Source organism: Arvicola amphibius, chromosome 12, assembly GCF_903992535.2.
Source record: "Arvicola amphibius chromosome 12, mArvAmp1.2, whole genome shotgun sequence".
NCBI classification, from domain to species: Eukaryota; Metazoa; Chordata; class Mammalia; order Rodentia; family Cricetidae; genus Arvicola; species Arvicola amphibius.
In genome coordinates, this window is record NC_052058.2 from 76262407 (window position 1) to 76334495 (window position 72089).

Here is a 72089-nt window from a genome sequence, read left to right on the forward strand (position 1 = left end):
CTGATTGTTGGTTCAGTCTCTGTGAGCTCCTATGAGTCAAGGCTCTTTGATTATGTGGGTTTTCCTATGATATCCTTGACCACTCTGGCTCGTACAATCCCTTCTCCCTTTCTTCGGCAGGATTCTCCAAGTTTGGCCTAATGTTTGACTGTGGATCTCTGCATCTGTTTCCACCAGTTTCTGATGACTATTGGGCTAGGCACCACTCTATGAGTATGGGAAAATATTGTTAGGCATCACTACATTGAAAAATCGTCCTGAATGATGTAACCCAGACCCAGAAAGATGGAATGTACTCACTTATAAGTAGATATTAGTCGTAAAGGATAACCATGTGGCAGTCCACAGACCCAGAGAGGGTAGGTAACAAGGAGGGCCCAATGGAGACACTCTGATCTCCCTGGGATGGGGAAATGGAAGAGATTTTGTTTTGGACAGGGGGAGGGTAGGGATAGAAATATGCGGAATCATGTGGAGGAGGTGTGGATCGAGAGCTTAGAAAGAGATGACTGGAAAAGTGGGGCATGTCAGGGTCAGGTAGAAACCTGGCACAAAGGAAACTCCCAGGGATCCAGAAGGATGACCCTGCTAAGACTCCTAGCAATTGTAAATATGTAGCCTGAATTGGTCATCTCTTGTGACGAGGCAAGACTTGCAATGGAGGGATTGAAACACAAACCCAACCTCATAAGTTTCAAGCTACAGACTGCCCTGTCTGCGATGTGCTGAAAGGTTGGTAAGTGGTAAGGGTGGTGTATAGATTGTGGGAGTGGCCAGTTAATAACTGATCTAGCCTGAGACCCAAGCCCTGAGAGTGAACCAACCCCTAACACTGCTTATAGCCCCCGAACACAGAAACTGAATGGCCCACAGCCCTAGGAAGGAATCAAACATGACAGGAGGAAGAAAAATGTCAATGTAATGATGACTACATCTAGATTTTGTTTTTGTATTTTGTTGCTGTTGCTGCTGTTGCTTTTCATATTTTTTTATCTAAAAATTTTACTTTTAATTTTATATACCAAACTAGTTTCTTCCCTCCCCTTCTCCTGCACCCCTACATCTCCTTTTCATCCCCCATCCTCTCCTCAGAGGGGTAAGGTTTTCCATGAGGAGTCAACAAAGACTGGTATACAACTTGAGGCAGGACCAATCCACTCTCTCCCATATCAAGATTAAGAAAGGTATTCCACCATAGTGAACCGGCTCCAAAAAGTCAGTTCATGCACCTGAGATAGTCCTGGTGCGACTTCCAGCACCCTCACCACCCCCACCAACAGATCAAGGCACACAATTGTCACCCACATTCAGAGGGTCTAGTTCAGTACCATGCTGGCTCCCAAGCTGTCAGCCCATAGTCTGTGAGCTATCACTAGTTGATGTCAGCTATCTCTGTGGGGTTTTTGTTATTGTTATTGCTGTTGTTGTTGTTTTGTTTGTTTATTTGTTTTTAATCTGAGAGGCAAGATAAGACATGGCCAAGTGCTTCAAATACACAAGATAAAATATGACTATTGGTGGAAGGTTAGAGGCTAGAGCTCACTGCAGCTCCACGACTGAGAGGCAGGAAAGTATTCAGACCGAACTGTGAGAAAGAACAGAAATGAGAAGTTTGTATCTGCTGAGGATGAAACAAATTCAGAGTGCAAATGGAGCGAGGATGAATGCACAGAATTCCAGTCAGCTGAGCTCATCTGACCCTCAGTTGTTTGCCTAAAGTGAGATCTACACTTAAAAAAGAAAACCTTTAAAGAAGCAAATAAAAAGAAAACACTTTGGAAGACGGTCTATACAATTAGATCAGAACCAGATATCGGAGAATGTAAGAGGTTTGCACAATATGTAGTCTTCATACAGAAAGTTCTGGAATCATGTCTCCCTTCACTATGACATTTTGAAATTGTGCAGAATGAATTTGACTGAGAAAATATGGAAAGAGCACATAATTCTCTGTCTTGGTTGCTGTGATGGTTAAATAAATACACATGCTAATTTTTTTAAAAAATTGGAAACACAGATACACATACATCAGTATTAATTCTTGTTTTGTTACTCTACATGCTAACACATACTGTGAACCACTGGGAAAGGCTGGTGGGCATGGGAGGACTTTGTGTTCTATGCTTATATTTTCCCATGAGTCTAGAGTTCTCTGATAATAAACGGTTTTTAAAAGACTAGGTATTTAGCTGCTCAGTGGTAAGGTGGTTGTCTAGCTTCTCTATAGCCCAAGGTTTGACCCTTGCACCACAAAATATAAATGAATAGTTGTAAATTAAACACACTGTTAGGAAATAACAAAAAAATCAATGTGTATGAGAGGAACAAACAAAAAAATCTATATTTTTACAGAAATAATTTACAAAACATTGCACTAAGAATTTTGAGCACAGTAAGCGATAGGAACTAGTGAATTCATTGTTTCATGATTGTTCAGGAAACCATATCATTATAATAGCATCTAGGGTAACAAAGTGTACACTGTCCTTTCCTGAGGAGCATATTTCCTAAAAACCAATTGATTGAAAATTAATGCATGTATGACATTTCTGAATTTCCTGTAGCCAGTCTATAAGTCAGGCATAAGCACCACTAATCAGAAGATTAAAAGGCCCAATAGTCAGAGGATGATAGATTCAGTGGGAGACTCGCTGCTGTCTCATTCCCGGCAGTGCACTTATTTGATGACTTCCTGCCTTCTTCATAATGCTGAAAAGGGAGTTCCTTCGGCAATAATCTACAAATTAAGAGAAACCCATTTAGCCTGTCAAAAAAGTTACATGATTGAGTATCCCTAAGCAGCATGCCAGGTATTTAATCAGAACTTTACAACAGACTGAATAGTTCTTATTGCCTCTCCTACTCTAGAAAATTTAATTTTATAATTTTAAAAGATAAAAATGTGAAATAAAAATTATTGTATAAAGGGAAATAACTGGTTGTGAACAAAATATGTGAAAATAATCAAATGTGTTGCAGAAAAATGGTTATTGCCTGAAAAAGAATTTTTTGGAACATTCATTTATACTAGGGTTAAAACTAAGAAAGAGGATAGGATAAATTAATTATCTAAAAAATATTTTGAAATAAAGAAAATAAAATGACCTATAATTTATGCCATGGCATATATATTTTGTTCTAGTATTATATAATAAAAGAATTGTAGTCATTATTTTATGAAGTAGTAAAACAGACCATATTAACTGCTTTAAGTATATTGGATATATACCTGTGTGTGTGTGTGTGTGTGTGTGTGTGTGTGTGTGTGTGTGTGTGTGTGTGTATGGTGTGTTTCTATTTGTGTGCATTTCAGTTTGTGTCTATTCCCTTAATATTAAGGACAGAAACCCTCAAATAGGAAGAGAATCTAATCAGCTTCTTAGCTATTATATATTATTAAGAGTTTACAGAGAAATGCTTTTGTAAGTTTATCAAAATTTCACTGCAAAAAGTTGAACCACAAGAAAGTTAGGAAACTCATTTTGGCCAAGGATGTACCCAATCTAACTTCAAACTTATTTTAATATTATATTATTTAGCTTTGTGAATATTTCCCAGGATTATTACCTTCCTTTGCATATTTTTGCATTGAATAATAAGCTCCTTGCCAAAGAGCTTAAAAAAAGGGAAAGCTACCTCAAGAGCAGCGTTAAACAGATGCTGCATGTATAAAATGGCAATATAGATATTTGAAACATAGATGAGAGGGAGTCAATTAAATGGCTCTGTGTGTGTGTGTGTGTGTGTGTGTGTGTGTGTGTGCACGCACGTGCTCACGCATGATAGATTACTTGAGTACTCAGCAAAGGTAAGAAAATTTTCAAATTTGAGTTCAATTAAAAGCAGATATTATAAGACTGTGAGATTATAATACTACTCTAAAACTAACTGGTGCTACTTTCTGCACCACTGTGCTATTAATATGTATGGTTAACCTTGTTTTACTCATACTACTGTTTATACAAAACCTTTAGTTGTGACCCTCCTAGAGTCTTGGTTTGCTAATATATAAAATGAACATTGAAAAGTTGCCTGGTTCACAGAATAATGATCAAGCAGATAATGTCTAGACAGCTTCTGATACACATGTGTACAAAATACAGTGGCTCTTAATTAGTTTAAAACTTCGATTATTTTAGCTAGTTCCCTCACCAAATCTCTTAGGGCATTCTCACCTGAATGCCATTCAACTAGTCCAGAAATAGTTTTAAAACTAGAAACATTTTTTTCTATCAGATGCATCAGGTTGAAAGGGTAATTTCCCAGTCAAACGACACTACTACACAAGCCAGATTAATATTTTATTAACTGTTTTTCTCCCGAAAACAATGAGAAAAATGGAGTGTTGTATATGCTTAATAGGAAGTTTCTGGTAGATTTAAAAATCATTTTGTTGCCTCCAAATAGCCTGTGGAAGTGCTATCCTATCTGGTAGGAAAATTAATCAAACATTCATAAACATTCTACGTATCTCTAAACTTCCTTCCACGTATTTACTTTCCTAAACATGTTTTGCTTTCACCGTAGTTGTGAGTGAGAACCCCAATTTCTCAGACTATATGGAGTAAAATCCCTTTCTTGGACTCTCCTGTTTCCCTTCCCATGCTGCAGACTTGCCCAGCCTGGCTTTACCCTTTAGTACCTGCACTAGCCTTTTAGTACTTCCACGCTTTTGTTCAGATTTCAAGAAGAAAGAACTATGCTGCTTATTTAATCAGGAAGTTAAATGGAGTTCAGTTCCACAAACCATGCAACTCTGAAGCAAAAACATGAGATGTATGAGTGCAATTAGCCCTGTTATTCACTCTGATTCTGTTGATTTCTTCTGACTTCCTTACTTACTATAATCGGTAGATAAAACTCTGTACTTCCAGATGATGTTGACCTCCACTTGCCTTTATTCTCACGTTATTCCCATTAATTCCATGTATATCTTAAACATGTTAACTTCTAAAATTATCTACTTCAAACTCGTCATACAAAATCTCGTACTCCAAGACCCTTAGAGTACTCATGCTCTAAACTCGTAAAATACATTTTCTTTCTCCACACATAAGCTTCAAGTAATTGCAATGTAGAAAACTATTTCCAAAATCTCCTTGGCTCCATCACCTTAACAATGGTATCATGGAAGTTAAATTTGGGGAAAAGAAATAAAACAATCACACATACATAGTCACACCCAAACACACTGTCTTCGCATGACTCTCATTACTCTCATAGCAGAATCTGGTGAGATAAATATCATTTGATTTCACCAAGAGGAAGCTCAAAGAGGTCAAGATTAAAAGCCACATTTATCTCTGAAGTCACTGGTCTACACTCTAAATTTATACCTAAATTTATGCCTGATTCTGCTATGAGAACTGACCGCACACTGCATGGTTTAAAACAACACAAATTTGTTAGTGTCAAGTCCAGGGAATCTTAGTTCAAAATTAGACCCATTGGGTTAAATCCAAGAATTAGTAGGATAGACTCCTGGATTCTCTGTTCCTAATCCTTTGTTCAAGTATGGATGTCATTTGAATTCCCTCGCTCTTGACTGCTTTTCATACTGCTTGGTTTCATATTCCATCCACACCCACCCTCCTACTGACTCAACCCTCCTATCATTCCTCTGAAATGACCCCAGATAATTACACTGGTTCCCTTTGCCATGTAAGATAACTCATACTAACTAGATAGTAGGATGGTGACACCTTGAGGAAGCATTCAACCTTCCATACTGAGAAAAAGCTCTTATGCTGAAATAGAAACCATTGAATTAAAAACTAATGATGGCAAAAAAAATTACAAAAAAGAAAATGTGAGCCGGGCGGTGGTGGCACACGCCTTTAATCCCAGCACTCGGGAGGCAGAGGCAGGCGGATCTCTGAGTTCGAGGCCAGCCTGGTCTACAAGAGCTAGTTCCAAGACAGGCTCTAGAAATTACAGGGAAACCCTGTCTCGAAAAAACCAAAAAAAAAAAAAAAGAAAGAAAATGTGATGCATTTACACAATTGAGTAAACTAAGCAGTAAAGAACAATGACATCTTGAAATTTGCAGGTATATGGATGGAACTTAAAAAAATCCTGAGTGAGGTAACCCAGACCTAGAAAGACAAACACAGCATGTATTCACTCAAAAGTACATATTACACATAAAGCAAAGGGTAAGCAGACTACAATTCACAACCCCAGAGAAGCTAGGTAAAAAGGGGGACTCTACAAGTGACAGACATGGAGAGCCCTAGGAAAGAGAAATAGTAAAGATCTCCTAGGTAAACTGGGAAGGGAAGGAAGGGGAGTAGAGATGAATAGATCAAGGATAAATAGCCAAGTTGGGGAAGGGACAGAGTGAGGGAGCAATGAAAGAGATATCTTGATAGAGGCAGCCATTATGGCTTAGGGGGAAACCAAGAAACGAGGTGCTAGGAAAAATCCAGGAATAGACAAGGATGACCCCATTAACACTTCTAGCAATAGAAAAGAAGGTACCTGAACTGGCCTTTCCCTATAATTGGACTAATGACTACCTGAATGCTGTATCTGCTTCCATCAGTTACCGGATATAGGTTCTATGAAGACAAGTTAAGCACTGGACTGAGTTCCTGAAGCTTGGTTGAAGAGAGCGGGGAGGAATCATATGAACAAGGGGGATTGAGAACATGACTGGGAAAACCACATTAGGTCAACTGTCTAGCTCACAGACTCTGAACTGACAGCTGGGGGTCCTGCATGGGACCATACAAAGCCTTCTGAATGTGGATCACAGTTGTGTGGTTTGAACTATTGGTGGGGGAGGGATCTGACAGTGGCACCAGAACTTATCCTGGGTGCAAGAACTGGCTTTTTGGAGCCCATTCCCTATGGTGGGATACCTTGCTCAGCTTTGATATGAGGGAGATGGGCTTGGTCCTGTCTCAAGTTGCTATTCCAGACTTCATTGACTCCCCAAGGGAGGCTTTACCTCCTCTGAGGAGTGTATGAAAGGAGACATGGGGGAAGTACGGGGGAAAGGAGAAGGAGGGTAAACTCTTGCTACTCTGCAAAATTAAAAAAAAAAATTTGAAAAAGAAATTAGTGATGGTTAGCTGCCCAGTGTCTGCGCTGGGCAATTGCTTGCCAGAGTGCACTGGACACTACACAAAATCATTTATCCCCAAAAGAAAGCCTGTTGGCCGTCCTACTCATTTCAGTATGGATCCCCATTTTGTAAATAAATCTTGCTTTAAATTATTTCCTGAATAATAGATAGAGCTTTTTAAAGAGAATGGGAAGTCATAATGAAGTAACCTGTGATTGTTATTTCTAGAAGGATATATGAGAAAATAATTTCATTGAACTCAAAACATGAATTTTAATTTCGTCTTGGATTTTCAATGAAAAATAATTTCATTTCTGCTTCCCGTTTCTTAAATATTTAGGCTGACTTTACCAAGAAAATTTCTAAATTTTAAATTTCCTTTCTAATATAGTATATATTGAAAATCACTTCCAACACACATTATAAACTCAGTGTTGTATTATCCCCCATCAGCAAAACAAAACGTCAAAATATGTTTAATGATTCAGTTTTTGCATATCATAAGATCATTACTTAATGGTGCTTGAACTAACAAAATGAAGTGAGTTAATTGATGATGTCGCTGCTTAATGATACCCTGGTTCTGTAGGTCATTGCTTCTCCTTCCATTAGTCTCAGTACTCCAGAATGTTTTGTGTACTAGGAATATCTATAGAACAACCAAATAGGGATATTCCAACTCCAAGTTAAAAGGAAGCATAGCTATACCACTGTTGCCATTGCTATATTGCCATCAGAGCTTGACAAAGCATACATATAGGGTTATCAAACATCATTTACTGAAACACTAGCATATGGATTTTATTTTGATAAATATGTTCACATTATTATTTTAAGCATTAGTGTTGGATTAAGATATATGGGCATAAATTATGTAAGATTCATAGATTAAAATATTAGAAAAAAATCATGTCACCAAGTCATGAGCAGCTGAACAAATTGCAGGTAACTGTAATGCATTTGCTGGAATATTTTTTGTATATATCAGTAAAATTCTTCAAACGGTTATTTGCATGTGCTAAAAGGTAGAGCCTGCCTCACAAAATCAACGATTAAGGGAAAATGAATGATCATTAAGCATAATAAAGGCATGAAGGTGATTATTAAGTGCATGCTATAATATTATAATATTAAACATCTTGAGAATAGTAGTTGTCATAGCAATGAATGCATATGAAATTTAGCGTGTAAACTAGTAGAATTATTATTCTAATGGAATAGTTGTCTTTTATGCCTGAATCAGAGAAATGTCACATTTATTCAAAGGATTATTTGTTCCTTGGAAGTTAAAATGTTTTGACGAGAGAAAACTTAACAAAATGATAAAAAGCTGAGACTAGGATGACTTTAAAAATGCCAACTTGTAACCCGGGGACAGGTATTTGCATACTAATTGTAACGTTCCTGCTGTCATGTTACCTTCAGCTTGAAGATCAGTCAGAAAGAGAAACTGCATCATCTGTGACAGGCAGACAGTGGGACGCAAAATGCCAGTGAAGTGAGTTGCTGTTTAAAGCTCTTTTTATCCCAGAAGATGTATAAATGCAACACCTGAGTCTTCAGTAGTCTATATGACTTGCTACTTTCATTTATGATAAAAATGTTACTTGTTGCCTTTCATCCTATTTTTTGCCTTTATTGATTCTCTTTTATTCCTTCTTTCTAAAATATGCCAACAATATCTGACTTATTTTGACTCTAAATTCTTTTTTCTAGATAAAGAATAGTAAAGTAGTTAAAGCATTGATCGCTCTTTTTTCAGGTTTTTCAAAATAGTGAGGTAGAAATACCACATACATGGTCTTTGTAAAAATTATTCATTATCTCAGTACTTATTAGGAAACTTTCGCATGGATATTAAGTGCTTGGTAAGGAAGCAGCTGTCACTTCCTCAGGCACATGAACTCCTTGCTTGAATTTTCCATTCTCCAGCACACTGCTAATTGAGTGTGAACAGCTAAGTTGTTGGATACCACATTTTATAATGCAATACAACTGGTTCTAGCTGGCACAATTAGCAAGATAACTGGTAGCTTTCACGCAGTTCCCATCTGGTCTGGCTCTTCTCTGGACATATAATATGGGTACTGCTGGCCTTGATGGCACTTGCTTAATGAAGAAAACAGACAGGAAATCAGCCAAAACCCCATGAAATACTAAGTGCAATTTTGGCTCCAGATACACAGTGAATTTCCTGGCAAATCATACACATGGAAAGTTACTCTGCTTCTGCACCAAATTCTATAAAGTTCTCTCTCTCTCTCTCTCTCTCTCTCTCTCTCTCTCTCTCTCTCTCTCTCTCTCTCTCTCTCACACACACACACACACACACACACACAAACACACAAATATCTATACACACACAAAAAAGAGTAACATAGCAGAAAAATAGTAATGAGAGACTAGCACATTGTCCATTAATTTCAGATAACATACAAGCAAAAACAAAATCAAGGAAGCCTGTACAGTTTTAAATTAGTTGCCACTTTCTTATTCTCTAATTTTTATTTAATGGATTTTACCAATATTTCTATGACTTCATATTATAAAACATAAAATTGTATTTCTCATACACATCTAACAAGAAATTTTCTATATTTATTTTATAATTTACAAGTTTTAAGAATGCATTCGATAGACTTTCTATTGAGGAATCAATTATGACAATTTGGATATTTTTTAAGATCTTGGGGAAGTGTGTGACATTCTACTGCAGGAAAACCATTTTCTTACTGCATGTGTTCCAAAATGAGCACATAAGTGTTGACTTAAGCTTGTGGGGAAGAAGTTTTAGAAGAATTAGGGTCCTCAACAAACCTCTGTCTAAATATTAATTCTGCCCACTACTATTTGTGTGTTACTGCTCAGGTCAGTAGCATTTATAACACCTTTTAGTCATTGGTAGGGAGAATTCAGCACACTGTTATTGTCAAGGTTAACTGATGGAAGATATGTGACATGTTTTATGCAATGCAGAGTAACGAATAAACATTTAAAGCACACTTGCACATTTTAGTGTTCTTATACACACCAGCATTCAGTTTGTTTGGCAGTACCAAAACTTGTCTTCCCAATGAATACAAATACATAAGAAACCTAAATTTAAATTTTTTAATGGTAGGAAAGATTATTCCTTAAAATCGATACAACATAAATAATTTCTGAAAATAAAGCCCTCTGCCACTTCCAGCCCTTTCAGAAAAATAAATATTCAAACCTGAATCTTCTAGGTGAGAACAGGTCAGTAACGTGAGCATCCCCAGCAACTTGGCAAGGCATGCAGTATCCCTCCTGAGAACAGAAAAGCAACTTACCCCTTATAAGAAAAAAATCAACATTTCTTGATCTGAATTTATAGTAGAACACTCTAGCAACCCTAACTGTAGGGTGTCAAACATTTTATGTGTTTATCTACAGAATACAGAGTACTTGAGTACATCTCTGTAATTCCAAACATCATTCTTCCTATTGTCCTTGTTCCACACTAGTTTCAGATTCTTTTTCCTTTCTGTTTTTTCCTGTTTTTGAACAATAATGCAAATAATAGGAAAGGCTACTGCTTATCTTAACATCTCCATGTTCAGACTCCTTTGCTTCCAAAAAGGTCTTCGAGGATCATTTCTTTTGTCTTTAGCTTAATCAAATTCTGACTTAACCTAACGCTAACGCCTGTGTTCCCTTTGCCCTCATTTCTCCCAGGGGTGACAGTGAGGTCCTGACAGTCTGTGGTTCTCCAGGCATGCTGTCACACTCTTACTCTGCTTCATATGCCCATGGCACTGTAGGATGTCCAGTCTAAACAATTTGTCTACACTTTTTAATGAGCTCTTTCATTGTGTTCTCCCAGGATCCTGAAAGCCACATCTCCTTTTCATCAGGGGTCATATGCCAGTCATTATCTGGATTTGATCATTAATTTCTAGGCCTGGCCACACTCCTCGGGGTGCTAGAAATAACAACTTTTACCTGATATTAAAGAACCTACATATAAATGGAGAAGTAAACTTCTGTAACAGAAGGGATTCACATTTATCTGTCTTTTACCTGATGGCCACTTCTCATTCAGATAAAAATATGCTTTTAAGGCCCAGCTCCTCTCTGCTTTATGTATTAACATATACTTCACAGCTACTGGATTTTAAATATTGCATCAACCATCGCATTTCAGTCTACAAATGACTTTTTGCACAAGTGCATTTTAAATGACCTTTATGATAATTTTAGAATTCCAACAAAACTTAGTATGAGAGTCATGTGATACGACATAATCTTAGTGAAAACAGGTTGTAAATGCTCAAAAGCACTTCAGTGTGAAATTAAATCGAGGATTAAGACTAATACTTAATTTAAGAAAAATGAAAATTAAACAATGCAAATCTTTTTAAATGTCCTTTCAATTAGACCCCACTATTGCAAAAGTCTCCTAGACAAACTGTGCCCTTGTTAGCAAGTTAAAGAAAACATTGAGGATTGGAGCACGTAACTTAGAATGGAAATTTGAGACAGAAAATATCAGTAATAGAAGAAAGTATAATGAATACCCAGTAGCCTCTCTTTCTCATTCCTCTTATTATTATATGAAAATACAGCTAATATAAAAACAGTGAGGAACACTCAGCCCTTGAAAAAGCACATAAAGCTGCAGTTAATTACAAAGGACCAGAGAAGAATAAGCACTCCACAAGCCCATGGTTAATATTATCATCCTGATATGCAGTGAATACATCATTTTATTATTTATAGGAATGGTTAGATGTGAGACTGTCTCTATTTTATTGTCAATTGCTTTAATTTAAGATTCAAATTATCTCATCTTTGCCCATTTGTACATGACAACTGTATAATCAAACTCTTTAGCCAGAGTGCCTTCCTGTGGATAGGGCTTGGTATCATCAGGATATTTATCTGTTAAGAGAAATATACATGATATATTTGTATCTCACAAAGATTATATCCTAAAGTTGATTTATTATTTTATGTAATATCCCTCCCAAAGCATACCTTCTTCAGAAAACTTCAGTCCATAAATATTTTACTACTTTGAAAATAAATAAAGAGCACTGTCATGACAGATTCCTACATTTATATAAATCAGTCTGTAACTATTCTACCAGCCTAAGGAGAGTACAGTCTGGTTCAGAATAGGGTAAATACAGCAAAATACTAAAACCAACATCTTCCATATCATCACAATAGGAGTCTTTAAAGCCTTTCTTCAAATTCTAAATATTCAGAACTATTAAACTGGTACATTTATATGATATGAAAACACAAATTGCTTTCATTCATTTATTTTGATTATAAGGAGACTTTTTCAGAACAAAGTGGCACATAATTAAGAATAATAAGAAAAATTTATAATTGCTTCACTGAACCAATGTGTCTCTGGTGCTATTACTTCATTATTTACAAATATTAACACTGTTGACTAGACTAATAAATAATTTCCTGCTATCAAATTATGTTCCACATTATGTTGCTATGACTTTACACACTGGAAAAAATATGATACTATTTCTGTTGACATTTTTGTCTCATCACTGGCTCATTTTAATGATGTAAACCATAAATTATATTCAGTTTAATATTTCTATAAATTATCAAAGAAAAAGATCACAATGCTATTGTCAAGGGTAGATGTTGTTTCTACAGGTCTCCAACTACGGAAACACTGGCGTGGTCTGAAAACATGGACTCACTCTTAGCTAACCAAGGTAAGATTCAAGCAATAGTACATTTTAATGATGACAAACATGATCCATTAAACCTTGAAAATGACAAAGATTTCAAAAGGTATCATATTGATCAGCATTTGTAGCCTAAAAATTTAAGTGCCCAGAATCTAAACAGATTTAGTTTAAGCCTAAATTAAATTTGTCAAAAGTTTAGTTATAAGTACAAGGAAAATTTGATTATAAATGCTAATAAAGCAAAAAGTTTGCAGTTTTCTTTGCTTATTATTTGATGTATTTGGCCACTGTTTACCATTGGTACAAACTGCAAGAAAGATGAGAACTATTTGCAACAGAAAATGTAACTTAATCACTTATTTTTATACTCATGAGGTAAAATAGAAAGTCATTAGTGGACTTTCAACTAAATGGTCTTCATTTTTAGTAACTAAAAAAAACATTTTATTTTTTATTAATGAAAATATGTTTATATCTAAGAGCAGGGTTCAGTATGGCAGTTGTAACCAGTCAGTACTGACATAAAATTTTGTACACAAAATAGTCACAATGTTTTCCACAATTTGTTTGTTTTATAAACAATCTGATCACAGAGCATCTAGGCCATCCAGGTAGGAAAAGGTGGGACACTAAAAACAAAGATAGAGCCCACTTATAGTATCCATTTTATTCACCAAATGACATTTCTGTTTGAAACTAATAAAGTATCAAAAAGGCTTCAAATAATAAAGCCAGCACATTCTGAACTGCTATTTATTCATACTTAGTCAGATTGAACTAAATATATAAGATACTCTGAACATATTATCTTTATTAACTAAATCCAAAAGCAGTTTGTTAAACAATCCACCTACAGTCCAAGGACAACTAAAGACATCCATTAACAAGATGTTGTGGGAGGCCTCACCTTCTCTGCCTCTCTTAGGAGTGCATGGTGGATTGGGTAGAGAAGGTGGGGGGATTGGGAGGAATGGAAGGCGAGACAACTGGATTGGTATGTAAAATAACATTATTTTAATAATAAAAAAAGAGAAAGGGGGATATGCTGTGGATATAAAACAGCTTTTTCTAGATTAGAATGGGCAGATTCTTGTGTTCTTCAGTGTTTCACCAAAGGAACTAGACAAGATGCCTACGTGTCTCTTAGAGTCTCTCTGCTGGTTGTCATGTGGGGACAGCAGAGGAAATAAATTGTAGACAACTGTGGTACATGTCAGAGCTGCGAAGGGTCTTAGATGGAGACAATTGCTCTTATAAGCACACTTTCTGAACATTTATTTAATACTCACATAAAAGACCAAAGCCATAGAATCATCTAAATATCAATCTGATGTGACTTTTATCAAACGAGATAGTGGTATACCTTATCTGTAACCCTTAAACACCGAATAGACTAGCAAACTACTTAAACATTTTTTGTCCGCTTCACCTCTATGCAGACTTAACTTTCCTGGGAGTTTTCTATTCCTACTGTCTTCCTACTGCATTTTACATTCTCTGTGACTTCTAAATCAATGAAGTTATTTCATCTGGCACACTGTCCTCATGAGTAGATTTTATTGCATGCAGTGTGTTAGTCCAGACTCATCTGGAATGTTTTCATATTAAAACAGAACAGCAAGTGAGTGAAATACTGAATACAAGACAGAGCTTACTGACCCAAAAATAAATAGTTCATTTTGCACCTTGGATGCAAACTAAGGTGTGGAAGGAATGTGTGGTTCAGAGTAGGCCTACGTACAAACTGAAGAGCAGCAGAAAACAAGATCATTTCTTGATTTCTAACATACAACTCCTAGGATGCCTTCACATATTCCTTGAGGAGAAAAGCTTCATATGCCCTAATGACACACATAAAACATGATCCAAAAAGTCAAAATACTCTTTCTTTGTTAAAGAATACATTATCTAATATGTCTGGATTTCCAAAATCCATCACAGTTGCGTTTTTCAGAGAAAATTTTACTTTCTATTACAAATTTAACTCTAAATTTATGACAGAGAAGCTTAGTACACAATTAATTTAATTTTCATTCATTAGTGACAACCATACTCTCTGACATTTATTTGAGAAATTTTAATTAGTATCCTGTAATTTTTACAATGAGTTTCCATTTTTACATTACTTCATATAAGAAAAACTTCATGCCACTTTAATTCAGTGTTTTGGAGACTTGAGATTTGGTTGTAGGAAACTACTTTATTTTATTCTTGAATTTCACTTTTGCTTCCCACCTGCAGCAACCTATAAAACTTTGACAGCCCCATTCCTTTCATAATTTCTTTTATTTTCCAGTCAACCTTTCAATCCCTGTATTTCCATCAGCTTACTTCTTCCGGATGATGAGACGTAAGGGGTAACTCTCTCAGCCTGCCGTAAGGAAACAAGTGCTCTGCGTGTCTGCAGAGGGACCCTTGCGGCAGATGGGGGAGAAAACCACCAGTGTTTTGGAAGGCAAATTCATGAGTGACTAAAGCCCTTTAGTTCCTTGTCAGACGTAAAGCCTCACAAGCATATCTGCCCAAATGCAAACTGCAAAACTGAATACCATGGCCTTAAGAAACCAGAACAGTCTAGTCAAAGTAGAAGAGCTGAACACAATCTAACACAGCACATAGCTGGAGGCACACTCTCAACCATACTTAGCTCAAAACATTGAACAGAACCACCTTTTCCATCAACTGTGAATATTTCACACACACACAAAAAAAATCTACAAGGCACATTTTGATGAGGACTACAGCAAAGCAGAAGTCTAAGTAGTAATTTAGGAACTTAGATATCTATCAAAGCAATGAATTATGGCATATATTTTAATGGATGTATAATAATAGGGGGATAAGACATTTAAAAATTAACTGGGGTTATTGATTTTTCTATAAATATGTATCCTTAGTCAAGTCAAAGGAAATGAGCCTACAAATAAGTGGACCCCTATGCAGCACCTGCAGCAAAACTTCCAGAGAGATGCATGCTCACGAGAAAATCTGACTGTGAGGCCGAATACGAGACAGTCCACATTAAGCACACTGCTTAAAGCAACATTGGGAAAATCCCCTTTATTTGACTTTCAGAATTAAAATTGCCTATCAAAAAAATAAGATGAGCATAAACATTCGCCCCCAAATACCTTGCCAGTTACTTTCTTGGCTTAAAGGTTATATTTGTCCAATATAGTCAGCACAAACTATTTAAGGTCAGCTTTGCCTATTCTACTCTGAGCCCAAACGAACTGTTTTGTTTTCTCCCTCAGCTTCAAATTATGTCTCAAAAACTTATAGAAAAGAAATATGTGCCTACCATGGTTATTATAGCATAATTAACTTGGCCTAAGCAATTCAGAAGTCTGTAGGGTTTCCTGTCCAGTACTCATAAGGAGATTCTTTGAAACATAAGTCAAATCTAGAAATATAAAATATAGATTTTCTTGTTAATTAAGTTAATTTTTAAAGTATAAATGAAAATATTTCAGACCTATGATTACTTCCCAAAAATAAGTTTCCTTGTTTGGAATTGATAATATGTAAATATTACTTAATGACTAAATATTTGCCACTTAACATTCAATAAATGCTCATGTGATACAATGAAACTTATATGGGAATTTTAGTATCTTACAGATAATGCAAAGCTTTCTTAAATATTTTGTAGCTGGTTTGGATGCTTTCAGAACATTTCTAAAATCGGAATTTAGTGAAGAAAATGTTGAGTTCTGGCTTGCTTGTGAAGACTTCAAGAAAACAGAATGTAGAGAAAAGATTGCTTCCAAAGCCAAGATGATTTATTCTGAATTCATTGTAGCTGATGCACCAAAAGAGGTGAGTGAAGTATTTGAGAAGAGCGAAGTTGCATCCCAGGCAGGCTGTTCACAGTTAGAAACGGAGCTCTCTCTAAAGAGGAAGCTGACCCTTTCATTTCCCAGAGAGAAAATGTCAGTAGGCCCCAATATAAAAGTATATTAAACACTACCTTATTTTTGAAATTAATATATGTGGAAGAAAAGCATCTAACTAGTAGATTTAAGCAGTTTTCATTTATGATGTCTTAGAGGTTCACCCTATAGAATGCAGTAATATTCTGTGTTCAAAATGGGGCGTGGTTTGCCTTCCTGTGAAAATGAGCTAGAGATATTTATGAAGTGGCAAGGTCCCACCTGTGCAATTTAAAGATCAAGAAAACACAAAGGGCCTTGAGGATAAACCAAGAATTATTCTGATACTATCTCTTGAAACTGTGTGTTTTTAATTTTTATTCTGTTCACATGTGCGTTTGTGCTCACTTGCACGCTCACAGTTGTGTGTGTAGTCACTCAGCTGTTTGTGTAAAGGCCTGGCATTGGCTTCCGATAGGTTACTATCTAATCATCCACCTTAATTTTTAATTCGTTTTTTTGCTTTTGAGAATTTTCCCTTCCCTTTTTGTTGTGGGATATATGATCACACTGTGAACCTTGAGTTTGCTTTTGCATTAGTTAAATAATATCAACCTTGAGTCAGGAGGCAGAGCCAGCAACTAGTTGAAGAAATCAGAGTCTGAGGGAGTCCGAAAAATGGATAGCAAGACTCACAGGAAGTAGGACCGGTTTGGGGAGGAGGGCAGGAGGGGTAGGAGTTTTGAATGTGGCAGTCCTTGTTGGTTTGGTAGAGCAGAAGGATGCTCTCCTTTTGAGATGCTGGTGTAGTGGGAAAGTCAGCTAGTCGCTCCACAACCTCTCTAAACTAGCAGATTTTGACCCCAGCCTCTGACTCTCGATTCTTTGATAACTAGAACAATAAGGGCTTAGTTAAAAACTACATTTGGTGGCAGTGGCAGGAGGCAGAGGGGACAGAAAAGTCTTTTGGGCACTATCTGAGAAGGCGCTTGTAACTACAGAGACACAGTTACTGACTGATTCAGGTGCAGCCTATACACCAACAGAAAAGCGCCTTTCTTTCCTCCAAACCCTCCCATATACCCCTCCGTACTCTCCCTCAAATTTGTGGCTTCTTTTATTATACATTCCAAATTGGTAGTGAAGAGTCCAAGAGGCATCAATGTTGTGTAAAGAAACATAGGCAACAAAGGAAGGGGGGAAAAAGAGACAGTCTTCCCCAGGGAAGAGCATACCAAGTGACTATCCACTTTAATTTTTGAGGCAGGATCTCTCACTGAAACTGGAGCTCACTGTTTTAGCTAGACTGGTTAATTAGCTAACCCAGAGGATCCATGTGTCTCCACCCCTTCAGTTTTAGGATTATAGACATGCCCAGCTTTTAATTGGGGCCTGGAAACCCAAAGTCAGATCTTCCTGCTGAGACCAGAATATTTTCACTAAGCCCTTTGATGGTATTTCTAGTATAGAAAGTTTCATTTGTGTTTGATTTAACTTCCAGTACATCTATACAAAGACTGGGCACTACAGAGTCTGGTATTAACTGTAACTAATGTCTAAACAATTACATTTTAAAAACAATAAAGTTGCCTTAAAATGTGTAACATGAAGCAAAAAAATCAATGCATAAGTGTGGGCAAAACAGGAAGTTGCAAAAAGTAGTAATAGCACAAATTAGCTCACAAGATCAGTGCTCTTCCCTACAGAGGTAAGATACTGATATCTGTATCACTAATAGGTACTGTAGCTTCTGGTTCATCATTAGGGTTTGTGCTGAGAAAAAAAGTGGTGGTCATTATAGGCAGAGAATAAGTTACATGGAATGCAACTACGTGGATAAAATAGAGGGCTCAACGTTATAGGAAGTTCCACTTTTAGATGGACATTAATTACTGCAGTTGTTACTAGGTTGGTATAATGCTAGCAGACACAAGAACCACTGCAGTGTGGTTTGGAATTCACAGGGGGTAGAGAAGAGCTTTAACTCCTGTGGAGATACTTCAACATTCATTTCCAAGTCACCACCTAAAGATCAATAAATAATCCTGGAAAATTGGAAATGTAGTATATGTGATTTGTCAAGTTGATTAATGTGTCATTTCCTAAGAGGTTTTGAAGCAACCTTAATATATATATATATATTATATATATATATATATATATATAGATAGATAGATATATATATATATCTACAATCCTCATTTGAAAGCCAGTGTTTTTCCTCCCTTACAAATCTAATTAGCAGTGACTACTTTAAAGCAGCATTAGTAAACACTATTCATTAAAAATAGCTAATGAAAAGATAGTCTTAAAGCTGTAGCTATGGACTGAAGAGATGGTTCAGTGGCTAAGAGCACTCAGTGCTCTTGCAGAGGACCTGAGTTCAAATCCCAGCACTCACAAGTTAGATCACAAATATAACTTCTGTTCCAGGAAATCAGATGCCTTCTTCTAGAAAACAAGGGTTTCAGGTACACATGTGATACATAATCATATGTATGGGGAAAACATTTATGCACATAAAACAAAATAAAAATCGAAAGTATAAACAGTACAGCTGAACTCAGTTATAACTAACAATTTTGACAAAAAAGCTATATTTATTTTCCTAATCTTTCCTTCCAAAATAAACATCATCAATAATAATTTCACTAAATAATGCAATTACTGTTTTAGGATATAAAAGTTTTATAGCTTTTAACATTTTACACATCTAATTAATTTAAATAAAATTATAGTTTCCTTCCAAGTAATGGTTATATTGTTTCCAAATGGCTCCAAAATATGTATTTAAACATGACAAAATTTATTGAAATGTAAGTATGTGTGTATGTGTGTGTGTATACATATATAGTCACTCTCTTTCCTATTATTTATCAATCACTGTTTCTAGTGCAAATGTCTCATGACATTTGAATGATTTGCCAACAAGTTCTTAAGTACAAGTACTTATTGCCTTTCAATTACATACAAAAGGTAATACATATGCTAGTAGGTTTATTTATTGAACTGAATTTTTGAGATTCTCTACACATAACAAGTTTAATTAGATAGAAGAAGATATTGACAAAACTCAAAAAAATAAAAAGGACCATATGATAATAAACACGCTTAGAGTTAACTATTGTCATTGTGGAGAGACTATGACCACATGGAAAGGTATAGGATAGATTTGTAGAGTGAATCACTGACTAAAGAGATAGGTCATGAAAAATCAGTCGCATTTTATGAAAAGATGGAGCAAAGGTAGAATATTTCATATTGAAAACATGCTGTGTTAACACTGTGATATAAACATCAAGGTATATTCATCTATTGCAAGTATTTTGATATTGTTAATATTAGAAGGGAATGGAGAATAGATTTGAGATCTTTATCTTCATTGTTGGAGATGAAAATGTAATGAGAAAGAATCTAGATTTATCTGGTAGGCAAACTTGGCAAAACTATGTGACCATTTTTATAAGTAGATTAGAAGATGCGGTAATTTTCATAAGCAGAAAGTTAATTTCAGAGGAGTTCATAGGAGGCTATTCTCCTTTATTCTGCATTCAGCTGGAGCCGTGTAACTGACTCTAATAAAGAATGAAATTATAGCCAATTTCCTTTGTAGGAAGTCTTACTCTGAAAAATGGTGTCAGAGTCACGTTGTCTAGATGTCTACTTAGTCCTCTTTCCTTTCAAACACATGTCTTTATTTCTTCAGCTGTAGAATTACTACAGACTTTCTTAATTTTAGTTGATTGCATCTAGATTATAATAAGCTTATTTACTGACCCTCGTATGTACTGATCACATAGCTATCAGAATACCATCCTTAAAAGCAGAAAACTCAAAAAACTGGACTTTCAGGTTTCTGTGAGAGATGTACTAATTCCAGTTGCACTTTATGTCCCCCATTTTATAGTGGCACCTTCCCTCTGGTTCTCCCCTTAAACATGAGAAGTTATGGCACAAAACCTATAGTTTGCATAAATCTCAATTTTTCACTCAAATCCTGTGCCTCTGTTTTATTGTGGAGCTATTTCACTTTGGGGATTCTCATTACTCATCTAAAACAGGAAAATAACATATGTACATGAAGCATATGAAAATGGAGATAAATTAGATAGCATGATTACAACTCATATCATGTAGAAAATATTTTAATCATACTTTTCTATAAACATGTCCCAAGGAGGACTACTAAATCTTAAAGTATTAAAAGCAATCACTCATAGCTATCTGTGAAGATGTGAAGCCAGGCTTTTAAAGATTTAATAAAGTAAATATGATCATACATTGCACAAAATATGTTAACAGAACATCACCTTCCACTTAAAGGAGAAACTCATTGAAGGGCCATAATGGTCAAAGGGGAAAACATTTCATAAAGAAAATTGCATGCATATCCCAGCTATTTCTAATAAAGGACTAGACTTTTAAAATACTTTTAGACAACATGTTTTCCAAGTTTAAGTATGTAAGAGTAGCAAAGAAAATGTAATTCTCAGTATTGCACTTATTCAAATTTTATTTTACACCATTAATTTCATACATTTAGAGATTTTTAAAGTCAAATATAAATTACTTTTGAGAAAACTATACTAGAATAAAATAAAAAATATCTTTACACCTCACCAACAGTTTTCACATATTTGAAATATTTATAAATTTTATTTTTATAAATGTAATTTATTAGAACATTAAAAAGTTACTGCGAGACTAGGGAGATGATTCAGCAATAAGAGTCCTCGCTGCTCTTGCAGAGGACCTGAGTTTTGTTCCCAGCACCTACAATGTCAGGGTCACAGTTGCAGGGAATTCCACCTCTTCTTCTCGCCACACAGCTGATATGGTTCACATACACATATGCAGATAAAACACTCATATACATAAAATAGAACAAATAAATCTTTAAATCTAAGAGCAATGTCAAGTCTGCTATAGTTCATTCACAGTCTGTGAGATTAGAAAGCTGAGCAGTAAAACCACAGCATAGTGTTTATGAATTATATAAATTCAGGAGTGAGTGGGGAAGAAGCCTGTTATCAGGGTGCACAACGAGCACACACAAGGCCCTAAGTTCAATTGTTAGCAACTGCACTAATTGAACTAATTAAAAAAAATATATCCGACTTTAATTACATTTTATCACCCAAAAGGGGAATAGGTTCTTTCCTTATTTTTATATTTTCTTTTATATTTTTAATTTATGAAGGCAATTTCAAATATGACTACTGTCTTTATATCATTTCTACCTCCTTCTTTTCTTCTCTTCAACTCCTCCCAAACTCCCACTCCCTCTGAAATTCATAAGCTGTTCTTTAAACATTACTTCTACCTGTCTACAGAGCCTACTGAGCACATTTAGGACTGCTCATGTGCACGTGTATTTAAGGCTGACCACTTGGGTTTGGTTCAGGCTCATCCCTGAAGAAAAGCGATGCATTCTCAACAGCCCTTGATTACCTGTAGTTCTTCATCTGAATGTGGGGCCTTGTGAAATTTCCCCCATCCATGTTGGAATGTCATGAGTGTCATTAGGTGCAACTCCCATGCTGTGTAGAGAAGGCACTTACAGCAGGCATCCTGTACTTGGCTCTTATTCTTTGCTCTTTTGTCCCAGTGTTCCCTGAGCCTTGGGTGCAGGAGTTGCATTGTAGATGCATGAGGTAGGAATGAGCATACCACAGTTACTTATTCTCTTCATTTTTACCATTCATGCATCTCATATATTACAAAAAGACTCACTAATGAAAATTATGAGGTACATTTACCTGTGAGTATAAGGAAAAGTAAACAGAATAAGGTATTTAATTTTAAATTTTTCCCAGTTTTATTAAAAATGAAACTTATATAATTAGAAAACTGGTTTAAAGAACAAAAGTAAGTGTAAAACCTATGAAATTGCATTTTATGTGGTCAGGACAGACATATTCTGACATAGGGCATTCAAGTATTTATTTTTTAAAAAGTTGGTTTGAAACTGGAGTGAGGAAATATGTATGTGGCATTTTGATAGAAAGCTTCCTATGAGAATACGTGTGCAGCTGTATTTCTCTCTGTTATTGTAACAACACTCTGTGTCCTCCATCCTGTATTCATTTTCATATCTCATTATAGAGTCAATTCTCCAATGTGTTGAAGTCACTTTGAGAATCATTTTTATTTACTAATTACTGAAGACTAACAGTTCACTCCCAACTATAATTATTTTCAAATATATTGATTTTGTTCATATCTTAGTTGCCTTCCATTTTATTTATATACCAACAGTTGTGTGTATATTGTATGCTACACACTATGTTGTTTCATCAAAGAAAAGAAACAGTATTGGTTCCTCAGTAGATGAGCTAGCCATCTTACTGGGAAGCCTCAAGATGTAAAGGATTACAGTAGGTTTCACAAGCATTGGGATAACAACATGTAAAGTAAAATGAAACTATGTAATGGGAAACTCTGAGTCTAGGAGATCAGGAAGTGTATATCAGAAAAATAAAGTAGTAAACCTTGACCAGGATTTGAGAAGAAGCAGAAATGATTAAAACAAGAAGTGAAGAAGAAAGGACAGATGACAAGAGTCAAAGGAAGGACCATCCAAACCTAAAGCAATTTAGCTAAGCTGTGTGGCAGACTGTAAAAGAGGCCACCCTACCTTCCAGGTCACCTTTAATTCTGCACTATCACTTAATCTACATTCAATAAAAAGGATCTCTTTAAAGAATAAGAAAAGTGGAAGAGGTGATGGTTGATGACAGACAGAGAGATGATAGAAACAGAAATAGAGAATATTGACTAAAGAAACTGAAATAGTTGCCAAGTGCTTTTATGTGGACAGTCTGGTTCCAAAAGGACATTCATTCACTGCCTTGGAGAAATGTCACTAACATCCATGGTGCAGGAGAAAAATCACTCAAACTTTAAAGGTATTTTTAAAAAAAATGATGATGATAATGAATCTCTGAGCTACCAGGATCAGTGAAGAAAGATATCTTTAGCCTATGCTTCTAAGTTTCCAATTCCTTCTCTAAATCTGCTACTCAGTTTTCAGTATTTATGACCTAGACTGGGAACCTTGGTGTTTATTCTAAAGCAAAAGAAGGCATATTCACACAAATTCTATTTTCTCTTTTTTGAAATATTTCATTTATTCTCATACGTTCTCTAATTTTTTTTCCTCATGTTTTTTTTTATATATTTAAAAATTTCCATCTCCTTCCCTCCTCCTCCCCCCTCCCTCCCCTCCTCCTCCCCCTTTCCTCCCCTCCTTCTCCCCCTTCCCTCCCCTCCCCTCCACCCATACCTCCCCTCCCTCCCTCTCAAGGACATCTGAGACTATGAAGTTCGGGTTCAAATATGGCATTAGAAGGCAAAGGGTATAATGCTGTTTTTTCTACTACTTGTAAATTTTTTGAAAGGTTTGATTTCAGATTATCTTTTTAAAATTTTATTTATTTATTTGACATCCCGACTTCAGCTTCCCCTCTCCTCCCATCACCTCTCCCCATCTCTCCTCCACCACCACCCCCACCTTCAATTCACTCCTCCTCTATTTCTGTTCAGAAAGAGGCAGTCCTCCCATGAGTATCAACAAAGCATGGCATATCAAGTTATCCTAAGACTGAGCATTTCTCCCAGTGATTAGACTGGGGAAGGCCAATTCCTAAGAAGAATATACTCCCAACAGTCAGTCAAAGCACCAAGGACAAACAGACTAAGTTACACAATTGACACATATCAGTAGAAGGCTTAGATGGGTTCCATGCAGGCTCCCTGGCTGTTTGCTCAGACTCTGTGAGTTCCTATGAGGCAAGTTCATTGTATCTATGGGTTTTCTTGTATTGTCCTTGACCCCTCTGCCTCATACAGCCATTCCTTCCTCTCTTCAGCAGAATTCCCCAAGGTTGGCCTGATGTTTGGTTGTGGGTCCCTGTATCTGTTTCCATCAGTTACCGGATGAAGACGCTCTGATGACAATTAGGGTAGCCCAGTCTGATCATAGGGGTGTCCAGTTAAATGTATCCGCTATTGCTAAGAGACTTAGCTGTAGTTATTCTTGTAGATTCGCGGGAGTTTCCCTTGCATCCCATATTTATCTGACCCGGAAAAGTCCCCACCCTCACCTTTCCAGTCAGTGCTTTCAGTACCCTCCCCCTCCTCCCACCCTCCAACCTGATCTCTGGAGTTCCCAAGCCCACCCACCTCCAATCCACCCAGGAGATCTCTTCTATTTCCCCTTCTCATGGAGCTCCATGAGCATGCATTTAAAATTAAAAACACAAATCCCATGTGTTTTTTACGTTTCCCTGTATTATTGTGTCTTTTAACCCAGGTCAACCAAGTTGATGTGGGTGATAAAGCTATAAATCCAACTCTCTCCCAGCTGCACTAACAACAGCAGAAGAGTATCAGTACCTATATTTAGAAACCTGCGTGCATCACAATTTTATGTGTCAGCTCCTATTCTCACAGACGTTGAAGAGGCATCTGGTTCTTATTCAATTCCATCTTTGCTTTGACTTCTTGTCTAATTAATCAAGGTGCTTTTTAATTCTATTCCCTTCCTTTCACTTGCCCAATTCAATGTGTTATCATTGCCTCCCAACTTGTGTCATCTATTTCTGTCACCAAAGTCACTGATAACAAACAGATACAGTCTTAAGCAAGCACAGATTGCTCACAGATCCTGCAAACGGCTATGTTTCCTTTAATCACAGCCCTTGAGAATGTATTTCAGGGTACTCATTTGCCTTTAATGATGCCAAAAATGAAGTAATACAAGAAGTGTTGGTGGTGATTAAATAGAATTAAGTAACCAAAAACCTGAATACAGATGGCTTCGATTTAAATAGTAATTTTTAAGTGCTGCCATGAATGAGGTCTAAGACAGTACCTGCTCAGGCTTTGTAAGGTGTTTTACTTATGCATGCATACATGCTTTGCTTAATGACAGTCTCTTGCTACACTCTACATCCTAAATGAGGAACAGCCACATCATTTGAATGCGGGAGCAGAACTGGAAACTTTTCATTCAAATTATGTAAAAGAAAATATAAAGCACAGCTTAGACTCGAGAAAGAGAGCCAACAGGTACATTTTAAAAAACATTCTTCCTGAAACAATAATTTGTTGAAACCTGAAAGAATTTAAAACTGCAGGTATAAAAAACAAAAAAATAATTTGTCTTGTATAACTTTCAGCTAACTAATGCTCTTAGCCATTAAATTTTTATGGATCTTATTATAAAAATGTTTAAAACAACTCTAACAAACACCACCCTGAAGGCCATCAACTAAGTGCAAAGACTAGCCCATGTCAACTGAGCAAGAGCTTTTCAAAAACCAGAGGAATATCAAACCCTCAAAATGGCTGTGATAATCCTCAACTGTTCTTTCATAAGAATCACAATCTCGTGTCCTGTTTTCTGAAATTGGTAGTATAGTAATCTGAGTTATAGAAGATAAAATTTTGAAATATAAGCAAATAAAATAGTATTTCTCAAAGCAACTGAGACCAAAGAGTTTCAGGCAAAAACAAAATACTCACTTATATTGTCATATAATTATTTTGATATAAACAATATTTATATAGCTAATACATATAATAATTTAATATATACATATGAAAATTGAAAACTGAGTGCTATTTCTCATTCAAAGCTTTCATCTAATGGATGTCTTTTAAATCTCAGTTAGAGGAAACTCTGGTTTGCGACTGTTTTGACTAGACCATTGCAAACATCTCATTCTCCTTCATTCTTCATTCTTCCTCTCACAGTTCACATCTTATCAGCTTTCCTATCATTCTTTAGAATATGACCCAAACCAGCCACTCTTAAGATGCGCTTTCAGTCATAATGATTGGGTAATACATTCTTTTTGCCCTAATGCTAAATGTGTTTGGGAAATATATGATATGTCCTTGTAGGGTTACTCCCTAATCCACATCTACTGCCTACCTGTCCAATAAAGTTTCTAGTTCATCTTCCTCATATTCAGACCTTGCTATTGAGGTCACTCAGAATCCATGACTATTTTAACATGTGTTCACAGTGCTTAAAATTCTCCTCATTGCTCTACTATAAATAAAAGAGTGGTAGAGAGTTGTGGGGTCTACGTCTGCTTAACGCACCCTGTTCTTGCCTTTCTCCCTTTGAAGCCCAACAGCTTTCCTTCAGTCCTCCCCCGGGCATGCCCCAGATTTCATATTTCCTACTCATACAGATACTCCAAAGGTCATTTTCAAGTCTCATTTTCTTGGGAGAGAGCTGCTTCTAGAAAGTTCATTTTTTTCTTTTGCATTGTTTTCTCAAAATTTATCCTCCAAATTAAATTTTTGTCATGATTTTATTCATATCCTCAGAATCTAGCACAGATCGATACAAATGTTTGATAAATACCCTAAATGAGTTTAACACAGGGAATGGTATATAAAATGGCTAGTTTTAAAATATAGGATACATTTTTTTCCTAAACAATGAGGAGCAGGAATATAATCATTTTACAGTTGTATTGAGTTAACATAAAAATATCCACATGAACAATTAGCATATCAGCAGTAACATTTTCCTTGCAACTGTTTTCACGTTTTAAATCATCTTTATATATTCTTGCAAGTTATTTTTGAGTTGAATCCATTTTTCATTGTAAAAAAATGTCATTGTAAAAAACAGAGTCGCTAAGTAAAATAGAACTAGGAAGAAAAGAGGACAGAAAACACGAAAAGAGTGTTCACTCTCTTGTTACTTTTGAGAGATGTGGAAAATGGACAATTTAGAAAAAAATAGAAGAGACAGAAAAAAATAGACAGATTCCTCTCATCCTCTGAACTGCTGAGTGCCTTTGTTGTAAAAAAATTTCCATTCTCATATAACTAAATTAAGCTATTAACAATAACTAAAGCTTGAATAGCCAAATCTGTTTAAGCATAAACCTAATTTCTTAAAACTTCTACAACCAAAATTGCACATAACAGCAAGAAAATAACAGAAACATCTCCTCTGTGACACTGTGACACAGAAGACACAGCTGATTGTTTCACATACATATCACAGAAAAAAATAATGGCATCCCATAATATTCATGTAAGAAACAGTATTTTGGTAAAAATTGATATGGGAATACATTACACAGGGTTGAGAGGAAAAGATTTTATACAAAATATCAAAGAGAAGGAACGAGGTTATTTATTAAAACCTAAACTGTAGACATAAGAACAAAAATGCAAAAATTACTGTGAAGCTCCAGGATCAAAGGCATAATTTACACAGACACAAAAACAAGCATGTGTGCTCGCATGCGTGTGCACGTGCGCACACACACACACATACACATACACACACTAATGATTAGAGAAGAAAGGTGTCAGAGATGACTCCTGTGTGTCAAGCTTGAACAAGTTGAAGAAAAATAATGACATATATATAAACATGTGAGTCTGATGCTTTTGTCACTGACATTAAGCTGAATTTCCAAGACATAGCTTCATTAAACTACTGACTATCTCCCAGGAACAAAGATATGCTCATCACTGAGTTAGTTATCAATAGCTGAGGTTGGCAGTTTCTTGGCAGGAAAGCAAGCAAGTCAGAAATGAATATATTTGGTAATAATAGTAATTAGCATTAATGAATTTAAGTGGAATTCTTTTTAAATTTTAGAATGATTTTTTAATAAATATACAACTATTTTTCACTTGTAATATTGTATTGATTGTGTCTTTAGCCATGTGCAGAATGCAGAAAGGGTAAATATCTAACAGATTCTCTGGGATAGAAAACCTTTTGCTAGGTCAGAATTTTTTTAATCTGCTCTTTAAAAATGTTGTAATGTGAGAGGTATTGAGAAAGTTACAAAATAGTCTTTATTATAAGAATACAAAGAAAATGGAATTCAAAGGGAAAACACAGACTCAACAAACACTTACTGTATTCTGGTGTTCTGCTCAGGGGAGGTATGAACAAAGTCTATTGTCTATGACTAATAGTTCACAAGTAGATACACTAATCTACTATCCATTTCCCCTTTTTTCTTTTTTAAAAGAGATTCCTCATTTTAAACTTTGTTTTTCTACCCCCAACCCTATACAACTTATAACCAATGCCTAACAGATGAAAATTATCCATAATCCCGAGAAGATAAAATCTTTGGGAGGGGGGCATTGTTTTCTAGAATAACTTTTAGCTGTCATGAGGGTGATGGTATCTTTATGGGATCTGGTAAAAACTAAAATGATGGTTAAATCTCAAGGGTACTGTCTGTAACAATTGTAGACAGTCTCTGGGTAGTTGGTAGGGCCTTTCTTTCTTTCTTTCTTTCTTTCTTTCTTTCTTTCTTTCTTTCTTTCTTTCTTTCTTTCTTTCTTAAGTTTTTATTTGAAGGTCTGACCAGAAAGTAGTAAGAAGGTGTAAAGGTGTGCCATCTCAGCTAGCCAAGTTGGAATTATCTTGAGCAGTTTGTATCCCAAAACCAATCTTTGAATGGTATTTAACAGCTCAATGGCATCATATGAATTAGCCAAAATTGTTGTGGTGGTGACCCATCTTCTTTCTGGAGACTTTGAAAAGTACTTTACAGAAATTTATTGTTTACTGTTGAAAATTTAAACATTATCCATATCAAAACAAGAAGTTTGAATTTTAAAATAGACATTTATTCAAAGAAAGGTACCAAATAGTCAAAAATAAATATGAGGAGAAATCAAATTTTAGGAAGATAACAAATTTTTACGACAATATACCCTAGATTTTTCATTTTCTTTTGTCCCATATCAGGTGGCTCTTCTGTCATGAGACAGAAACTGAATTTTTCTTTTAACAACATGCTTGGATTTAGATAAAGACAGAGCCAAACTCAAACTCCAAAGCCAGCTTTGAATATTTTAGTTGAGTCAGGACTGCAACTTTTATAAGAAGTAAAGAGATTTGAATGTTTAAGTAGTGATATTTTAGCTTGCAGAGAATATTGGTACCATTGTTCAGAATTTTTTCCTTTCACAATTTTTTTTAGTATAGCTTTCCTTTTTTTAACTTGAATTTGTTTAAAAGACAAAAAGTCTTGTGGAAGACATATGAGAAGAGTGATTTTGTTAAGCATGATAATATGGAAAACATGTTCAGAAGTTGCAAAACACTAAGAATATGCTGAGAATTTTTTCTAGTTCTGTTGGTATACTAAGCGTACACAAAACAGGAAGCAAATCTCAGTACTAGAACTGTTGCCTACAGAGTGACAAAGAACAAAAGAAATGGGTAATTCAGGGCTGCACCACAAAGGTCACTAATGCATAAATCAGACATGACTATGATCACAAAGAAGGTGGAGAAGATAGTGGAGTATACACGACTATATTGCAGGCACCAATTAAGGCTATTGTCAGTCCGACCTCTTCTGGAGAATGTCTAATATCATGGGTTATATTGCTCCACATATCATCATGAGATTGTAAATCACTAATGATGCTGTTGAAGAGTTTCTGAATATCTGTGTGAAGAAACAAATTGAAACTTATATTCACATATCTCTGTAATGCAAGATATTTATAAGAAACAGTTTAGCATGGGTGCTTGCAAAACAAGACAAGTTCCTGATAGTAGTCACTGTTCATTCATTCTTCTACAAAGGCTAAATTCCTTATCACAGTGCATAAGACCTACTAGACCCGACCAGGGCCTTCAAATCTCACTCTACTCAGAACTCGGGTTTCTTCTCTTGCATATTACACTGCAGTCAACAAGGCAAGTAGCGTTCTATAACTGAAATTCTTTCCTGCATTATAACTTTGCATTTTTTGTCAGAAATCTTTCTCCAAATTTTTAAATCTGATTTTTTTTTATTTTTCAGTATTAGCTATGATGAGTTTTATTTCATCAGATGCCTTTCCCCAAAATAGAAACAGCATTTGGAACATAATAGATACCCCCAAGTCATTTGGGGAAATCAGTCAATGGATCTCCCACTTCTTACAATGTCAGACTATCAATAGACTAAGCATCAATGTTAGAGGACAGATTTGAAAATGATCATGTGCTCTTGTAATGAAGAAGGGGCAACTGATTCCAGGTTAAGAGGTGTTTAATGAAGTTTTAACATTTTACCTGGATCTTTGAGGGAGGACCAAAGAAACTGATCAAAAGAACAAAATTATAGATGGATCTGCCTTCAGTGAGTATCTGAAATCCTAATCAAAGGATTAGGTCTAATCATGCTCCTTTGTTGACTCTTTTCCTATTACTTGTTTTTATTGTTTTTCTCTAAAATAATAATATTCATTAAAATATTTTATAATATTTATTCATTAATAAATAAAGCTCCTTAAGGTAAGAGCCCTTACTATTCGCTATTCTTTTTTTTTTTTTTTGGCCTGGAAAGTTTGCTTATGTACCAGGCAAGTTGGAAGCTGAATTGGATTTAATTGCAGCTCTACCTATCAGTTAGCCTCACTTCAATGTTGTATAAGTGAAATTGATGAGTTTTCCTTTCCCAAATCTCCAAATTGTACCACTTTATCAGCGTTCACATTTTCTCCTGAGATGGTCTCATTCTGCTCTATAAATATCTATTGATTTCTTATTTTGTGGTGGGTATTCAGATAAGTACTAGAAATGATGATAAATGAGATACAGCACCTGCCTTTGGGGAGCTTATACTATTAAGATTCAAATATATTGTATACGTCATGAATATTTTTAGTTTAATTCAGATGCCTGAGATAAAATGCTTGCTGCTCAAATATCCTGCAATATGGATAGAGAAGTTGATTTGCACTTCGGCAGGTTTTCTGGTGAATGGTGTGTTCCAATGTAATAGAACTCTATTAGGTCCTTCTGGAGACTCAACATTTGTTTTGGTTTCTTTGTGTGTTGTTGTTTTTGATTGTGCATGTGTATTTATGTATATAATTGAATATTTTGATCTGCAGGAGGTATAAAGGCAGTGAAGAAAGTTATAAATTGCTTTATTTTGTCAAATAGAAAGAAACAAACTAGAAAATCAATGCTATGGGAACCCAGAAGGTTTGCTGAGTGTATGGAGAATGGTAAAAATCAATCTAGGATATTTAGCTATTTCTAGGTAATGTACACATTTGGAATTCAAATTTTAGAAATGTTAGAAAAATAAACTGGTACAAAAGAAAAGATATTTCAAATCGCAATGTTTCTTGATTGCATTTTTGTTTTGCCTTTTTTAAAGTCAGCTTTAGCTCTTTCTTGTCACTGCCATCCATCTCAAGGTACGTTAACATTTAAAACAAAGATTGTGTTTGTTGTTTCAAAAATAAATGCAAGAACATGCTGCCTTTTCCCATCAAATTAACTTTGTGTTTGGAAAAAATCAGCAATACATGTACCTAGTATCCTGATAAGCCATGCATATTTTAAATAATCTCAATTAATGACATGCAACCTTGTTTCTACAGATTAATATTGACTTCAGTACCAGAGACCTCATCTCAAGGAATATTGCTGAACCAACTCCAAAATGCTTTGATGAGGCTCAGAAATTAATTTATAGTCTCATGGCCAAGGATTCGTTTCCTCGTTTTCTAAAGTCAGAAATTTATAAGAAACTGGTAAATAGCCAACAGGTTGGAAATCATAAAAGATGGCTGCCTTTCCTGTGAAGGAGGTAAATGAAATAGTATACTGAAAGGTGACAGTATTTAAAATATACAAACAATATGAAACATCTTAGGTTTTAGAAAATGTTCTTACTTCGTCAGAATTCATATCAAAGTCGTGCATTACAAATTTAGTCATTTTATCAGGTACTTAGAAATCTACTGGAAAAATACAGAGTGAGTTCATGAAGATAAATATACTTTTCAAACCTAAGTGAATAATTTTATACATTATGTTTTCACGAAAAATATACATATCTTCATGTCACAGAGTTGAAGACTGCGTAACATCATATATAACATTTTAAATAGCATTTGCATTATTCAAAAACCTCACTTCTGTAAAAAGAAAAATTCTGAACCTAAACATAATTTTGCATTTGCTGGATTCAACTATTCCTTGTGAACTATAATTGATAATGTGATGATTATCTGAACTACTGTGGCTTTCAAGTTAAAAAGAAATCTTAGTGGGTGTGTGCACACTTACACCGAAGCCTAATAGCTCCAGACACCAAATTTTTCCAAAACCTATTTCTTGCCTCAACAATAGCCAGACATAGATATGCATACGAGAAGGGGTGTGAGTGGTTAATTTTATGTTCTCCTACTATGAGTAACAGAGAGGAAGAGGCACCATCAACTGCAAATCATGGTTACGGTAGCAGTGACAGTCCCATACAGTAAGAAGCTATTGCAGAATCACTATTCCATTGTGGGTTAACATTCTATTTGCTCATTTGGTTCTGGAATCTGCCCATAATACCCAAATAAAATTTAAAATTTTTATTCTCCCAGATGATTTATTTGTGTAAATGTGACAAAATAAATTGTTTCTGTATGTGCTTTGTTGTAATGATTCAACAGATCTTTTGTATTTCCCTTTTATTTTCACAGATTTATTTATGTTCGTTGCCATTATCCATTTGAGAGTGAAACTTTTAAAATGGAGGGAAAACACCGGAAACTTATTTTGTTTCCAAGAACGATTCATTTGGTAGACAAAAATCCTGCCTCCTTCTCATCCTGAAAAATCAACACTTAACCACATGCAAATGGACTATCCCCTGTGTGCTTGCAAATTCTACCAAGCCCTGCATAATACAAACCAACTGACATGTTTGGAGATGCTGTCCATTAGTGCAGCGTGTCTATACCATAACAGCAATCATTCCAGAAGTTCTAACCTCAGCATCTTTTTTTAAATGGGATATATTATTTATTCCAGGAAATGTAAGGCATCCAGAAATCATAAAATCATACCCTTACATCCAAATAGAGGGGAAAAATAAACATCCTGAACGCTCAGTTGTTTTCTGAGATCACACATCTGGTGAGTGACAGCTGTAAGAGCAGTGGATCACCTTGTCACACTGATGCTTGGTCCAAGAAAGCAGTTGCGTTGCGCCAAAGTGTGGACTCTGAATTCCTACAAATCCTCCCACACTCTGGCAGGTTAGCACAAATGTTTGGATTGTCTCTACAGTTTGCAGCTTATCAAATAGCAAAACTTTTAGCACTGCTCTTAACAAAGTAAAGCCGCTTCCAATCCCTTGTTCACTAACTTGAATCCTTAGGAACTCGAAAAGCAAAATACTAAGATGAGCACAGTTTGTTTTAAACTGGACCCTAAACATCTCTTACAGAATACCAATCTAAGATTTGCCACAGCAGAACCTGCCTTCTACTGTCTCTACTTAGTTTTCACCGTGAGTTATAATTCTAAGGCTTTCAATCAGAAAACCAGTCAGTGACAGGATTTTGATGTTGACAGGGGTTTCTGTGCCACCTGGGCCCACAGCTGTTCAATCCCAAAGAAATAGACAGAGGTCTATATTAATCATAAACTGACTGGCCTATTAGCTCAGGCTTCTTATCAACTCTCATAACTTATATTAGCCTATAATACTTTTCTGTGTTATCCACGTAGCTTGGTAGCTTTTTCAGAGAGGCAGTCACATCTTGCTTGCTCTGTGTCTGGCTTCCTCTCTGTCTGGGTGACAACTGCCACTGAGCTTTCCTTTTCCCAGAATCCTCCTTGTCACGCTTCTACTTCCTGCCTGGCTACTGGCCAACCAGCATTTTATTAAAATACAATTGAGAGGGTACCACAACATTTTGAAATATTCAGTAATAAAGATTTTAGGAAAATATCATGAGCACCTCCTACATACATGATTCTGTTCATGAGTCTTTCACATACATGTTATCTTAGTACATAACTATCATAAGTTATTCAACAAATGTAAATGAAAGAAATGATTTGTGAAAAATAATGTAAACATTTTGATTAAGAAATTAAATATGCAATAGTGTTGTAGTGTCATTTTAAAATATTTCTATTGACTTAAAGAAATAAAGTTATCAAAATCTAAAACTAAGCAATAACAGGCTAATAAAATTACAAAATAATTGAGCAGAAATGACTTTCATATTATAAGAGGATTCTTTGTATTGTTTAGCTTTTAAGTTTGTTCTTTCTCTTTTGAGATGAGGTCTCTGCCCACAAGGCTGGCCTCAAACTCACAATTTTCCTGCATTAACCTCTGACTACTGGGATTATACTCAGGAGACATATTGCCCATATGTTTGCCTTTTCTATTTTCTACCACATCTTACAGAGATTGCGCAGGACAGATTTCCCATCACTCAGTCATACTGAAGAAAGTTAGATGATCTATTTTCTAAAAGAATCTTAGTTTAACAATGTTATGTTTTGCTATAATCATAAATTTATTTTGCCTCTTTTAATTATCTGCATACCAAATATTAATAATTTTAGCAACACAGAATTTTCTACTTATGTAGATGTAGTTTCTTTTGTTTAAGTAGAAAATATTTATTTCAGTTTCAAGATATGATCAGAACACTTTTTTTTCTGATACTACCAAATAGCAAAATCTTCCAGGATACAAATATGATCCAATCTCTAGCATTACCTTCTCAAATTTAATTTTGCTTTCTACACACCACAAAGAGAAGCAACTCCATCACTTCCATTGTTGCTTTTTCTCTGCAGTAGTCTTAGTATGTATGCTCAAGCAACTTTGTGTTCCCAGGTGCTCTTGATAAATGTAGATGTTGTTTAATAAAAGCAAAGGAATGTTCATTCTGTTTCCTCTTAAACTCCCTTTTAATAAAGCACCCTTCTGGCTTTTGAAACTTTTTTTAACCTTCAGAGCTGTAACACTGAGAATATCCATAATTTATTTTTATAGAGGTTTAGGAGGAGATCATGTCTATTATCATAGACTGAAAATTTAGAATGAATTTTCCCTTTATTCTGTATTGCTGAATTCCGTGTATCCCAACCAAAGACTTTTGGTAGTGAGCCTCTCTTACTTCCTCATCATACATCAAAAGAGTTAATTCTATGTCTCCCAATTTAACAATAAAAAATTACAACATTTTTGAGTACTCCCAATCAAGAAAGTTATGTTCAATAACATAACTGTAACAGAAGCAGTCCGAAAGGAACGCTACAGAAAAATCAAACATTTGTGTGAAGGGAGCGTGGAAAACAACAAAAAAAATTGTCTTTGAGATCTGAGGAGAATGTTTAGTATCAGCATCGCTATAGTCTCCTCACATTTGATTCCCATGCAAAAGAATTTCTGTCTTCAGCCTTCACCTTCACCGGCCCTGTATAGCAATTTGAATATAATTATGTCTAATATTGGTCTGCTTTACTTTCCAGCCACATAGTAAAGCAATTTATTTCACAGTGTTGTCAATTAATTTAGAATGAACTCTTTTTACAACTATGTAAAAAGGTGGGGTGTTGTCAGAGCAGTAATCAATTATTATGTGTACAAAGAACCACACAGACCATGTGCCACTTTTTGCCAGATTTTCCATTGCATTTTAATGGGGAAGTATCAGAAATGAATGTTAAGTGGTAGCTACTTACAGAATGCCATTGAAGAAAAAAGAAATGTGTTTTATAATTACTATTTATAGATTGTATTAGAATACAGAATCCATGCATAGTTACTTCTAATTTTAAATGAGTAGAACCTGGAATATTTGCAAGAGAAACAAAGGATGTTTTTCTTCCTTGTAATTAGTGCATATTAAGTGAACAAAGCAATGTGCTATCCTGTGACATTTTTGTACATATGTATAACATTCCTTGGTGACTTCACCCTCCACTAACCTCTCTGGTCCTTCTCTCACTAATCCCCTTCCTTCTTTCAAAAAATTCCCTTGTGTTTTTACAAAATATCTTAATTTTAAGAAACCACATCCTTTTCCTTCTTGTAAATAAGATTGGTTATGATCCATGTATATTGGCACATGCTACTAATTCTACCACTGTGACAGGAAGAGCTCATGTTTGAGAATCACCTGAATTAGAATGTGTGTGTGTGTGTGTGTGTGTGTGTGTGTATGTGTATACATATATATTCCCAGATGTATAGTAACAGAAAAAAAATCCTAATGACATTTAATCAGTGTATTATTCTGCCACTAAATAGCTATGGTTAGTGTCATATCAATGTTTTGGTTTGGAATATTCCTAAAAAATAAAAATTACTATTGTGTGTATGTGTGCACAAGTGCATGTAAATGCGCATGCGGGTGTTTATGTATGTATAGAGCAGAAGCAATATCCTTGATGAGTTTTCGCTTTAGTGTTTGAGAATGAAAAGGCAATCTGTAACTTAACACACCACTCTTGACAGCCAGCCTGGCTGGAGCTGCTTGATTACCATGCTTGCACTTGTCAGTGACATGGAGTAACTGTTTGGCAGGCACATTTATGAACTTTGCTGTCCCCACAGCCCTGAAAATGACATTACTCAATTCCATGTTTTCTTCCATAACATTAAGCAGAGTTTTTTGAAATATTTAGTTCTTTACAATGGTATGGGTTCTTGGTTAAAATAATTTTGCTTCTTTATGTATTTAGAAAAAATGTTTGTAATACTTGAGATATTAATGTTGTAAACGGTGATGACTTAGACAAAGATTAAATAAATGGCTGGTTCATTTAATAAAAACTAATGAGAAAAATATGACATTTTTCATAGTTTAGATGTATTGAATGCTTATATTTAGCTCCTGTAGTTTTCAATAATAGTGTTATTCTTATAGTGTCATTATAGGCCTTTAAATATAAATATTTTGTGCATAATACCTTTGAATTATTGTTTTCATTCTACTGTTCAAATATGTCATTTTTACTCTATAAACATCACCGTGAATTCAGAATCATATGTTTTACATAAAACTATAGAAAATCACTATTGTTAGGAAAGAAGAAATATTGCTTTAATATTAGTAATTCAAATAATTAATTTGAGTGTAAATTTTCCATGAAAATATGCCAAAACCCTGGGTTTAACAAATGAGAGCATATTAGGGAAGATTTACATTGTTGAATTTATGATTGATCTACTGAAACTTTAACTTTAAAACATTGCTTCTCACAAGAGAAATCCATTGATTGATTTGCAGGTTTTTCTTCTAGAGCAATCTCTTTAAAAATTAAATAAATCCTAACAGTTCAAAGCTACAGAGTGAACTCCAACAATGTTTTAGGCAGATAAAATATATTTCTCCAAATATGGATTTTATATTAAGTGGAAAGTTGACATCATAACAAAATGGCTTTGAAAAAATTGAAATCCTGTTGAAACCTAAAACATATGTATACATGAATTGCATTTATTTTTTCCTAAAACATATATATATATATATATATATATATATATATATATATATACATGAATTACATACATATTCTTCTAAGGAACTTTTTCTGCTTAAGTTTCCATTAGGGGGAAAGTATTAATGACTTCAATTTTTACAAATTATAATAATTAAAATAAGAATAAAGCCTTAGAAAATTATGAAAAGAATCAATATTAACCAAGTCAGAAGATCTATTTTCCTGATCAATACCTTTCTCAAAAGAAGTTAAATAGGATACAATGTATTCATTTCATCATTCTATGAATACTTTAAAAATAATCATGAATTGTAAAACATATAACTTTTTATAAATGTTAAGAATTTTTACAGTATACTCACAGTGTTTAATAACTACTGTCTTGGTAATCATCAGAATTTCTTACTAAAACACTTTTGAAGTAAGATATAGAAATAACAAAAGATCTTTGAAAAATTATAAAATTATACCACAAACCAAAAAAGTCCTGGATTATAGTTCAAAATCTGCTCAATGAACAACACCACTAAAATAACTAAAACCAAAATAATTTCATAATATGCATGCATATAAATTTTTATATTTGTGTTGCCACATTTTAGACTATAACAGTTAAGAACCGAACTCATTTAAATGAAATGAGTTGATAAAAGAAACTATGAATCAATGTATGGTAAAAACAATGGCTACCTAGCAAAGAGAGCAAAGAACTCAAGAGCAAAACATGAGAAGGTACGGAGACGAATGTGTAGAACCTAGGCAACAAATGTAGATCACAGGAAACAGGATATATTGCATAGGAGATCATGAGAAGATGATAGACTGACAAAGGAATAATGAGAATGAACAAAACATATCCCTTAATAAGTAAAACAAGTCAAGTAATTGTTGGTTCTTAGATTTTGTCCTCAGAAGAATGGAGTAATAATGCTGGATTATAGAAGAATCTCTTGGGAGAGAATCAGGCAGACAGAAGCAAGGCGATGATGTCACCTGCAAGGAAGAGTGCTGAACTTGGCATGTGCAGCTGAGTTCTTCACTCTATCCCATGAAGCTTTGTGTTGCAGCTTATATACCAAGCTTCTATCAGAAATTAGAAATACACTATTGATTCACTTTCTAGTGAAGATGATCTCTTCTCTTATAAGCATGGTCACTGTTCTATAATCAGCCTAGACTTTACCTTTTTCATGACAAACACCATGGAAGCTTTATGCCTATTCAGTATTATCTTGTTCATTGTAAATAACTTAGTACATATTAGACTCTTTTCACTGACTCTCATTTATTTCATTGAAAGTGCTATGTCTTTGGGGAATAAAGCTGTTATACCTAAGAATTGCAAGGAGAAAAGACCATGCTCATGATTGTTAAATTAAAGAAAGCTATATTTGGGGGGTACACCTGAAACAGATTAGCTGTCTGCCTCACCTTAAGTCAGAGAGAAGGCCCTGTTGGTCTCTTACAGTCCTTTTTATAGGTACTCTCAACTTCAATCTAAAAGCACACCCAACTGCTATCAAGAGTAGAGAGTGGGCAGAAAGAAATCAGAACCAAAAGGGACAGCCATCTTAGATCTTAGACTCTTGTATTTGTGGGGGTGGGATGGGGTAAGAGGAGATGGGGAGAGAGAAGTGAGAAGGGGATGATGGGGAGAACTTGGGGGAATGGGACTGTTGGGATGGAGGAGGAGTGGATATGGGAGCAGGGCAGTATATATCTTAATTAAGGGAGCCATTCAAGGGTTGGCAAGAGACAAGAATCTAGAGGGGTTCCCAGGTGTCCAAGGAGATGTCCCCAGCTTGTTCCTTGAGCAGCTGAGGAGAGGGCGCCTGAACTGGCCCTATACTATAGCCACTCTGATGAATATCTTGCATACCACCATAGAACCTTCATCTGGCAATGGATGGAGATAGAGACAGAGACCCACATTGGAGCACTGGATTGAGCTCCCAAGGTCCAAATGAGGAGCAGAAGGAGAAAGAACATGAGCAAGGAAGTCAGGGCTGCGAGGGGTGCGCCCACCCACTGTGACAGTGGGGCCTATCTAATAGGAACTCACCAAGGCCAGCAGGACTGAGTCTGATGGAGCATGTGTTCAAACGGACTCTCTGAACGTGGCTTACATGGAGGGCTGACTGAGAAGCCAAGGACAATGGCACTGGGTTTTGATTCTACTCCATGTACTGGCTTTGTGGGAACCTAGTCTGTTTGGATGCTCACCTTCTGGATGACCTGGATGGAGGGGAGAGGACCTTGGACTTCCCACAAGGCAAGGAACCCTGAATGCTCTTTGGACTGGAAAGGAAGGGAAAAGGGGAATGGAGGGGGAGGGAGAGAGAAATGGGAGGAAGGGAGGAGGTGAAAATTTGTAATAATAATAATAATAATAATAATAATAAAAGGAAAACATTAAAAGCATAAATTTCACCGAAAATAAACTTTGAAATCCTTTAAAAAATATTATCATGTGAAAATATTTTTTAAAAAACTGTCCTCATAAACACACAGTTGAGGACTGAAATTTATTTAACCAGATGATCATCAATGCATAGCTATTATTCAAGACCTTTGATTGTGCATAACCAGAAGTGATTTACCATCTTGCTTCCAGTCCGGAACAAACATGATATTCTTGAGCATTCCTTCTGTTATCAGCTGCCTATGCCCTGGGTCCTAAGCTTAACATTGGCAGTGACTTTTCATGGTTCTTCAACATTATTCATAACTAATGACATGTACCACTGAATCTCTGCCCTCCTCCCACCAACAGTGCCACCACAATAACCATGACTCACATTTTCTTCTGCTTTTCTAAAGACTTTTCTAACTGGCCCCTTCTCTGACACTCTTAGGATGTTTATTTACTTTTGTTCTTTGCCTAAGAGTGTGTTCCGAGCTGAAAATATTATCAGGTCTTCTTTCTTGAACTCTTAAGTGGACACTTTATCATCAAGATAATTTCTCAGCTTTTAAATCTGAAATGTGCAATAACCTATCCAATAATAAAAATTCTGCTTATTTCAACTTCATCTTTTGACGTTTACTTCCATCACAGGATCAGCTAATGTTCCACAAATATTAAAATATGACCTGCATTATTGATTAAGTCATTCAAAAGTAACTGTGTGTACTGTTTCTTTAGTATTATCATGTTGAACTTACCTGGGTTAAGCTATTATGGCCATTCAGAATTTCAAAACAGTTTTTTTCTGTGACCACAATCTGTTGACATGAATAAAGTCTTAGCAAATGATCCCCTTCTGCATTCTCATAAATGGTCATAACCATAACTAAATTTTACATTTATATTAAAAATCCACTAACTGGTTGTCAACTCTTCAGTTATTAAAGAGAACTGTGATGGTTCAAAGTTTTCTTTCCTTTTATATAAGATCATTTGTATCTTGTTAACTGTTGCATGAGAGATGATGATAACGAGCTTGTCTTATTAAGAAGATTAAGAGATGATGATAACGAGCTTGTCTTATTAAGAAGATGCCAGGTAACTGTCATGAAAACAAAGGTTAAAAGAAGGTCACAAACCATCTATTCTAATGCCTTTCTTTTTCTTAATGATTATGTTTCTTATCAGCCTGAGACACCTTATTAAACCTGCTCAGCTCCAGGTCTATTAGGAAGTGAGAGCAACTAGTAAATCATATGTGTTACTTAAAACATGATTCTTACAAGGTGAATCTTCGCTTCCAGGTTCAGCATCACAGTGTTTATCTCTTGATTTCATGTCAGTAATTTAAGAAATGCTCCAATCTATAATTATAGCCTATTTTAAAAGAATGAAAACTTAAAGAAATGATCTGAATGTAGAAATTACAGATCTTGTCTTCCAAATGTGACAGCCTAATCTAGTATAGTATCAGCACTTTGACAACTCATTGCACTTGCTTCTGCTCTAAACTTCAGAAAAGACGACACCAGGCATTCAGACAAAAGGCACAAACCTTCTCCCAGACATTGACAATCCTCATATTCCACATGGGTCCTCGGGCTAACATCATGTGAGAAATGTGTCCTTTGGGGATGAAACTTAATTTCAGTAAACCCCAGTTATTCCTGGTCCCTTTCTATGAAAAAGAAAAAAAAAGATAACATTCATGTTGTCATCCTACAGAAAAACAAATAAGGCCTCTAGTTGCTACTCATCCATAAAAAGTGAGCATTATCATATTTAACAAAGGGGATTTAAATACAATGCAGCTGTTTTCTAAAATAAGTTCTTTCAAATAGAAGTTTGTTCCCAGCGCAGCATATCAATCTTCTGCAAAGGCTTCATTCAGATTTAATTGCACAGTAATTGTTAAGTAATTCACCTTTGCTGTGTCTTTCTCTGGTACTTAGTTTAGTCTTTATTGAATTAAAATTCTGTCTCCACTAATTTTATCTGCCAGTACATCATTTAATTAAAGCATGCGGTAACAATAAAAATTAAAACTTGAGAAGCAGTAAACTGTGCCTATCTGTTGACAAACATACAAGTCTACTGGCGTAAATCGATGGGCACTGACTGTAAGGAGTCACTACTCCCTACATGAACAGCATTGCCTTAAACAAAAGAACATCAAAGTGAGCCCAATATAATCTCTGCACTTTCAGTGTTTGACAGCACATTGATGTACACTCATCAACTGCATCACATGCATTTCATCAATGAGGATGAGGGTTGCTGACCTTAGGAATGGTTCTGGATGTGTGGGATCAGGGTACACATGGGAAATCTTTACAACTTTCTGTTAATTTTGCTATGAAACTAAATTACTTTGAAAAATGTAGTCTTTAAAATTATTGAAGTTTATCTGACATGTTTATCTAGTTGGTAAAATAGTTTGTAACTTATCCATCGATGTGTTATTATGTACCCTGAGTCAAAAATCCAGTCAACAGTGCAGAGCAAATGTTAGTTCATTCCTGTCCATTAAAGACTGGTGAATGTCTACACAGTCAGATGACAAATATTTCAGTATCTAGAGGTCACATGAAAACTCTATCACTCATCGTCATATCTTTTTTTCTTTTTAAAACTTAAATCAAACTGTAAAACCCATCTTTACCTTGTGAACTAAGCAAATAGGCCTTTGTTGGTTTTCATCTGCTGGTCATAAATAGTCGCATACTGTTATCCTTGAATGTAGTGCACCACGCCCGTCTGCACTATGCAGTATCATACAGTTCATGAACCAGGCAAGGGGCTGGAGATTGAAACACACAAAGACACACAGACAGAGAGACAGAGACATGGGTAATCCTTGATATAGGAATGCCCCAAGAATGCCCCCTTTATTGCTTTCAGGGGCAGCTTATATAGGGCTCTGGCCATGGCCCAGCTCTTAGGATCTTTCAGCTGCAGCCCCACCAGCCTGCCATCAGGGTCTCGTGCTCAGAGCACCTGCAGGCTATCTCAGAGCAGAGGAAAACAAGTTGTTTACAAGAAATCCAGGATCTGGGGGTTCACTGCTCCCAACACTTGAAGATGCATTTACATAGTATTCTTTCTAGTATGAGTGATGGCAAAATTTTCATACTCTTCACTCCTCTTATTTTCAAGTATTGAAAAAATTTGCAAACTACAAATAGGTAAGTGGAGACACAGAGAGTTAGTTCAAATCCCAAAGCAAGAAATGAACTTAACCTTATAACCTTTAAACCCACATTTTGTTTGAAATGATGTATATTCATACAGAGATACATACTTGACTATAAGTAGTTTTAATGAGATAACAATTATATACATTTCTTAGTTGTCCATTTCATAGTGTAGTATACAATATGCTTTATTAGCAACTCAACCAATATCATACTTATATTGCATGCTGGACAATAAATCGGGGCTATTCTTACAACGGTAATGCTGTCTGAAGATTTAAAAGGTTAGAAAAGAAAAGAGGATAGATAGAATTAAGAGAAAAAGAAAATAAAGTTAAAAAAGAAGAGAAAGTAAACATGAGGACAACTTGGGAAGAACCAAGAACCAGAAAGAACTGAAACAGCCAAGGACAACACACCGTAATGCATAGAGATTCTTAACACTAACTTCTGTTTCTATCCATTGAAAGTCAACTGTGTTCAATAAATAAAATGCAACTATAAAAGGTGGCACAGCAGTAAATATAAAAAAACTATAAAATACATGTTCTTTATTCAACTAAGACATTTTTCTTACTCCTAAATAATGTAATTGTCATAAAAATATTGTAAAAATTAATATTAAAATATGCTAGATTTTTAGAATGGAAATCATTGTTACTCACTATTTAAATTTCTCAAATAATTTAAAATCTTAAGTATAATGTGAAAATAATTATCATGAATTTACTTTTCTAAATGTAGATTATAAAAGGAAACAGTATTTGAGCCCTCATTTATGTGATAAAAGAATTTTACTTCAGAAAATATGTGCATTTTTAAAAATAATTAAATTGTTTAAAATTTTTGCTTTCTCAAATTAGACTTTTTAATGATTACAAGTGTAATCCAAAATTAATAAGCATAAATTATATTGTTTTATAAATCTGAAGTAATAATTCATAGTAAGTCATTTAGATGTTGGATTATTTATATATAATCATACATGAACTGAGAAAACACAATTTCATATTATACATGGATATTTATATACATTCTTGAGAAAAATATAATTTTTAGAGACATGTAATATAAGAATATAATTTAATAATTTAATGATAGAAACTATATGAAAAGTTTTTATTGCGAATCCCAAGGTTATTTTTTTCAGAATATAAATATTAAGCTTAGAAAAGTGACAACCTTTTAACGAAAAGAAGCAGTGTATTGACTTTGAAGTGCTACGCAGTACATTGTGCAGATGGAATTTCACCCTCACTGTGACACCGAATAAATGCACCTGCCGTATTATAAAGAATCACTCCTCAATGATAGCCTAAGCTAACCGTACAACAACTTACCATCAGCAGAGGATGGCAACATATGCTACGTGAAGTACGTGTCAAAATGAAAGCATTTGTTAATTAATTCCACATCACAGTGCTTAAAATGAAGCATCAGCTTTCAGCTCTCACTGTGATGTTTATGAGACGCTGCACAGTTTTCATCCTAACAAGTTAATCTGCTGTGGTTTCGGAGATAGCGGAGATGCAGGCTATTCACTCTAAGACAAAAAGTGTTGCTCTGAGGAATGAGCCGTCAGAGAGATGGTATTTTTGAACCCTAATTCCAGAGTGATGGAGGCCAAGGAGACGTCTACGTGACTGGTGTTTTGTGTTTTAAAAAGATAGTCTGAGCGTAGGTAATACATGTATGCCTGTTACAGTGGGGTAAACATTGTTAGCATGGAATTAGATAAAAACAAAAGTAGTCAAGGCTCTGTTTGCAAAACCGGCAGAAATGTGATAGGCCTGTCGGGAGCCACCTGAAAGACTTTAAGAGGGAGACTGAGAAATTTTGTCTCGTGGATTGTGAATTTGTTTTGCCAAAACCATTCTCTAAGGCAGAAGTAAAAGTCAAAAAATAAAAAAATAAAGAGGAGTTGTCTTTTGCTAGAGAACAACTTCTCCGCATCACTATGACAAAGTAGATTATTTTGTAAGATGGAATCTGCACTTTTGTAGGCTCTTCAACAAGCTGTGTACAAGTGGATAAGAGAAAGCTCCTGGACGAGGCTCACAATTTTTGTTTAAAAGGCAGTCATACTTTAGGTTAAACAGACTGCATTTAAAATGTGTCACAGCGTGATTATTCAACTGAAATACCACTGTTCCCACATCAACCGTTTTCTGTCTTCTCGCAAGAAACCATCGTTTTAAATCCTACATTCATCCTGTGTAAACACATCCGTGCCAAGCCACATGCAGTTCCTTAGAGTACTTACATGACGCTGCACTTGGCCAGGGCTGCCCATTTAGGAGACATAGCAGTGAGACATCAAAGGTTGATTCCAGACCAATTTATATCAGTTTATGTAAATAGAGTGAGATTGAAAATTCAGATATAAAAATGTTCAGCATAACCATATTTTCCACTACAGGTAGAACAAGGCAACTCCTTCTCAGTTCACTCATTCATAAGCACACAGGCTCAGTTCATATGTAGATTAAGTGCATGAATGGCAAGAGCAAGGAGTTTTAAGGAAAGTGATTAGTAGAAATATATATATATAAAATATGGCAGAATTTTCTTCTTAGTAATTACTCTCACAGAACTTAAGCAATCTGTATACCACCACTAATGATTATCTCCACAAAATGAAAAACCGAATCAATAATTGGACATATTGTTGTATAACATAAATATTTAAAAATGAACACTTGAAAGTTTGGAATACATTATTATTTCCTTTATTTTATTATTTTAGGACTATTTCCTTCCTGCAGAGTTTCCAAACTTACCTACCTAATCATTTAATTTAACAAAACAAAATAACCAAGTTGTTAAGCTCATAGAACGAGGCAGTCATTGTTTCAGCTCATAGATCTAGCTATGCACCCACCATCTATCTAAGCATTTTTTTTCTCATGGTTTATTTTTTTTATATATTTAAAAATTTCCATCTCCTTCCCTCCTCCTCCCCCCTCCCTCCGCTCCTCCTCCCCCTTCCCTCCCCTCCTTCTCCCCCTTCCCTCCCCTTCCCTCCACCCATACCTCCCCTCCCTCCCTCTCAAGGCCAAGGAGCCATCAGGGTTCCCCACTCTATGCTAAGTCCAAGGTCCTCCCAACTCCCCCCAGGTCCAGGAAGGTGATCGACCAAGCTGAGAAGGCTCCCACAGAGCCCGTCCATGCAGAAGAATCAGAGCCCAGCGCCATTGTCCTTTGCTTCTCAGTCAGCCCCTGCTGTTGGCCACATTCAGAGAGACGGGTTTGGTCGCATGATCCATCAGTCCCATTCCATCTGGAGTTGGTGATCTCCCTTTAGTTCTGTCCCACCGTCTCCATGAGTGAACGCACCCCTCTCGTTCCTGACTTTCTCCCTCATGTTCTCGCTCCTTCTGCTCCTATCTAAGCATTTTTAAAAAGGAGGTCAAAGGTAGGGGAAGCAGAGATGAGTTTAACTGACAGAGAAAAACATGTACCTTTACTTCTCTCTCTCCCCCTGCTCTCTCTCTCTGTCTCTCTCTCTGTCTCTCTCTGTGTGTCTCTGTGTGTGTGTGTGTGTCTCTGTCTCTCTGTCTCTCTCTGTTTGTCTCTCTCTGTGTCTCTCTGTGTCTCTGTCTCTCTCTCTCTGTGTCTCCGTCTCTTTGTCTCTCTCTCTGTGTCTCTCTCTGTGTCTCTGTCTCTGTCTCTGTCTCTGTCTCTCTCTCTCTCTCTGTGTGTGTGTGTGTGTGTGTGTGTGTGTGTGTGTGATGAAATGGGACACATCATCAGAGTTTAAGAGATCTCAATATCTGATCACCAACATGTTCAAGTGAGTGGTTCAGATGTATTCTGTCTACAGAGGCTTTTGCTAGTCTATTATTATAGCTGACTCTGAAGGCATATGGTGTCTTTGTGAATTCTACTGCTCCCCTTCCCAAGCAACACATGAGCAGCCAAGATTATAGATATCCACACAAAAGACAGCCAGAACTTCTCCTTTCAGTTTTGATTGTTGCCTGCTGATATGCCACCAGTTACAGATATTAATATTCACACACTCTAGAAACCCTTATTGAACACTTGTTATGAGACATACAATGAGTGAATTTCTAAGGGATTCAGAAATGAATAGCATGGACAGGATACCTTTTCTTTATAAAGTACAGTTTAGCAACAGAGAGAAAATTAAACAAGCCCAAGAGATATTTTCTTCTAAAAGAAGAGGGCAGAGTTCAAGGAAGAATACATCAGGCTCCAAGGCAGAGATGGAGAGCTCAGATAAAGCTTTGTAAAATAGCATCAAAGATTCTGTGTCTGGGGTAAGAAGCAAGGTATTGAAGGGCTTAAGCACTAGAGTAACAATGGCAAAATTTTGTGCTAGAAAGGTAAATGTCTATAACATTGAAATGCATTAGAAATCAACCAAATCTCTGCTTCTAGGTGTTACCTAAAGTGTTTATTTACAATCACAAATGCAGGAATGATCGCCAAAGTTTTGGATTTTTTTACCTCACTTTTTTGGCATATGAACCATGAACTCCTCCAGAGCAAACGGTTTACAAAGAGCTGTATGACAAGGCCACAGAAATGCTAAAGAAACTAAATTGAAGTGTCTTTTGCAATCTGGAACAACAAACAAGTCGTCTACAACCCCCAAAATGATTACATTTATGGTTAGTATAATTAAAAAGCACCTTAAGTTTATAATCTACTATAGTATGAGTGTAGTTTGAGTTTCTGCCAAGGGCCTGCTCTGAATGAAGGCTTTGTCTGAGGAGTGGGATTACTGGGAGAGGGTAAAACACTTGAGACTTGGGCTTATGACAAGGTCTTTAGGTCTCTGGGGAATGCCATAAGGGGAGTCTGTGGAACACCAGTCTCTCTTTTGCTTCTTGTTTGTCAAGATAAACTCTTACACACACACACACACACACACACACACACACACACACCTGCATAATATCATTTTCCATTCTTATCAGAGACTAAACCAACAGCACACTCTGGCACTAGCACCAAATAATAGATTTTGAAACTTCAAAATTGTAACATAAATTTTTATGTGCAATTCATGTCAAATATTTTACCATACTGATGCAAAACTATCTAATTCACTTTTTTCCAATTCCATTGTTTTTTTCAATTAAATATTATGTCAAAGTTTGACTAATTCTCTATAACTACTTCATTACAAATGTCACTTATCCTCTCTCTCTTGGTAATTCTCTTGTTCCTGAGATAGTGAGGTCATGGATGGAGAAAAATAATACATTCATACACACACACACACACACACACACACACACACACACACACACACACATATATATATATATATATATATATATATATATATATATATATATTCCTCTAGGTATCTTTCTAGCTAATCTCCAGACTAGGATCCAAGTGAGACCACCATGTGTGTTTTAGAATAAATTAACCCAAACATGATGTAGAAGACAGAAGGCCCACACACACACCTGACTGTTCTGGATCACAGTTCTTACTACTGGAAGGAAAATTCACCCCTAAACTTTCATCCAGTTCAAAGTCTAAATATGGGAGGAAGGGAAAGAGGACCCTGGTGGAAAAATCAACTGCATACTGCTAATTACGTGTCTTCACTCTGCTCCCAGGATACCCAGCTAGCCAATTAAGCCTAATTGCTGAACAGGAGGGCCTTTGGGGTCCACCCCTTCAGAGCTCACAGCAGAAGCTGCAGGGCCATCTTTGCCCAGATCAGGGCATTAGCCACACACTTCTCAAACTAATTTCAGTGACACTTTATTCTAATACACACAAGAGAAGGGAGGGCATATTCTACTTTTAATATGAGACTATGTTATTTAGGTTTGATTTCAAATTAATTTTGTTCTCTGAATTTCAATATATTCCCAAGATAGGGTTGGTTTATGAAAATCAAGAGGAATGCTTGAAAAATACACCTGAGGGTAAAGGTGAGTGTAAAATTGCCATTGCAAAATGTACAATGTAGAATTTAATGCAAATCAAAACTCAATATATAATTTTTAGATTGCACAATAAGAAATTACTTTGTGTCTAATTGAGAAAATTTTCTTAAAAATGTCAAATGTAAGAATCCTTTTCCTTGTTTAGTACTTTTCAGCATCTTTTTAACTAAGGTTTATCAGTTTGTGTTTTTTTTTCTAGCTCTGATTGAAGTCAAACTGCAAAACTGAGCCTGCCTTTTCTTTTCTAATTTATTTTAGTAGGTTAGTAGAATGATGTGCCTCCCATCCATCATGACAGCTTTCTGCTGTGCCCAGAAACACTCCCCTCATGACAGGCTTGCCCTACTTAGTTTCCAATATTTGCATTTAAAATGAACAAATGCTGTGTTTCATTCTTATTCAAGGCCTTCTGCAAAACGTTTTGCATCCAGGTTGCTGCCTGGGTGTGAAAATTTTCCGTACTGCATTTGTGAGTCATAGAAACAAGCAAATAGAACTTATTGGAAATAACTGAGTCGAGGAGCTATTAGTTTCCCTTTCTTCCAGCATTCTTCATGTCTCAACTTCTTTCCACATTCCATTAGTCCTACGGGAACAGACAATAGACATTTGCTAGATGTAATTAAATAATTACTATCTTTCAAGGGAAATAATAAGTAATGTTGGAAAGGAGACTGTGTGTTTATGTGGCAAATACAAAGAAAATGTGAAGGAGGGAAAAGCCAGAGAGAGATGGAAATAGAGAGAAGAAACACTTCAACAACTGGACAAAAATGATTAAAAACCGGAAGAAACTTCAAAAGAGAAAGATACCTTATATAGGGACTGAACCAGTTACATGGAAAGAATAGAATATGGCATATTTCATGTCTTTTTGTAAATTTTGCTACTATGAACTAGTTTAGTATCATATTCATACATCCTATAATTTGATAGTCTTCTCTATGATGGTCAAGTTGATCTTATGGTTTTGATTCTCGAAAATTACATTCCAGAAGAAATTCGATGAGGAGGTGAGATTGTAAGGAGAATTTTCAATTAGATACTGTCTAGTTATGGGTCAATAAGATCATCAGCAAACTCAGAAAAATGACGAAGACATCATGTAGATTTAGAAAGTACTTTTACAAAAAAAAAGCAGTGTCTCTACATGGGCTTGCAAATTAACAGAAGTAGGATACTTGCATTTGTTTTACATCTTTCTCTTTTACTTTGAGTCAGAGCTTGGCTAAACTCTGCACACAGGCATTTTAATCATTCAAGGAGAGCTTGTCTAAAACTTATGAGACCTAACCTATCGCATCCCACTAACAGGCTGAAGTCACAAAGATAAGAGTAGCTGGCTTATTGAACTGTCAGCTTTTAAAATGTCTTGTTCAAGACCCCGTAAAAGCACCTAACAGTTTCTCCACATTGTTCTAAAACTCAGTCCCCTTGGATTCTAAGAAGAGTAGAGCCTGGGAAGATCATTCATTGATAAAGTGATCTATAGGCAGAAGCATTCATCTTGAGGGAACTAGATGGTTCTCTCTGGTAATTAGGATTTCACAAGAGGCATCTTGCAGAACCATGATTCAGGTGATTACCACCCCCAGTTTGACCAAGACTGATAAATAAGGAAGTGTTTAACCTGCCCCAGTTCTTCATAACTAAAGCATTTGGCAGTGCTCTGAATACAGACAGAAATACATAATCTCCATCTTCTCTAAATAGCCATGTTGATTAAAATTCTTTCCACCCTTTTTTCTATTACTTCTGATTGCTGTTTGTGAGGCCAGTGACCAAAGTTCATATGTTAGAGCTTTCAGAGTCCTGTCTCTGACCTAAAACTCCAGTTACCTTGGTTTAAAAGTAAGTAAATATAGAGCTGGAGAGATGGCCCAGTTTTTAAAAGCCCTTGATTCTCTTCAAGAGGAGTCAGATTTGGTATCTCAAAGGGAGGAGAGATACCAGACAGGTAAGTGATACACAAACATACATGCAGGCAAACATTTATACACATGAATAAAAAATAGTAAATTTTTAAAAAGAGAAAAAAATAATAAAACAAATAAAAATAATTATTTTTTGAGCAAAGCTATTGATTGCTTTAGGAAGCTTTAAGAATACTAAGAGAATTTAAAGAATAAGGTCATATATTTCTCATACCTTCAAATAAGTATTTTATTAGGTTACCATGGTAAAAAGCACCACAGATTAAATGGCAGTATAAACTTATTATTTCATGGTTCTCTCAGATAGATATCTAAAACCAAGATTTTTGTAGGGTCTGCTTTTCCTCGGAGAATCAAAAGCAAGACCCTCCTCCAGGTCATTCTGTCTGACAAGCAAATATTTCTTTGTATGATATGTTGTATTCTGCTTAAATAAATATGTGGCTCATTTGAAATCCCAACTTATATATAGTCACAGTTTAGACTGAATTAGACACCTCCATTCCATTATGATTTCAACTGATCACATCTTCAACAGTGCTATATCCATATAAGGTCACATTCTAGGAGGCTGTAGACCAACACTTCATTTTGTGGAAATATAGAAATCAATGCTTAATACTTATAAGTCACTGATAAAGGCAAAAACATGTGAACAGATAACCAATATTGATCGAACAACTTTATTTTTATCTTGTTTCAGTGGAAAAAAACAAATTCCTAGATTATTTCATTAAAACTAGCCAAAATAAGAAAAATTTAAATTAGTAACACCATGAATTTATTGTCATAGAAAATAAAATTATGACAAAGCCAAAATATTATTTAGAATTGAAACAAGTGTTTGAAGGCTAACATACTATTCCTTTTGGGTTCAGTATATGCCATGGATAATAAGTCTACTGTTATCCCATGTTTCTCTGTTTGAAATTAAGTCGAACAATTGTTTGAAAAGCTTATTGTCTAAATATGGATCCAATAAATAAGGAAGACGACAATGCCAAGAATAGTTTAAAGTATTGTAGCCAGACTGAGAGTTTTTCTGAGAGAAAAGCATTAATGTGTGAAAACAGAAGGCTCAAATGAATGAAGTATTTATTCCCCTGGGAAAAGAAAGAAATGTTCAATATTTTAAAAGGGATTAGAGTCACAAGACAATAATTAGCAGATAGAAGGAGTCAGCATGACTCTACAGCTGAGGTAGAACAGTCAAGGAGGAAGGATGAAAGCTAGAACCTGTAGCTATGTCTCAAACTTTGCTTTTGTTAAAAAACAATCACTTAGGTGACCCACCAGTAGACCTTGGCATTCTTTGGGTTGACTACTCAGTGGGAGAAATCTCACTAGAACTGATAGATGCAAAATGATCCAAGCAAGATCATGTTCCTCTGGATGTTGCCATACCTATGTGTATATGCAAAGCACAAGTTGGATTCAATAAGTTAATTTTTAAAGGTGTATACATTTAAGAGTAAATGGAGGTTGGATAGGAGGTGGGGGGAGGAGTAAAAGGTGAATATGACCAAAATACATTATAAGTAGTGCATGTATTAAATTATTAAAGAATTAATTAAAATTCTATATTGGGTCACAGGAAAGGGCAGAAGAAGAGTAGGGAAAAGGGAAAGAAAAGGAGGGCAGCAGAGAAAATTGCATAGCTCAATAAAAATTTGGCAATGAATCTCTAGAAAACAACCCTTAGAATGGATAAAAGAGACTTATTTGGAAAAAAAATTGAATCATGTTCATGATTCTACAAGAGAACACAAATAGGCAATCAAGTAAAACCATAAAAGTTACGCAATGACAAAGTGAGACTCACAAAAGATAGAACTATTAAAGACAGAGGACCAGGCTGATTCACTAAAGAACCTCCAAAATCTTTAAAAATAATGATACAATAATAAAATTTAAAGTGCTCCAGATACAATCAGCAACATCCTTTAATAACCAGGAGAAAATAATCTATAAGCTCAAAGACAGATAATATTATCAACCAGAAAGATACAACGGGAAATAATAAAGAAAAATGATGAGTCCTAAAGCATTTACAGAACACCATGAAGTTGGCTCAAATGAACATTGTGAGATACCTAAATATAGAAAAAGAGGAAGTAAAAATGGAATAGAGAGCTTATTGGAAAAAACAATGACCCAAATTTCCCAACTCTGAAAAAGAAAATAGACCATCAAACTTAAGCTCAAAGCATCCCAACTAGAAGTAACACAAAGAAGTTTCTGTATGCACAGACATTAACAAACTCCTGAAATTCAAAATCAGAAGCAAATTGAAAGTACCAAGAGAGAGGCAATTTAACCATTACCCAGGAACATGAATATAAGCAGGAAGGGCTCTTCTTACATCAGATGAAAGATAATTTGATTCTACACTGTCACATAAAGCAGGATGATATATAATGATGGGGTGTCAGGTCACTAGGAAAGAGCACTATGTCAAACTCTAGCAGGAAACCAAATGTAGTATTCAAAAACTGCTAGAAATAAGGGAATAAATAAACTTGACACAGTAATATAGGAAGATTGCAGTATCCCTCATTCAATAACCAATAAATAAGCTAGATAGAAGATCAGTAAATGAAGAAATGAATGAAGAGTGTTATAGAACAACCAGCCCCAAGTACATACAGATGTTTTCTAAGATACACAGACCACAAGACAAATATTAAGAAATTTATGAAGAGATAAATACTATGAAGCATCCTTTCGTTCCTAATTAAATAAGATGGAAATCAATAGCAAAAGAAAAAATCACCAAAACTGATAAATATGTGTATGCTAAAAATGGATTAAATAGTAAGTCCTATATTTTAAAAATGTCTGGAGATAAATGAAATTGAGGAAATCTGAGCTTACAGTAGACAGCAGAAATACACAGGAAAGTTTACAGCACGGATTGTCTACACCTAAAACAAATGTTCAAGCACTTGACCTTAACCTTAAGGAAATGGGAAAAAGAAACAAGGTTAAAAGACCAAAGGAGATGGTACATATTAGGACAGAAATAAATAAAATAAAGAACAGCAAAGAAAATCAAACTTCAGGATTGTATGCTAAAAATAGAATAAATTGGTAAGTGCTTAGTAAGATAGACTAATGCGGAAAATGAGTCAACAAAATCAGTAATGAAAAAGATAGAATGGTGTAGGAAATCCTATGGCCAGCAGCCTTTAAGTTACCCGCCTTCTTGGGCGTGGCCCTTTATACTATAATTGCCAATGTCGAGCTCACGTTCCCTCTCTCTTCCAGCTTCTGGATTCGGTTCCTGTTCCCTGTTCGTGCAGAGGACTGTGATCTGTGAGCCTTCCCCTAAATAAATAACCCTTTATTATACTCAATTCAGAGCTAGTGTGGGATTTCTTTCTAGCGTCCATCTTCATCTGGCGCCTTACATGGGTCCGAACTCCACACCTACCAGGTGGACTGGTCTAAAAGGCCCAAACGGTCCAAGGACCAGAAGGGCTCCCACCCCCACACACTTCACTAGCTTTCACCCACTAAGTGGTTTTTGTTGTTGTTGTTGTTTGTTTGTTTGTTTGTTTGTTTGTTTGTTTTTTTGTAGAAACCTCCTGCCACAGTAGAACTAAGTGCATGTGGCAACTTGGAAATTTCCCACACTCACATATTTCCCTACCACCTCTGCTGCATTCCCTGCCACACAGCAACTTGCACCGCTTCCGGTTTGGCTCCATACTCCTGAGTCCTGGGCTCCTTGCTTCCTGTACGGAATTTATTTAATTGCTTTTAATTTGTCAAACACAGTATGCTCGTCAGTATTTAACCAGTACCAAGGCAGAAAACCAAAGGAGCCAGGACTGTTCCTGGCACTGTCAGTTGCACCACCGCTGATTGTGACTCTGCAGCGACACCTACTAGACAATGAAGATTATTTCACCTAAAATAATTTATCAAATCTCATAACACATGTAAATATTTTATTAATTAATAAATCAACAAACTTTATATATAATTGCAGACGACATTACCATGGAAAATTTTAGTAACCTTTTTGCTGATACTATGAATTGTATTCTGCAAGGCTTATATGGTTATTGTGATTCATCCATTTATTGGATATTGGGACTCAGTTTGTTTCTTCATATTATATCCTTAAGAAAATGGTTAAATAACAGAGCCAATAATGTGGCACTTTTCAAAAAGATACAGTCTTTACAGACTAATAATGAACAACTAGCTGACAGGATTAATACCATCAAAAATCAAAAGTTACCTGAAGAAATTAATACTACTGAATAGGATAACATTAATTTTACAGACAAAATTCAATCCATGTCAAAGGTTACTGTGAAATTATCTGAAATAATTCATACTCAACCTAGATGCCCTTCAATGGAAGAATGGATAAAGAAAGTGTGGAATATATACACATTAGAGTACTACTCAGTGGTAAAAATCAATGACATCTTGAACTTTGCATGCAAATGGATGGAATAGAAAACACTATTCTGAGTGAGGTAACCCAGACCCAAAAGGATGTATTTGGTATGTACTCACTCATCAGTGAATTCTAGACATAAATAAAAGTCAGTGAGCCTATAATTCCTGATCCTAGAGAAGCTAAATAAGAAGGTGAACCCAAAGGAAAACATATAGTTATCCTCCCGGATATTGGAAGTAGACTAGATTGCCAGGCAAAAATTGGGATCATGGGAGTGGGGGTGGGGTGGCGGTAAGGGGTGATGGGGAGATGTGGATAGAAAAGTGAGGAGGGAGCCGGGCGGTGGTGGCGCACGCCTTTAATCCCAGCACTTGGGAGGCAGAGGCAGGCGGATCTCTATGAGTTCGAGGCCAGCCTGGTCTACAAGAGCTAGTTCCAGGTAGGGTCTAAAAGAGCTGCAGAGAAACCCTGTCTCGAAAAACCAAAAAAAAAAAAAAAAAAAAAAAAAAAAAGAAAGAAAGAAAAGAAAAGTGAGGAGGGGAGGATGGGGAGACCCTGGGGGAATGGGATGGTTGGGATGGAGGAAGGGTGGATAGGGGTGCAGGGGAGAAGATATCTTAATTAAGGAAGCCATTTTAGGGTTAGCAAGAGACTTCACTCTAGAGGGAGTCCCAGGTATCCATGGAGATGTCCACAGCTAGCTCCTTGGGCAGCTGAGGAGAAGGAACCTGAAATGGCCCTTTCCTATAGCCATACTGATGAATATCTTGCATATCACCATAGAAGCTTCATCTGGATGGAGATAGAGACAGAGACCCACAATGGAGTGCAGGACTGAGCTCCCAAGGTCCAAATGAGGAGCTGAAGGAGGGAGAACATGAGCAAGGAAGTCAGGACCAAGAGGAGTGCGCCCACCCACTGACGCTAAGGGGAGCTCACCAAGGCCAGCTCGACTGGGACTGAAAAAGCACAGGATCAAACCGGATTCTCTGAACCTGTTGGACAATGAAGGCTGACTGAGAAGAACAATGGCACTGGGTTTTGATCCTACTTAATGTACTGGCTTTTGGGGAGCCTAGTCTGTTTAGATGCGCACCTTCCTAGACTTGGATGAGGTGGGTTGGACCTTGGACTTCCCACAGGGCAGGGAACGCTGACTGCTCCTTGGACTGGAAAGGGAGGGGGAGGGGAGTTAAGGGAGGGAGAGGAAAATGGTAGGTGGGGAGGAGGTGGAAATTTTTAATAAAAAAATAAAATAAAGAAAAGATTAATAGTAATTATCCCAAAAGTGATAGAAGTAACCTTATAAAGAGAACTACTTGGATCCTTTCCCACATTGTATGGGACACACCAATAACTGGAGCCCCGTACATTCTAAACTGATGCAGATAAATTAGGAAAGGCAGGTTACAAATCAAAAGCCCTAAGACAGAATTATATGCTATTCTCATGCTACTAAGGGATTTTATCCTTTTTTTTTTTTTTTTGGTTTTTCGAGACAGGGTTTCTCTGCAGCTTTTTTTAGAGCCTGTCCTGGAACTAGCTCTTGTAGACCAGGCTGGCCTCGAACTCACAGAGATCCGCCTGCCTCTGCCTCCCGAGTGCTGGGATTAAAGGCGTGAGCCACCACCGCCCGGCTTACTAAGGGATTTTAAAGACCCTCTTAATATAGTTACTGATACACAATATGCAGAAAGAGGTGTCTTGCATATTGAAACCTCTGAATTTATACGAGATGATACAGAATTGACTTCAGTATTCATACAGGCTTAAGATATAATCAGGAATAGGGTTTGTTCCATTTGTGTCTGCCAGGTCCTCTAGCACAAGGTAATGAAGAAATTGATAGATTATTAATTGGATTAATTGGAAGTGTATGGAAGGCCTCAGAATTTTGTAAAAAAAATAAAAAATAAAATCATGTCAATAGCAAAAGTTTGAAGAGTTTTCCAAAAGAATTAAAGGAATAAAATCTGGCAAATGGATGTGTTCAACTTTGCAGATTTTGGAAAATTAAAATATGTACACCACACCATTGACCCTTATTTGGGTTTTCAGTCATTCCTTGCCAAGACAGGGTAAGAGAGTTTTGAAAATTTTTCTGCCTCTGAAAATGGTCTGATAGTTATTCTAGGCCTTAGCCAAAGTTGGTTTCTGCAACATTGCAAATGAGACTTTGGGTGATTGCCCAGGTAGCCATTTGTCTCTGTCATTAATTGCACGTTTTGGAAATTGCTTGATTGCATTTCCTGCTTACTCAAGTAATATTCTTTCCCTTCTTGGGTCTTCAATGAGATTGAAGACTAGATAGTTGTAGTTACTTTTCTCTCATGACTCGTCCAAGTTATTTATATACAAGACTTATACTCATTAGGATAGAAAAGTTATTGAAACATTTATCACATGTTTCTTGCTTGATACTGTTTATGCTGGTTACAATTCTAATTTTATACTTGATATTTGTTCTGATTGTATATAATTTTGTATTAGGCTTAGAACTCTCTTGTTTAAACAAAAGGGGGAGGTTCTGTAAGAAATCCTACAGCCAGTAGCCTTTAAGTGACCAGCCTACTTGAGCGTGGTCTCTTAGACTATAAATGTCAATATAAAGCACTCGTTCCCTCTCTCTTCCAGCTGCTGGATTCAGTTCCTGTTCCCTGTTCATGCAGAGGACTATGCTCTGTGAGTCCACCCCTAAATAAATAACCCTTTATTATACTCAATTCGGAGCTAGTGTGGGATTTCTTTTTAGTGTCCATCTTCAAGAGACTTCTACCTGATTTATATCGAGATATAAATAGGACCTTGAAACTATAATTCTATGAAAATAAAATTAGTAACTTAAAAATAAACACATTCCTAGAAGAATGTAAAAATGTTTACACATGCAAAACTTTAATCTATGTAAATTTTAAAATATGTAAAAGACAAACTGCCAAAAGAAATGAAAGTAAACAGGTAACCAAAACTTCTCAAGAAAGACCAGAACTAGACCAGATTGCTTCCCTGGAAAATTTACTCCCGGTTCATTTACTACAGCCAACGCTATCTTAACACCAAGACAAAGGGAGAAGACTACTGCAAGAGCCAACTCTTTGCTGAATTAATTATTTCTCTTGTTCTGTTGTTTCTATTTTACTGAATACAGACCTGAGTTTGATTATTTCTTGTCACCTTCTTTCATTTTTGGGGGGGGGTGCAGGGGTGTTTCCTCTTTTGTTTTTCATCTAAAGCTTTCAGGTGTGATAAGCTACTCGTATAGATCGCTCCAACCTTTTTATGTAGGCACTCATTATTTCCTACTATGAACATCCCTCTTACAACTGCCTGCCATTGTGTTTCAAAAGTTTGAGTATACTGTGTTTTCATTTTCATTGACTTCTTACAAACACTTTTAATGTCTTCATTAATTTCTGTCTTGATGGATTTTGAAATCAGTAGTGAGTTGTTCAGTTTCCATGAGTTTGTAAGCTTCCTATTGATTCTGTTGTTTTGATGCCTAGATTTCTCATCAGCTTTATATCAGCTGGGATATGAAGTGTTGTTTCAATTTTCTTAATATCTGTTGCGTCTTTAAGAAAATCAAAAATATTGACAAACTTTAGTCATTTTAACTAAAAAATGGAGGGAAAAGATCCAAATTAATAAAATAAAAAATTAAAAGGTGTACATAATGAGAGACACAGAGGAATTCCCAATGAATTCATAAAAACATACTTTCAAAATCTGTTCTTGACCAAGTTTGAAAATCTAAAAGAAATGGATAATTTTCATAATATATATTATCTACCAAAGTTTCAATAAGGATCAGATAAACAATTTGACACCCTAGTGAAATAAAAGGAGGAATTAAAAGACTCACAACAACAACAAGAACAACAACAACAACAGGTCCAGGTAATTTAGCTCAAAACTCTAGCAAAGTTTTGAAGAGTTAATGCCAATGTTCCTCAAATTGTTCCACAAAATTATTCCACAAAGTAGAAAGAGAAGGAATGTTTGCCAATTGTTCAATTCTTCTTATGGGGCCACAATTTCCTTGATACCTAAACCACACAAACATACATTAAAGAAAAGGAATTGCAGACGAATTCCCTCATGATGGATACATGGATAAAAGTTCTCACTAAAATACTTGCAAACAGAATCCAAGACATCAGAAAGAGATCATTCACCATGATCACGCAGGCTTCATCATAGAGATGTAGAGATGGTTCAAAAATTCCTAATGATACTCTGGATATTCATAGATCAGTGTTAGCCCAGTCACCATCAGAGAGGCTTCATCTGGCAACTGATGGGAGCAGATGCGGAGAACTACAGCTAAACATTAGGTAGTGCTCAGAAAACCCCACAGAAGAAGGGAGGAAAGACTGCAGAAGTTAGAAGTGTCAAGCATACCACGCAAACATGGACCACAAAATCAACTAAGCTGTAAATTACTGTAACATATTATATGCCATATTGCAGAAATCTACATTTCAAGTCATCCTTACAAGTGAGAAACTTACAGTTTTTCTTAAAGCATACTACTGCATTGATGATCACCACCACAGTTGAAACAAGCCAAATTCACAAAAACTAGTTTTCTTGTTTGGAACCCAAATACGTAAGGTAGAAAAGTAGAAGAAGAAATAGAGAAAGGTTGGATAGGAAAGGGGAGAGAGCATAAAGGAATGAATATGGCCGAAGCCCATGATATACTAGAATAAAGTTATCATGAAGTGACTGAACCAGCAGCTAATTCTTCAGTGACAGGGTCTTAAGCAGAAAGAGATCAGGATGAGAAGATATAAAAGATATGGTTCAGGGAGTTTTTCACAGCTATTTCTGGTGCCAAGTAAACATAGTAAGAACTACAGTATCTTGTATACAGTTTTGAGAGAAAAAAAAATAATGGAACAGAGTAAGTAGAAAACTATAATACAAAGGAACAAAGTCAGTAGGAAGCTAATCAAGCAATGTTGCATAAAAGGAACACAGAATATCTCAAGTGCAGAAGACAGAGGACATAGTAGTCCTGAGACTGATAAACACAGCTCTTTCTGTGTTAGGAAGAGTTGAATTCTCAGGATGAAGTTCCAGCTCCCTGCAAGGTCCTTGACTCCAGGCTATTACTGGACTTTCTGAGCATATCCCTGGTTGTAGATAAGGAGCAATGTCCTTTATTTAGATAGCAGGGTTTCAGAGAAAGCCTTGGATCAGCTTGGCTCACAACAATGAAACCCATCACTTTGTACAATTTACATTCACTAATTAAAACCAAACTTTTAGAAAACAGAACAGTGTAGGAACATATAATAACCACTTCCATTCAACAGAATAGAAATCTCATTCAGATCAATTAGGTAATAAAAATAAGTAGAAGACATCTAAATTAGAAAGGAAGTAGATTTTCTTGTGTGCACAAATGGCATGTTCTCACATCACATATTGGAAATCTTAAATGTCTTACACACACACACACACATACACAAACTAGAGGAAGAGCCAAAGAATTCAGTAAAATTTCCAAACAAAAATCATCTCTGTTACTTCTTGTAAGAAAGCAACCGAGAAAAGAAATTGAGAAGTCAATCTCTTCTACATACCATCAAAATGAATAATTGATTTAATCACAAATTTAACCTAAATAGAAAAATATCTTATACACTGTAAAATATAAGCCATAACTAAAGAAATAGTACACAAATTAACAACTATGTTGGTATACTAGAAAACATGGTGTTGTTTAAATGTTTGTATTCTCCTAAGGGACTTCTAATTCCAATGCAATTACTAACAAAACTGCTGTTATAGGTATATTTTTAGCAGTAAGAGAAATGCCTAAAATTCATATATATGATCTCAAAAGATCTTATATAGCCAAAACAATCCTGAGAGATAAAAGGAAAAGTAGAAATAAGTGAAAAACAGTAAAAATCAAAATAGTATAATACTGACATAAAGATGTACTGACCAATTGATTCAAGTAGAGCACTCAGGAATAAATTTTGACATAGATAGTCAAATGATAGATGGTTATAATGCCAAAGCTACAGAAATAGTCAATAGTCACAGGGAAAAAAAGTCTGAACAACACTGATATTGAGAAAATGTAAGACCACAGTACAATGAAATATTAACACTCTCCTCTTAGGATGACATACTGAAAAATAACAAAAATAGACAACACCAATAGAAAAAATGGCTCAGTAAAGGGATGAATATGACCAAAATATTCTATACACAATGCTCAAGTAATAAATAAAACATTATTAAAGAAATAAAAATAACAGAAAATGATAAATGCTGGCAAATATATGGAGACATGACAAGTCATGTGCAAGCTTGGTATATGTGTGAGATGGAATATATGCTATGGTAAACAGTGTAGAGGCTTCTTGAAACAAGCCTATAATCCAATAGTCTCATAAGTGGATATACAGCCAATGTGAGCTAAAAGTAGGAGCTCAAAGAGCTTCCAGCTCACCCATGTTCTCTTCAGTGCTGTTCAAAATAGCTGAGGAGGGTGAGTGATGTAAATGCTTATCAGCAGATAACAGGGCAAAGAAAACCTGATATCAGCATATAATGAAATGGGCTTTAATCTCAAAAAGGAAGGTAATCTTGCCCTAAGCTGCAACATGGATGTATTTCAAAGGCATCATTCTCTGTGACAAAGGCCACAGGGTACTGTTTATAAGGTATCTAAAACAGCTGAATTATTAGAAAGAGAAAATATAAAGCTGGTTTACAGGAGCTGATGGGAAGGGTGAAAAGAGAGTGGGCCAATGGATGTATGATTTCCATTCTTTTCCACATGAGAAGAGTTCTAAAGATGAGACACCTAAAAATAAGTAAATGGTAAATATTCCTTTAGTGCATATTTTAAGAGGATTTGGGGTAGCAAATTTTACCATTGTCATTATTAGGTTTTCTTTATTGTGATAAGCATTCTGACCAAAAGAAACTTGGAGAAGAAAGGGTTGATTCCTCCAACACATCACTGAAAGAATACAGGGCAAGAATTCAAGCAAATTTCAGGGCAAAAACCATAAAAGAAAACCACTTACAGTCTTGCTCCCTCTGACAAGTGTTCAGCCAGCTTGCATTTACAGCCCTGAAATCTGTCTAGAAGTATCATTGCCCATGAAATCTGGGACCTTCTACATCAATAAGTAATAAAGAAAATGCTCAACAGACATGCCCATTGCCCAATTACCTGATGGAGGTAATTCACCATAATAGTCCTTCAAATAACTGTGGGCTGTGTCAAGGTAACAGCTGAAGTTTGACACAAATACACAACAAATAGATAAAAAATACAGAAGTAAAATGAAGGTGGCTCTTAAGTGACCTAATAGCACTGAGTGACCACATTGTCATTCACCTAATTCAGAGAGTGTTTAAATTTTTTAGATATTTGTGTAATTATTTTAATTACATCTATATGTGTATCTGTGTGTATGTGCAAGTGAGCATAGGTATACACAGGGTGGACGACAACCTGGAAGCTAGAGTTGCCAGCTGTGGTGAGCCACCTCTCATTAGAGCTAGGAACCAAACCTAAGGCTGCAGAGAAGGCCCTGCTAGGTAAGGTGCTTGCTGGGAAAACATGAATACCTATATTCAATCACCAGCATCTATGCAAAGTATTAGGAATGGTGAAGCATGCCAGCACTGGGAAGGCCATGACAGGTTGATCTCAGAGGGTTGTTGGACTCTCCGTACAGTCAAAATGATAAGCACCAAGTTCAGTAATAAACCTGCTCTCAAAAAAATAAGGAAACGAGATCAAGAAAGACATCCAGATGTTGACTTCTAGCTTCCATAAGCATCTGCACCTTCACACAAACTAACACACACCAAGTTAGTTCATATGTATTTGCACACTTAAAAATTCCCATAAAGACCCAAAAGCCCTCACAGACTATTTCTAGTGTACAGAAAATAGGTAAAGCGAAGTGGAGGAATGCCCTACATTCCAATTTGTAAACAAACATGATTATTCCATAGCTGATATATGAAGAGTAAATATTTAGAACATTTGAGTAGCCAAGCATTCACAACATTTGAAAGGTTACAGGTTTATGTAAATATTCCTGACTTTGTTTTCAACTTTAACATTACCACATTCCTATATTCTTCTCTGAGAAAGTAAGAATTTCATGTCAAGTAACAACCCATTTTAGCAAGAAACTATAATGAATAAAGCCACTTCTGATTATAGGAAATGAGGATACAAAAAGATTAAATCTCTACCATGACTAAAACTTTCTAGGCACTAAACAGTTTTTAGTAGTTTCTATTTCCCATTGCCATGTCTTGACACTTAATTTTTAAATATACAAAGTTATTATATACATACTTCATAATTTCCAGAAATTGGAATTCAATATATGAGATGATATACTATTACTGTCAAAAAAGGTTTCCTTTATAGTTGCCATAACTTAAGGATGCTATTATGTTACCACAAAACCTGGTATACAGAAGAAATTGTTCATTTGCCTCATGTGTGTTATATGAAGTCCATGTTTTCATCCTTTGCCATAACCACTATTGAGAAAAGATATTAATATAAAACAATGTTTGCTGCTAAAGAGAAATGCCCAATTGAACAACACGAAAGCTACTCAAGCCAAGTTAGATGCTCAGTTAGTATTAGACATGCAATATTGTATCTTATAATACCATATAAAATAAAAAGAATGCTCATAAACATAAAGAGAAGATTTAGCAGCCATCCAAAAGATAAATGCCTTCATAAAACAGTTAGGCAGTATATAAAGACAATAATGTCCCTAGACTAATGTTCAAATGCTAGCATTATAGCACATTTATGCTTGGGATAGATCAGATGGCTATTATAAATCACTGTAAATAAAGGCTATTAAGCAATCATGTATTTGACCCAAGTAATTAGATTTTCCTAAAACAATGAACCAGATGTTCTACAGTATAGTAAAGCCAAGAGTTCTACATTGACTATGGTCAATGACAATCTATCGTATTCTTCAAGATCACAAAAGGGGCGATGCCAAGTGCTCCTCACCACAAATGTCATTAGTAATCATGATAGCACATCTGTTCAATAGATTTACTAACCCTTTTATATTACTTAAAGCCATCTTGTTGCAGTTAACATGTATGATTTTGTCTCCCCATGAAGAAAGTTAAAAATGGGGCCAAGGGTAAAGGATTGGTGGTAGGGTGCTACGTTGGCATGCATGAGGCTCTGAATTTGATTGTTGACATGTCAATAAATAAATAAGGTCAATCTAAAAAAATTAAATGTAAAAGATGGTAATTTAGATTTTTGCCTCTTCCCCTCGCTACAGTATACAAAGTAATCATAGTCAACACCTACTAAGGAAAGTTTGTAATTGTAAATAAACATTTACAGGTGCATATATTACAATAGACTAATGTTATTTGAGAAGTTTGAAGTATTGGGAATATTAAAGTCCAGTTAAGAATAACAAAGTTACAAACCAATAGACTAAAGAATTAGGAAGTGTACTTAAACATGGGCTTTACAAAGAAACAGTACTTTTGCTAGTAAATAATCCTAACCTTTTGATCCAAGACATAGTTTATATACAGAAACATCTACTGATAATTTGTATTCGTATTGTACTAATAGTTTAACATAAGTTAACGGAATTTTAAAAAATTTCTAATATCATGCAAGCACCCACCAAATGACAGCATAGGGTTTAAGGAATCTTCTTTCTCAATGGCCCCGAGTGCAAGTGAATGTGGGAGATTCTACAGGGACAGCCACAGACTTAACACTCCAGTACTTTAGAGAGAAAAGTGAAAAATAGAAAACACATTGAAGTTAGCTTTCAAGCTAGCCAAAATCATCATGTGCCAGGCTAGAAAAATGGGGGAAATGCAAGTAAATTGTTAGTGAAATGCTTCCAGATGAACTTCACACTACAAAGTGTCCCTGGGTTATAGCTTGGTCCTAAGGGAAATCAGTTTTATGGTCAGTGACCCAGAAAACCTTGGCATTGACTTCAGCTTTACTGGACCCTTAGACCTTAGAGCCCTGACCCACCTTTACTTAGAGCATTTACTTGAAAACATTAGTTCTAAAGATTTTCTTTGCCTCTTCGATAAGTATTTTTTAAGGTTCTAATAGGGTTGATGACCCAGAAAAATCATTCTCAAGGACCCAGGAGTCATCTTTCTGAAATGTGTTCATCAAGGAAGAGCACATCTGAGATGTTATTCTACAAGGGGAGATAGGAGCATAACCTCAGTGGGCAAGCGCTTTGGTACAAGTTGTAAAACTATTTCCTGTCATAGAGCTGAGAGAAAGTTGTTTTTTCTTCAAGGTCAGCAAACGGAGACAACCTGTATTCCTCCACCTCCGTTCTTAGCTCCCTCCTCTAAGTCAGCACTTGCTTTTCCAGTAGTTCTAAACATCCATACTAGGCCTGCACCCATTCCATGTTGCTGCAAATTATATCCGAGCAAAATCAGCATCCAGCAGTGTATCAGGCTGGGTCAGTTTTCATCTGTAGGCCGCTGAGTCTTGAGGAATCTCATCCCTCATACAGCATGAATACCTCTGAATTGTAGTGAAGGAGTTGGGAAGATAAAACAAAGGGTCAGAAAATGGTTCTGGGAGAGAAAGGAGCAACTCCATATTCTGATTTTCTGAGGCTTTAGTGTAAATGCTAGTATAATTACTACAACACGAGTTCAAATTGAAGGAAGGCTAACAGGGTGGGTGAACAGTCCCTGTTTGCTAACGCATCATATGATAATGTACCATGGAACCTAGCATGTTATGACATCATGTCAACACACTCAAAAGTGGAGGAAGTACATTCAAAGTAAACTTTTCAAGAAGGAACAAAAACGTAGAAGCCAATTGTAGTTCTCATTTCATAAATACAATTTTAAAAGAAACAGTGCTAACCAGGGCATTTAACTAACCACAGCATAGGAGTCCCTTGGTTCTCAAGGTCAATCAATAGAAAGGGCTTGTTTTTTTCTTTTTTTTTTTTTTTTTTTCTTGCTTTTACTCTTCTTATGCAGGTCACTAGAGCTTTCCAGATTAAACAGATAATACTGCTTACTCAATGCTAAGGGGCACAATAAAAGCAAGATTGCAAGTCTATTGCATTAGGGCTCAAAAGAATTACAAAGAAACTTTCAAATTGCAAGAGTTTCCCTAAAAACAAAACCAAGTTTATTAAAGTAAACTCCTACTTCTGATGAGACTGTCTGAGAAAAGAAATAAATTGCTCTACTTTTCTTCTGAATAGGAAAAACTCATTTTATGTCGGGAACATTCTACGGAGTTTTATTTAACCACATGCATTTGACTGAGTGTGTCTGAAGTACTTCAGCACCTCTTGGTATTCCATCTTTCTGAACTCGTTTAGAATTCAGTGAAACATCACAGAGCATAATATATTCATTTAGTATCCATTTGGATGTCACACTTATTTCTATAGGTATTCAATTGTAATTCAACATTACTGGGCACTCAGGAGAAGAGGTAGCCTTAATTTCTTCAGTTGCCCCACTGTTAGAATCCATTCTCTGCATGCAAATCAGCACATTTACATGTACAATTTATTCTAGGTCTGAGCTTTCTATTTTAAAGACTCTTTTTTCCTGATTATCACGTTTAAATGCAAATTGTTTCATACAGTGCTAGTCTGTTACAGTTGTGTGGAAATCTTATGAAGCAAGAGATTCCATAGGTTAGGTATCTCTGCAAGAGAGTTTGTTATTTACATACACATATCTCCATTATGCCAAAATAATAAAAGCATACCTTTACAACTCTTTTCTCCATTAAATGAAACCAGCTCATGTTAAACCATAAATATCTATAGAAAATTAGTCCTAAATTCTGTGGCGTTTTGAGGAATGATATCTCTCACTCAAAACGTGACCTCTCTATATTTCAGTGACAGAAGCTGAGCAATAACATAAAGGATCATAAAGTAGTTCTGGGAGTCGGGAGAATGCCTCTGTCCTCTGAACTTCAGGAGTTTTACTGCCAGCAGAGGAACTGCAAACCGGGAGTGAGAATAATGTTCCTGAACATGTTCCAGCCAGCTCAAAGCACAGATGCAGAAAAGGTAATGTTAATCACAACTTCAGTCATTGTAATTTGTTCGAGTAAATCTACAGGACTATAATAAAATATGTACATATAAACATCTGTGTTTGTGATAAAAAAATACTATCCTAAATCAAAAGCTTCAACCAATTAAAATAAAATAATTTGTAGAAAAGATAATGTCATATGTGGCCAAATATTTAAATCACTTGCTACTATTAATATACAGCAATTATTATAACTAGCTGTAATTAATATATAAAATACATTCAAAAATTAATCTCACTGTCTAGGTTACTTTTACCTTTCTATGGCTATAATAAGACACCACTACCAAGGCAACTTATAGAAGAAAGGTTTATTGGGACTTGCTGTTTCAGAATATCAGTATTCACAATGATCCTGGCATGGGCACATGACAGCAAGAAGGAAGTCCCGGTGCTAGGGCAGTAGCTGAGAGCTCACATCTTGGTCTATAAACATGAGGCAGAAAGAGACTGGGAAGGGCAAGAGTCTTTTGAAACCTTCTGTGGGAACTCCTCAGTCAATAGCCTTGAAGATACCACCCCACTTTGGGTGTGGTCTCATGTACTATTAAAGCAAACAAAAAGCACATATGGGCCTCTTGGTTGCTGGATTCAGTTCCAGTTCCCAGCATACACAGAGGACTGCAGATTGCTACTCTTTCTGTGAGTTAATTCCCTAGATAAATAAACCCTTGTTATTCTTCATTTTGAGCTATTGTGGAAATCTTTTGTACACCAACAAAATGGAGCCTACCATCTGGGGCATGGATCCACATAAGACCTAAAAAAGGTTTTTGTTGTTGTTGTTGGTTTTTGTTTGTTTGTTTGTTTTTAAAGGGTGCTCTAGACCAACAAAAGTGGAAATCAATTGGAGCACCTTGTGGCCCCATTTTTTTCATATAGGCTCTGTTTGCTGGCTGCAAGCAGTGGCAGGACTTCTTTTTTTTTTTTCTCTTTTTTTTCATTTTTTATTAAATTATATAATTTTACAAATTTTCACGTCCTCTCCTCCTCCCATTTCCCCTCTTCCTACCCCAACCCTCTTCCCCCTCCCTTTCCAGTCCAAGGGGCAGTCAGGATACCCTGCTCTGTGGGAAGTCCAAGTTCCTCCCCCATCCATCCAGGTCTAGGAAGGTGAGGATCCAAACAGACTAGGTTCCCACAAAGCCAGTACATACAGTAGAATCAAAACCCAGTGCCATTGTCCTTGGCTTCTCAGTCAGCCCTCCTTGTCAGCCACGTTCAGAGAGTCCGGTTTGATCACATGCTCCATCAGTCCCAGTCCAGTTGGCCTTGGTGAGCTCCCATTAGATCAGTCCCATTGTCTCGCTGAATGGATGCACCCCTCGTGGTCCTGACTTCCTTGGTCATGTTCTCCCTCCTTCTGCTCCTCATTTGGATCTTGGGAGTTCAGTTCAGTGCTCCAATGTGGGTCTCTGTTTCTATCTCTATCCAGCGCCAGATGAAGGTTCTATGGTGATATGCAAGATAATCATCAGAGTGGCTATAGTATAGAGCCAGTTCAGGCCCCCTCTCCTCAGCTGCTCAAGGAGCAAACTGGGGACATCTCCTTGGATACCTGGGAACACGTCTAGAGTCCAATCTCTTACCTATCATCAAATGGCTCCCTTAATTAAGATATATACTTCCCTGATTCCACATCCACTCCTCACTTATAAAGAAAAAAATTTAATTGGGATGTCTCACTTATACTTTCAGAGGTTTGTCCATGATGGGGACCATAGCAGCAGGTAGGCAGATGTGATCCTAGGGAGATAGTTGAGAGTGCTATGTATTTTAGGCAACAAGAAATCAACTGACACACTTGGTGGTATCCTGATCAAACGAAATCTCAAGTCCATTGCCACAGTGAAACACTTTGTCTAAAAAGGCCAAATCAACTCCAACAAAATCATACCTCCTAATAGTGCCTTTCCCTACGAGATTATAGAGGCCAATGGCATTCTAACTACCATAAATAATATTTATTTTGATGTTTACACCTTATGTTTCATTTTACTAGTGACTTTAAAATTGACTTTAACTCATATCCATGAGATCCTAGAGCCCAATATCAATCATTTTCTTAATTCCAAATTTATGACAGGAAAAAACTGCATTGAGAGGGTTTATGCCTACTACATTTCTCCAATGCAACCAGCTGCAACTGTGGGAAGATGTTCCCACAGGGTCCAAGAAGTTGAAGGTAGAAGTGAAAACACATAGATCAAAGGGGTTTGGAAAACAAAGCATTGTTAGACTTCATTCTAGAGGCAAAATAGTGAAGACTACTGGCAGCCAAGGCAGTTTGCTGAAGTGTGGCAACATTACATATTACCTGTGTTTCTTTGGAACTTTTCCGTAAAGGTATTTTTCAATGTATTTATATGAATGTGTGCCTGTGTGAGTGTGTTGCGTCATGTGCTAGACATAGAAGAACATCAAATGCATTTAAATTGATCTTTTAAGTGGTTTTGAGCCACCATGTAGATCCTGGGAATTAAACTTAGGTGTTAGAATTGAATCATCTTTCTAACCCCTATGGAATTTCTTAATCCTGCTTCTAAAATGGTCATAGTCCTAATGACTACCTAATAAGATTGCTATAAATATAATATAATTAATGGTATTAAAATTCTTTTATTTACACTTTGTGTTGATTAACAGGAAATATGTCTTAGCTTTTGTGAAAATGATATTACTGCTGGTGGTGACTATAGTGACAGTTTCAAAACAGAACCCAGAAGATGCACTGAAGAGAACCTATGATGAGAGCTATGAAGCTTGACTGGCTACGAGCTTAAATCTTAATTACTGGAAGAACAAGGTTAGAGATCAACACTGATACTGAAGTCAAAGCTCCTTGGTCTCCATTTTAGTAAACTCCTAGCTGATGTAGCAACCACCACTACTTTTTGCACTGAAAAATACTGCTCTAGTCTGCAATGGTCTTTTTTACTCAAAATACCTATACCAAGCTGATGTGGATATTTGATCAACTATGTAGGTGGTGAGAATTCCCCTCACTGAAAATTGCTGAGTGAATGGAGCCAACAAAGCCTATGTATCCTCATTAGGGTAACAAGCAGGAGCACAAAATGCAATTGCTACAGCCTGGCATCCTGTGCAGATGCTCGTATCAGGGACTGGCAGCCACTTGTGCCTCAGGGAACCAGATAATAACTTCAGAACTAGAATTTGGGCAGTCATCCAGTCTTGGTGTCTGCTCCAGAGCACATAGACATGAAAAGCAATACCTGTCAGAGGAGCAAAATGTCCTGAAAGTAGCAAGGAGATGAAGAATTTTATAGATATAAGCCCTTGGTGAGCTGGGGTCATGGAAATGATCCCAAGTTGCCTATTAAGGGTTACCAAGACACAAGACAGATGGCACAAAATGGTGAATTAAAATATAAGCACCATTTCACATTCTGAACAATGGGTGGGTTTTATGAAAATAAACTCCAACTCTTGAGATACTCAGTTCTCTGAGTGCATCACCATCACAGAATTAAATAACAAAGAAATAAGAGCAGCCCAATAAATCTGTAGTTCACATTTTTAATATGGTAAATGTTAGCCAAAGCTAGGTTCATTATCAATTGGTCTACAGTTCTGATTTCCTGAAGGCAATAATAAATATCTTTAGTATTGATTCATGTCTTATGTCTCAATGTAAAACCTATTTCTGAAAAACAATCTAAATCTAAGACATAAAAATGACAAATAAAATACCAAACAGTGATTTATCCATGGTAATAATATCCAATAACACTGATTATTAGGTGAATGATAGAAACATAGCTAGATAGATAATAATAGATGATTGATTAGATAGGTAGTAGACGGATATATGATAGGTAGGTAGGTAGATAGATAGATAGATAGATAGATAGATAGATAGATAGATAGATGGATGGATAGATAGATAGATAGATAGAGAAATATCTTTCATTTGGGCATAAGGAGATCCTAAAATATTGAAGACACTCACTTTATACTTATTTCACATGAGGAAGAAGCACCAATAAACCTCCCCAGGCTTCTAGCACCCAGAATTCTTATGCAAACTAGAAGGATTCCTATCCTTACTTAAATATTTGCAAGAAATAAGATAAATGGGAAAGATAAAGTAGCCATCTTCTCACATACTCTATCAATCTTGGTGAAAAGCAGATAGCAAATGCAACA

General features: G+C 35.9%; 1 protein-coding gene across 1 annotated transcript; it reads left to right on the forward strand.

Moving 5' to 3' along the window:
- The first annotated feature begins 8556 nt into the window (after window positions 1-8556).
- Rgs21 (regulator of G protein signaling 21) lies at window positions 8557-32234 on the forward strand. The gene is made up of 4 exons (XM_038350193.1): window positions 8557-8567; window positions 12707-12783; window positions 16412-16578; window positions 32031-32234. Exons 1-4 carry the CDS (start codon window positions 8557-8559, stop codon window positions 32232-32234), a joined length of 459 nt encoding a protein of 152 aa, XP_038206121.1.
- The last annotated feature ends 39855 nt before the right edge of the window (window positions 32235-72089 follow it).

What these genes read in the sequence shown, in the direction of transcription:
- Rgs21 (XM_038350193.1), top strand. An exon ending in CTCACTCTTAGCTAACCAAG is followed by an intron (nt 12,784 to 16,411) that starts GTAAGATTCAAG and finishes AATATTTTGTAG; the next exon opens with CTGGTTTGGATGCTTTCAGA. An exon ending in TAGCTGATGCACCAAAAGAG is followed by an intron (nt 16,579 to 32,030) that starts GTGAGTGAAGTA and finishes TTGTTTCTACAG; the next exon opens with ATTAATATTGACTTCAGTAC.